Below are 72,089 nucleotides of genomic sequence, written 5' to 3'. Positions count from 1 at the left end.
AAAAAACAAACAAGGTTCTACTATGTAGCAGAAACTATCGGAGGTAAAGAACCCTCCTGCAGTGCGGGAGACACAGGTTTTATCCCTGAGTCAGGAGGACGCCCTGGAGGAGGGCATGGCAACCCTCTCCAGCATTCCTGCCTGGAGAGTCCCATGGTCAGAGGAGCCTGGCGGGCTACAGTCCATGGGCTCACAGTCAGACACAACTGAGCGACTAAGCATACATGATAAACCACAACAGGAAAGAATATTAAAAAAGAATGTGTGTGTGTGTGTGTGTGTGTGTGTATACACAAATGTATAACTGAATCACTTTGCTACACATCTGAAACTAACACAATCTGTATATGCTGCAATAAAAAACTTTTTAAACTTTAGTGACCCTGAGAGGAATGTTATAAGGCAGGCTTAGTTACAGTAAAGAGAAAAGACTTGCCATTTTTTACTCTCAGTGAAAAAGCTATTGAGCTGGTATTTTAGCAAGAATGTAATTGCACCAGGGAGGACTAGGAAACAAGAAAAAAAAAATGCTGAATAAAGAAATTGGCAAACAGAGTAGTAAGTTAAAACTAGCACTGAGTATAAACAGGGCTTGTAATAAAAATGAAAATTTAGGAGAATTTACAAATGAAATGGAACCAAAATAAATGACCATAATAATGGGCAAGAAACTGGAAGGAGGATGTTACAGTCGGAACATGCTAAGATCTATGGTAGGCTATGGAAGTATTGATATATTTTAGAATTAGGTACTTAAAAGGGTTACTACTGACATACAAGCAGGAAAATAAACTATTTGCAATCTTTAGTAAGAAAGGGGATAAAATGGAGCTCAAAGCAGAAGCCTGCAACCAAACATGCCAACAAACACGAACAGACAAAACTAACAAGCTCTGAGGGTCGGGAAAAAGGCGCTCTGCAGGGTCGGGGAAAAGGCGCTCTGCGGGTCGGGAAAAAGGCGCTCTGCGGGTCGGGAAAAAGGCGCTCTGCAGGGTCGGGAAAAAGGCGCTCTGCAGGGTCGGGAAAAAGGCGCTCTGCAGGGTCGGGAAAAAGGCGCTCTGCAGGGTCGGGAAAAAGGCGCTCTGCAGGGTCGGGAAAAAGGCGCTCTGCAGCTGCTCAGCAGCTCAGGCATGTCCGACTCTTTGCGACCCCACGGACTGTAGCCCACCAGGCTCCTCTGTCCATGGGATTCTCCAGGCGAGAATACTGGAATGGGCTGCCATTTCCTTCTCCAGGGGATCTTCCTGACTCAGAAATCTCCTGCTCTGCAGGCAGATTCTCTGCCACTGAGCAACCAGGGAAACCCCAAACAGAAACCTGTCCCTACCTTCCCGTTAGACCTGGACACTGTAGGGGAGAAGGGGGGATGCGTGGCCCTCCAACACCTCTGTCAGAAAAGTCCATGCTTGGGCAAAACCGTCTAACACAGAGCTTATTTTACAACAAAGTGCTGCATGTCTCCTGTAATCTATTAAATGCTGAACTGAAAGTGAAAACCAGAATGTTGTGTGGGTCTAGCATAGGTTCCAAGTGCACTGTTGTTAAATGTTAAATTTCTGTAGTGAGCTTCTTTACATCATTAGGTTTTGTACGTGTTTACCCCCCTGATTGCCCGGCTGACTAGAAGCTGAGGCCACTGCCCACCACCGTGAGGGAGAATTGTACCACATACCATTAGCCAAGGGAAAAGAAAATTAAAAGTATGATTCAAAATTGGAAGCACGATTTCTACTGAATGCATATACCTTCCACATGACCTTGAAGTCAAAAGGTCATTATGTTGAACCACCAAAAACCGGGGGCCTTGTGTATTCAGAATACTTAACAACATAAAACCAAAAATACAGAAAGTGAACATGGGAACAATGCGACTAAAACTTCAGTTTACATGTAAGTGGGCAAAGAAACGTTCTAAACCAACAGACGCTCCACCTGAGCCAAGGATATAGACCACTGGGAAGAGCATTGCCCCAAACCACAAAACAGAACAATTGTCGTCATTACTGGTGGAGAAGAAGGGGTGGGGAAAGTGGACCGAGGAATTGTCTTGGGTGTAAATCCTATGATATAAAAAAATAGGCCTCAGAAAAGTAATTTCAAAACAAGAATGGCGCCCCTGTTTCAACAATCAGGAAAGCCTGCATAAACTTCAAAATCATTTAATTATTCTTGAATATCTCGAAGAACTAGGGTTGCCAGGAAACGAAATTCCCGGTGCTGGGCTTAGGGTAATGACTGCAACGATGCATACAAGTCCAGCTCAATACCTTATTCTGGAGGGAAAAAAATGTAGTGCAGAGAGTACATATCAAACATCATATTAAATGGCATACCTCTAAAGTACTTCCTTGCAAGACTGGGAACAATGTTTGACATTTTTCAATCCTAGTCAGCAAAGTTAGGCAAAGAAAAATATTAAAATCTGTAAAAATGTAAAGTAAGAAGCATAACTATTATTTACATGTAATCTATTTATGTCCTTGGAACATCCAAAAAGGTCTACAGATGAGAGAATTTATCAAGATGGAAGAAGTATCTACAAACAAAAATCTACTGTGTTCTTATAAATCAACCTAGAATTTAAATTTGCAAAAAATGATTTAATATGCCATTTGCAATAATTATTAAATTTTTTAAATGTTAAATGCCTAAGAATAACCTTAACAGAATATTTTTTCAAAGAAAATAAAACTTTACTGAGAGACAGTAAAGGAAAAACTAGACAAAAGCAGAACTCATGCAAAGGCTTCAATTATCTCTAAACTGATTTAGAAATGCAAGAGAATCTTCAGCAAACTCCAGCTTGTTTTTTGTGGAACCAAACCAGCTGACTCTAAAATGTACAGTGTGAAAGTGAAAGTCACTCAGTCATGTCTGACTCTTTGCAACCCCATGGACTGTAGCCCGCCAGGCTCCTCTGTCCACGGGATTCTCCAGGCAAGAATACGGGGGTGTGGAGCCGTTCCCTTCTCCAGGGGATCTTCCCAACCCTGAGCTCTGGTCTCCCATGTTGCAGGCGGATTCTTTACTGTCTGAGCCACCAGTACATGGGAGTAAAAAGGGTCAAGACTAATCAATACACTTTTTTTAAAAAACTAAACAAGATACGAGATCTTGTTCTTCGGATATCAAGGCTTGTTCCACAGTAATTAAGCCCGAGAGTGCCACAGAGTGATAGTCAGCAGACGAGTAGAGCACAGCAACCCGCTGAGACGTAGACCTACGCTTGGTGTGAGCTCCTGTGACACTGCAAGGGCGGCTCTGCAGAGGGTTACGAAAAGAATCGTCTTTTCAATAAACACGAAAACCTAACTAAAGCCCTTTAGGAAGACACTGTGGGAAAATACCATCCTTTCTTTTGGATAAAGAATGATTTATTAACCAAGATGCAAAGAGCACTAACTATGAAGGAAAAAATACATTTATTTACATTGAAACTAACAACTTCTGGGGCTTCCCAGGTGGCGCCAGTGGTAAAGAACCTGCCTGCCAACGCAGGCGACACAAGAGACCCCGGTTCCATCCCTGGGTCGGGAAGACTCCCCTGGAGGAGGGCACAGCAACCCACTCTGGTACTCTTGCCTGGAGAATCCCTTGGACAGAGGTGCCTGGCGGGCTATGATGCACAGGGTTGCAAACAGTGGGACACAAGTGAAGCAACTTAGCATGCATGCACGCACGCAACAACTTCTGGCTATGCAAAGACACCATAAAGGAGTAAAAGTTCAAGGACGCAGCATGAAAATGTTTGTAACCATATAGCTGGAGAATTTACTCTTAGACTACATGAAGGCTTTCTAAAAATCAATAGGAAAAGGCAGAAAACTGAATTTTAAAATGAGCAAAACACTAGAATGGTCATTTTATACAAATACAAGGGAAACACAAATGACCAATACCACTTATCTGGATGGTGCTTTACCTAATTAGTAATAAAAAAAAATACAGACTTAAGAAAAATGGGTACCATTGTGTTCACGTGCGCTCAGTCATGTCCAACTCTTTGCGACCCCATGAGCTGTAGCCCGCCACGCTCCTCTGTCCATGGGATTTCTCAGGCAAGAATACTGGAGGGGGTTGCCTCTTCCTTCTCCAGGGGATCTTACTGACCCAGGGATCAAATCTGTGTCTCCTGCCTTGGCAGGCGGATTCTTTACCACTGAATCACCTGGGAAGCCCAATAAACTGAGCAGGGCCTCAGTATCTATGGGCTTCCCTCATAGCTCAGCTGGTAAAGAATCCGCCTACAATGCAGGAGACCCCAGTTCAATTCCTGGGCTTGGAAGACCAACTGGAGAAGGGATAGGCCACCCCCTGCAGCGTTCTTGGGCTTCCCTGGTGGCTCAGCTGGTAAAGAATCTGCCCACCATGCAGGAGACCTGGGTTCAACCCCTGGGTTGGGAAGATCCCCTGGAGAAGGGAAAGGCTGCCCACTATAGTATTCTGGCCTCGAGAATTCCATGGACTGTGGGGTTAGCCCATGAGGTTACAAAGAGTTGGACACAACTGAGCAACTTTCACTTTCACTTTTCAGTATCTGTGGATTAGAAACCCAGATCAGATTTGATAAAACACTTCTGCCTAAATTTGATGATCCCCAGAAAAGTAAGGATACAGATTTAAAATGCATTATTGAGTGGAAATAGAAAGAAGGAAATTTTTAAGAGTCATTCTTTCCAGTCAGCACTGCTGTTACAGCATTTCGTTGATGGAATGTAAAGCAAAAATGGTACAGAACAGCAGATGGGACATTTCTATTTATCATGGACAGATTCACCAATTTATTGTGCTGTTTCATAGGAAAAGAAATTATCATAGCAGTCAACTCTGAAGAAAATCCTCAAGACACAGAATCAAAGGTTGACTGGGCAGACCAGGCTCCTGCTTTTAGATAGGTGTGGTCTTCAGGATTCCTTTTATCCATGAGACAGATTTCATCTGTGGCTTGTCCAAGATGCCACAGGTAATGGGAAGCATCGTATCTTCAAGAGAAACGGAAGTTTAATGGTAACCCTGTTACCTGTTGACTTGTCCTGGGCAGATGATTGATCCCCATAAAATTTGCTGCATCAAGGACTTCTGTCTACAGGCCACAAATGAATCTATCTACAAAACAGAAATGTGGCCAAGAGGAGCTACCCCACGTCCAAGGTTAGGAGGGGTGGCGGTGAGGAGATACCCCATGTCCAAGGTAAGGAGCAGTGGCTGCTCTTTACTGGAGCAGCCGTGAAGAGATACCCCACGTCCAAGGTAAGAGAAACCCAAGTAAGATGGTAGGTGTTGGAAGAGGGCAACAGAGGGCAGACACACTGAAACCATAATCACAGAAAATTAGTCAATCTAACCACACTAGGACCACAGCCTTGTCTAACTCAATGAAACTAAGCCATGCCTGTGGGGCCACCCAATACACGTGGGTCATGGTGGAGAGGTCTGACAGAATGTGGTCCACTGGAGAAGGGAATGGCAAAACACTTCAATATTCTTGCCTTGAGAACCCCATGAACAGTATGAAAAGGCAAAATGATAGGATACTGAAAGAGGAACTCCCCAGGTCAGTAGGTGCCCAATATGCTACTGAGATCAATGGAGAAATAACTCCAGAAAGAATGAAGAGATGGAGCTAAAGCAAAAACAATACCCAGCTGTGGATGTGACTGATGATAGAAGCAAGGTCTGACGCTTTAAGAGCAATATTGCATAGGAACCTGGAATGTCAGGTCCATCAGTCAAGGCAAATTGGAAGTGGTCAAACAAGAGATGGCAAGGGTGAACGTTGACATTCTAGGAATCAGCGAACTAAAATGGACTGGAATGGGTGAATTTAACTCAGATGACCATTATATCTACTACTGCGGGCAGGAATCTCTCAGAAGAAATAGAGTGGCCATCATGGTCAACAAAAGAGTCCAAAATGCAGTACTTGGATGCAATCTCAACACGACAAAATGATCTCTGTTCATCTCCAAGGCAAACCATTCAATATTACAGTTATCCAAGTCTATGCCCCAACCAGTAATGCTGAAGAAGCTGAAGTTGAATGGTTTTATGAAGACCTACAAGACCTTTTAGAACTAACACCCAAAAAAGATGTCCTTTTCATTATAGGGGACTGGAATGCAAAAGTAGGAAGTCAAGAAACACCTGGGGTAACAGGTAAATTTGGCCTTGGAATGCGGAATGAAGCAGGGCAAAGACTAATAGAGTTTTGCCAAGAGAACGCACTGGTCATAGCAAACACCCTCTTTCAATAACACAAGAGAAGACTCTGCACATGGACATCACCAGATGGTCAACACCGAAATCAGATTGATTATATTCTTTGCAGCCAAAGATGGAGAAGCTCTATACAGTCAGCAAAAACAAGACCCGGAGCTGACTATGGCTCAGATCATGAACTCCTTATTGCCAAATTCAGACTTAAATTGAAGAAAGTAGGGAAAACCACTAGGCCATTCAGGTATGACCTAAATCAAATCCCTCATGATTATACAGTGGAAGTGACAAATAGATTTAAGGGACTAGATCTGATAGATAGAGTACCAGATGAACTATGGAATGAGGTTCATGACACTGTACAGGAGACAGGGATCAAGACCATCCCCATGGAAAAGAAATGCAAAAAAGCAAAATGGCTGTCTGGGGAGGCCTTACAAATAGCTGTGAAAAGAAGAGAAGCAAAAAGCAAAGGAGAAAAGGAAAGATATAAGCATCTGAATGCAGAGTTCCAAAGAATAGCAAGAAGAGATAAGAAAGCCTTCCTCAATGATCAATGCAAAGAAATAGAGGAAAACAACAGAATGGGAAAGACTAGAGATCTCTTCAAGAAAATTAGAGATACCAAGGGAACACTTCATGCAAAGATGGGCTCGATAAAGGACAGAAATGGTATGGACCTAACAAAAGCAGAAGATATTAAGAAGAGGTGGCAAGAATACACAGAAGAACTGTACAAAAAAGATCTTCATGACCCGGCTAATCACAATGGTGTGATCACTCACCTAGAGCCAGACATCCTGGAACATGAAGTCAAGTGGGTCTTAGAAAGCATCACTATGAACAAAGCTAGTGGAGGTGATGGCATTCCAGTTGAGCTATTTCAAATCCTGAAAGATGATGCTGTGAAAGTGCTGCACTCAATATGCCAGCAAATCTGGAAAACTCAGCAGTGGCCACAGGACTGGAAAAGGTCAGTTTTCATTTCAATCCCAAAGAAAGGCAATGCCAAAGAATGCTCAAACTACCACACAATTGCACTCATCTCACATGCTAGTAAAGTAATGCTCAAAATTCTCCAAGCCAGGCTTCAGCAATACATGAACCATGAACTTCCAGATGTTCAAGCTGGTTTGTTCAATACATGATACTGGATGCTTGGGGCTGGTGCACTGGGATGACCCAGAGGGATGGTATGGGGAGGGAGGAGGGAGGGGGGTTCAGGATGGGGAACATGTATATACCTGTGGCATATACATGTTGATGTATGGAAAAACCAATACAATATTGTGAAGTAATTAACCTCCAATTAAAATAAATTTATATTTTTAAAAAGGCAGAGGAACCAAAGGTCAAATTGCCAACATCCGCTGGATCGTGGAAAAAGCAAGAGAGTTCCAGAAAAACATCTATTTCTGCTTTATTTACTAGGCCAAAGCCTTTGACCGTGTGGATCACCACAAACTGTGGAAAATTCTGAAAGAGATGGGAATACCAGACCACCTGACCTGCCTCTTGAGAAATCTATATGCAGGTCAGGAAGCAACAGTTAGAACTGGACATGGAACAAAAGACTGGTTCCAAATAGGAAAAGGAGAACGTCAAGGCTGTATATTGTCACCCTGCTTATTTAACTTATATGCAGAGTAGATCATGAGAAACGCTTGGAAGAAGCACAAGGTGGGATCAAGACTGCCGGGAGAAATATCAATAACCTCAGATATGCAGATGACACCACCCTTATGGCAGAAAGTGAAGAGGAACTAAAAAGCCTCTTGATGAAAGTGAAAGAAAGTGAAAATGTTGGCTTAAAGCTCAATATTCAGAAAACTAAGATCATGGCATCCAGTCCCATCACTTCATGGGAAATAGATGCAGAAACAGTGGAAACAGTGTTAGACTTTATTTTGGGGGACTCCAATATCACTGCAGATGGTGACTGCAGCCATGAAATTAAAAGATGCTTATTCCTTGGAAGGAAAGTTATGACCAACCTAGATAGCATGTTGAAAAGCAGACATTACTTTGTCAACAAAGTTCCATCTAGTCAAGGCTATGGTTTTTCCAGTGGTCATGTACGGATGTGAGAGTTGGACTGTGAAGAAGGCTGAGTGAAGAAGAATTGATGCTTTTGAACTGTGCTGTTGGAGAAGACTCTTGAGAGGCCCTTGGACTGCAAGGAGATCCAACCAGTCCATTCTGAAGGAGATCAGTCCTGTGTGTTCTTTGGAAGGAATGATGCTGAAGCTGAAGCTCCAGTACTTTGGCCACCTCATGCAAAGAGTTGACTCATTGGAAAAGACTCTGATGCTGGGAGGGATTGGGGGCAGGAGAAGAAGGGACGACAGAGGATGAGATGGCTGGATGGCATCACGGACTCGATGGACATGAGTCTGAGTGAACTCTGGAAGCTGGTGATGGCAGGGAGGACTGGCGTGCGGTGATTGATGGGGTCGCAAAGAGTCGGACACAACTGAGTGACTGAGCTGAACTGAACAAAACAGAAAGAGACTCATAGACAGTGAACACACTGTGGTTGCCAAGAGGGAGGTGGGGAAGGAGAAGATGGGTCGGGAGTTTGAGGTTGCTGGATGCAAACTCTTACATCTATGATGCATAAGTAACAAGGTCCTAATGCATAGCCCAGGAAACTGTATCCAGTAGCCTGTGATAAGCCACAGTGGAAAAGAATGTGAAAAAGGAGTGTATATATGCGTATGACTGAGTCACAGTACTGTGCAGCAGAGACTGGCACAAAACTGTAAATCAACTCTGTGTGTGTGTGTGTGCATGCGCTCACGCTCAGGTGTATCCAACTCTTTGTGACCCCATGGAATGTAGCCCACCAGTTATACTTTAATCAAAAAACAATAAAAGCCTTTTGTCTGCACCAAAAAAATTATCAAGAATTTACTAAATCAACTCTTGCCTTCAGAGCATATCTATACAGCTTGCTTCCTGTGAATCTGTTAGCAGGTAGAAAAGTAAAATCGAATGCCAAGGAAAGATGACTGATTATATGGGCCCTCACACACCCATCACTGTCAACAGTTCTTTTTGGACAGTGTGTTAAAAATGAATCCTTATAAAGTCAGCATTGCTCTGCCTCGTGTGTTTAAAAAAAAAAAGGAATGCTGATAATAAAATAACTAAATATCCAATTTTCATAATAAAATAACTTAATATCCAATTTTTATTGTTTCTTTCAGGAAATTCCCCAGATGAATCACCTTAAAATATTTGCAAGCACTAGGAGAGTTAGAAAAAAGACTAGTGATCAAGCTTCATTGCCCTTTGTGAACGCCTAGTAATGAATAAATTTCTTCAAGTAAAGCCTGCAGACAAGAACGAAAGATCTCAGTACCTGGACAGTCTCAGCCAAGGAGTGTTCTGCTTTATTAAGGGCCTGATGGTGTCAGGTTTGAATATAAACCCCTCCAGATCCTGGTTTCTTATATATACCCTTTCTGAGTGAAAATATATTTGAAGTCACCACTTGAATGTCAATTATTATTGTGTTATTTCACAGGCATAAAACAATCCCTGTCCTCTCCTGGAATATAGTTTATAGCAACTAAACCTCTGATCTCAGGGTTTTGGTGTGTTTTTTTAACTATTTTCCTCTTCCAGTTAAAAATCACATGTTAAAATGATTGCCACTGAGAGGGCTCCAGTTAGTTAAGCTTTTTCTATACTCTGTTCACCCTGTTAAAAATGACTTAGAAATCAAAAGACAGTACTGCTGCTACTGCTGCTGCTAAGTCACTTCAGTCGTGTCCGACTCTGTGCGACCCCACAGATGGCAGCCCTCCAGGCTCCTCCATCCATGGGATTTTCCAGGCAAGAGTACTGGAGTGGGGTGCCATTGCCTTCTCCAAAAGACAGTACATCTCCCCCTCAAATACGGGAAGTTGCTTTTTTTTTTTTAACCTTTGTCAGTGTTCTTTTTCAGGCAGATTTCAGTCCCTGTCTTGTGTTCATTCATTTCTGTCAGGACACGTTTTAGTCATTTTCGAAAGGCAATGTGCTAGCAATGAAGTATTTTAGTTTTTGTTCACTTGTTCAGCTCAGTCCAGTCGCTCAGTCGTGTCCGACTCTTTGCGACCCCATCAATCGCCGCACGCCAGGCCTCCCTGTCCATCACCAGCTCCCGGAGTTCACTCAGACTCGCGTCCATCGAGTCCGTGATGCCATCCAGCAATCTCATCCTCGGTCGTCCCCTTCTCCTCCTGCCCCCAATCCCTCCCAGCATCAGAGTCTTTTCCAATGAGTCAACTCTTCGCACGAGGTGGCCAAAATACTGGAGTTTCAGCTTTAGCATCATTCCTTCCAAAGAAATCCCAGGGCTGATCTCCTTCAGAATGGACTGGTTGGATCTCCTTGCAGTCCAAGGGCCTCTCAAGAGTCTTCTCCAGCACCACAGTTCAAAAGCATCAATTCTTCGGCGCTCAGCTTTCTTCACAGTCCAACTCTCACATCCGATTGTTCACTTGAGAATGACTTAATTTCTCCTTTGTTCTTTTTTTTTTCACTTTTTTTTTTTTTTTTTTTTACAATATTGTATTGGTTTTGCCATACATCAACCTGAATCCGCCACAGGTATACACGTGTTCCCCATCCTGAACCCCCCTCCCTTAGAATCAGTTCTAATGAGGTGGATGAAACTGGAGCCTATTATACAGAGTGAAGTAAGCCAGAAAGAAAAACACCAATGCAGTATACTAACGCATATATATGGAATTTAGAAAGATGGTAACGATAACCCTGTATGCGAGACAGCAAAATAGACACAGATGTATAGAACAGTCTTTTGGACTCTGTGGGAGAGGGAGAGGGTGGGATGATTAGGGAGAATGGCATTGAAACAGGTATAATATCATATGTGAAACGAATCGCCAGTCCAGGTTCGATGCATGATACTGGATGCTTGGGGCTGGTGCACTGGGAAGTTGCTTTTCATCAGGTATTTATGCCCACATCCTTATTTGTTACAGTAACATTATGAAATCGATAAAGAAAGCTGCTCATTCTTTCCCCCCTGGACTCTTATCCCAGCCTCCACAGGAGTCGCCTCTTTCTTTCTTCTACTAATTTGTTTATTATGTTTTTTGGCTGTGCGGGTGTCGGAGCTGCGCGGGGGCTTCCTTAGTTGCGGTGAGTGGGGGCTTCTCCGGTCTCCGCCCACTGGCGCGGCCTCCGCGTTTCCGGCTCCCAGGCTGAGCTGCCGTTGGCAGGTGGGATCTTCCCAGGCCAGAGTTGGCACCTGTGCCCCCTGTGTTAGCGAGTGGACTCTTAACCTCTGGACCCCCAGGAAGTCCCAAGAAGTCCTGTTTCCAAGTCACTTCTCAAATCAGCAGCCAGAGGACATATTTTAAAACATCAGCCAGCTGGTGCTTGCTTCTGCCCAAAGCCCTGTCACAGCCCCAGCCACTCCCTGTGGCTCTCGCTTCCCTCCTCCTGTTTCCCCTGCTTACCTGCCCACTGCCTCCCTGGTCTGCACACTGTCCTTCAAGCGCACCGGGCCACTCCTGCTTTGGCCCCTCTGAACTGATGGTCGCTGGACGCTCCTGCCTCCAGTGTCCACACGGCTTCCTTCCTCAGCTACTTAGACTCTGATTCTCATCTTTGCAAGGAGACCCACCCTGACCACCTGATCCTGCTCATACTCCACGTCTCTTCCCTTGATTCCCTTTGCTTGTTTTTAACCACAATACTTAGGGCTTGTTCTCCAATCTCCCACCCTCTGCCCACAAATGAAAGCTCAGGATGGTGTCATTTTCAGCATCAATAAACCCCAAGTGCCTCAAACAGGCCTGAAGCACATTAAGCTCTCAAAAAAGCACATTTAGCTCTGCTAAATAAACACATGAATGGAACTATACACATGAGGTGCTCAGTTGCAGTTACTCTGTGTCGTGGAGGTTATTTCTGTTTCACTTTCTTAGCTAACTGGCTTAGAACAGCACTAGCAGGATCTGGCTTTCCAGGTATCCCAGTGGTAAAGAATCCGCCTGCAGCGCAGGAGACCCTGATCCCACCCCTGGGTCGGGAAGATCCCCTGAGAAGGGAATGGCTACCTACTCCAGTATTCTTGCCTGGAGAATCCCATGGACAGAGGAGCCTGGTGGGCTACAGTCCATGGGGTCTCAAAGAGTCAGACAGGACTGAAAGACTCACACTTTCACTCACTTTAACTTCAGAGACAGGAAATTACCTGATGCCCAAAATACACTGCTCATCTCACGCCAAGAAAACAAGAGACACTTCTGGCTTCTCCTGTGTTAATACAGAGTCTCAGGGTCACATCAGCGGGAGGGGAGCTCCTGGGAGCCAGAATAAAAGCATTAAGGAACTTGGTTCAATTATATCCACTGCCATTCAAAATTGACAATGTACTCCCCTTATTATAAAGCCCCAAACAAAAACAGGACAAAGTAAAAGAAGGAAATACAGGCTCAGGTTCCTATAAAAGCCTCAGGACATCCTACATTTATAGCTTTCCCAACCTGTCTCCTGGAATCATTTAAACAGAATTTTACAGTGGGTTCCCTGTATTGAATTTTTCTCCTTGAAGCTTATAAAGAAAAGTGATCATTCGGCTGATGGAAAGTGATTCAATCAGCTTTCTTACTGAAATAGTGCTTATAATCAAAAGGATGCCTTTTAGCGTCTAGAAAATACTGTAAAATGGATTTTCGTGCTGGCAATAGTAATCCTTCAAGATATACTGTCCCAAAAGAATTGACTGTATTTTAGTACTGACATCTTGATTTAAGCAGACACATCGTTTTCGAAACCTTATTTTCAAAGGAATCAGTACGAATAAAACCACTTAAGCATTTACTTGATTTAGCCAACTACATAGACATCTACTCCTGAACTTGAGCTTGTCTTATTTGAGGTACAGCCTTTCAAATTTCATTTGTGCAAAATATTGTCTGATTTTAAAATTGAGCTAATGGGCTTCCTAGTATCTCAGTGGTAAAGAATCAGCCTGCAATGCAAGAGACACAGGCTCAGTCTCTGAGTTGGGAGGATAGATCCCCTTGAGAAGGAAGCAGCAACTTACTCCAGTGTTCTTGCCTGGAGAATTCCACAGACAGAGGAGCCTGGCGGGCTACAGTCCATGGGGTCACAAAGAGCTGGACACGACTTAGCAACTAAACAGCAACAAAATATAATCCATAATTAGAAAATGTCTCTGTCAGAAAAATATAACTCATCTGACTGACTCAACCTGTTTACTCCATATTCTTTAAGCAAAGAATATTTTAAAGTTCTTTCACAAAATAGTATTTTTAAGAAATGCTGCAATATACTTTGTTGACAGAAAATCAACTTTCAGAAAAAGCAGAAGCATGTTGATTTTTACATTAGGCAGAAGTGCATTCAAATTCTGGCTCTATCATTTACTTGTCATGTAATACTAGGTATATTACATACTAAAATGAGCCTCAGTTTTTCCATCTGTAATATGGGAATAATACTGACTTGCCTCAAAGGGCTGTTTATGGTGATTGTAAAGTATACGTAAACCATCTTACACGTAGAACATGTTAAAATAAATGAGGGGTATTCATATTCTGGAAAGACATCATTCTGATATGCTACAATACCTTCTTAGCCTAGAAGAGATGAAAAGGGTTACAATTTCTTTGGAAGTTATTCTTGTTTGATCTTTATTTTCTCATTACTATCAGCCCTCTGTAGACTGCTGTCTCTGATCTGGTTATGAAAATGCCTTCCTAATACTCCTCCTCATCCTTACCATCGTAATTCCAGCACACCTGGTGAATTAGCATCCAGATGAATCTGCCTAGTAAATACTTGCTTTTGATAATAAAATGTTTCCCATCTCACACCCAGGTATACACCAAATTAAACTCAGACTTCTGAATCTGATATTTAAGGCTCTTCTCAGCTTTGCACAAACTAATTTTTCTGTCGGATCTCCTCACGATTCACCTCAGTTCAGTTCAGTCACTCAGTCACATCCAACGCTTTGCAACCCCATGGACTGTAGCACGCCAGGCCTCCCTGTCCATCACCAACCCCCGGAGTTTATTCAAACTCATGTCCATTGAGTCAGTGATGTCATCCAGCCATCTCATCCTCTGTCACCCCCTTCTCCTACAACCTTCAATCTTTCCCAGCATCAGAGTCTTTTCACATGAGTCAGTTCTTTGCATCAGGTGGCCAAAGTATTGGAGTTTCAGCTTCAGCATCAGTCCTTCCAATGAATATTCAGGACTGATTTCCTTTAGGATGGACTGGTTGGATCTCTGTGCAGTCCAAGGGACTTTCAAGAGTCTTCTCCAACACCACAGTTCAAAAACATCAATTCTTCCGTGCTCAGCTTTCTTTATAGTCCAACTCTCACATCCATACATGACTACTGGAAAAGCCATAGCTTTGATTAGATGGACCTTTGTTAGCAAAGTAATGTCTCTGCTTTTTAATATGCTGTCTAGACTGGTCATAACTTTTCTTTCAAGGAGCAAGCATCTTTTAATTTCACGGCTGCAGTCACCATCTGCAGTGATTTTGGAGCCCAAGAAAAAAAAGTCTCTCACTGTTTCCATTGTTCCCCCATCTATCTGCCATGAAGTGATGGGACCGGATGCCATGATCTTAGTATTCTCAATGTTGAGTTTTAAGCCAACTTTTTCACTCTCTTCTTTCACTTTCATCAAGAGGCTCTTTAGTTCTTCTTCACTTTCTGCCATAAGGGTGGTGTCATCTGCATATCTGAGGTTACTGACATTTCTCCCAGCAATTCATCTACACATATCTTATACTTCCGTCAATCTGACCTATTCACTGTTCCAACTGTATTGGGAGAGGTTATAAAGAATGGAACAGAAAAGCAAGAGAGGAGAGCTATCCTGGGTGCCCAGCCTAAAGGGCAGGTGTCTAAATTTGGTAACTACTCACCACTAGCTCTCTCTCCAGAAAGAAATTCCATTTTCTCTACAGTGTGATTTCCTTTTTGTTTTAGGGAACTGTGTAGTTCCATGATGACCAGGCTTCTATTAGGTGGTCTGAGCTGAGATGCTAAGAACTGAAGTGATCCTGGAAGTATAGGAAACAGAAAGGACACATGGGAATCTAAGTGAGAGCCTCTGGCCCAGGGTGAGAGGAGCAGCTATATCCACCTATTGGTGGAAAGGTTCTGTACATCAGAAATTGCCATTTCCCCTCCTGGGGAAAATGAAGTCCTTAATGGGAGCAAAGGGCAAACATTTCCAGATCGTGGTCCAGGTGGCAACAGCAGGCTTTCACCTCCTATCTTTCATAATACCACTCTTGATTACCCTTATTATGAAATGTGAGTTTTATTGTGTAATTTACATTAAAGTCTAACACAAAGAACATGGGATGCTCAACCATCGAAACCTTGGTATGTTCTCTGAGCAGCATCATTTGCTGCCATGGTGATGGCAGCCCCTTTAAAAATCTCACAACTGTGAAAACACGGATCAGCCTTTTGATTCTTTGTGTTCCCTGAGGAGCCAGAGAAAGTTCTAGCTGTTGAGGGTCTTGGTGTTGTACTAAAGAACATGCAGTCTGGGCCTTCCCGCCTCTGCCAGTCTGTCAAGTCGCGCCTTCTCCTTATGACGTGTCCTGCTAAAACGCTGCCAGCTATGATCGAGCTCAGTGGTACATCCACCATGAAGCAGCTCACTTTTCCTCTCCTTGTTCCCAGCAGAAAGTTTCCTCCTTCAGTTTTCCATGTACGTGATAGCACAATCTTGTAGCTATTTTTTCTCATGTTGTGGTCCATTTTATTCTTGAACCAAAAAGGGGGGGGTTGCTTTGGGCTTGGATTTATAATTTTATTATTCCTCTGCAGTTCCTCATATAGGGCCTTCTATACTGAAAGTATTCACTAAACACTGGCTACAAAAATGATTCAAAACCAAGTATGGGTCAGCACCCTAAGTCATGTCTTGGGATTAAGGGAGATAACCCAAAGTGAGTCTTGAAGGCTGAGGCAGGGACAATGAACAAAGGGAAGGAAAAGATATGGTGGAAAAGTATTCTTGTATTCTTGAGACAGAAAGAGTTCCACGTGCTAAGGCAGGGAGCTCAGCAACAGCACGGCTTGGCCAGGAGAATACAGTAAATTCAGAAGGACTGGAGGGCAGAAGTGTTTGCTCACGAAGGGATCAGAGTAATGCCCAGAGAAAGCTTGTGAAGAAAGCTTCTCAGGTAAGGAGACGCTGGGGCTATCCTCCGCCTCATATCCCTTTCTGAGCTAAAATTATTTCAATAAAGCAATTTTACTGAAAATGACTCCCAGTGTGACTACAGACACTGTGTTTCTTGCTTCTTTCTATTATCCTTCAAATAAAAATGAACTGGCAAGGAAATCACACTCGTCAGTGGGACTCAAGCCCAGCTGCACTTCAGGTCTGGAACATGAACCCAGGACCCCCGACTTAGGAGGGGACTGAACCCAGCGTCTTCCAACTGAAACCTCCTGCCTGGCCTCAGGACTACTGCAGCTCGGGCTCTTCTGTCTTGTCGCCAGCACAGGCAAAGAGGGAGTTTACTGGCACAGGGCAGACTTCGTGAGCAGCACAGGAGGGCAGGCAAGGGAGCGCGGCCCCGAGAACAGGGCTGGATCCTTATAGTCAAAGGAGGGGCAGGAGGGGAGACATCAGCTCCCTTACTCTGGGTAGCGGCAATGCTCACATCGTTAGTTCCTCCTCTGGCCCTCTGTGCTCCACCTGGGACTGTCTCGGCGAGGCTTAAGTCATACGTATGTTAGCAGAAGGGTGTTTCAGGGCAACGGCCTCGTTCCCCTAGGTTCCTACTCCTTTCACCTATATTCCCAGCTTACTCTGGGTAGCGGCAATGCTCACATCATTAGTTCCTCCTCCGGCCCTCTGTGCTCCACCTGGGACTGTCTCGGCGAGGCTTAAGTCATACGTATGTTAGCAGAAGGGTGTTTCAGGGCAATGGCCTCGTTCCCCTAGGTTCCTACTCCTTTCACCTATATTCCCGTCTGGGCTGCTGCTGCTGCTGCTGCTAAGTCGCTTCAGTTGTGTCCGACTCTGTGCGACCCCATAGACAGCAGCCCACTAGGCTTCCCGTTCCCTGGGATTCTCCAGGCACGAACACTGGGTTGCCATTTCCTTCTCCACCATCTGGGCTGGAGGCAGGAGTGCGGCTGTCAGGCTCTGCCACCTTACAGGCCTCCCAAGGCTGAATGCCTCTCTTGGATCCATATTTCTGTGGCAGTGGCCCAAGGAAGTGTGTTCAGTTTCAAAATGTTCTGATTGTTGTTCAGAAGCCTGATGTTCTAGGCATTTTCTGGTTGGTGTCCATCTTATGGTGATCTCCTGAGGTCAGTCTCTCCATCTATCTACATCTCTCTATATATATGTGTGAAATAAAATCTCTCTCTCTCTCTCTAGAAATCCTACTGGGATTTCTAGCTGGGTAACTATTCTATCCCTATCAATAACACTTCCAAACAACTAGTCAGACACCTGGAAGATATCTTGAATAGTTGTACCAGCCTTCTCCAATAAGCAAAAGGGTCTGGACTTCCAAATGTATTTATAAGTCAGTTGTCTCAAACTCAGAAAACAAACACCATGGGAAAGGTGGCAGTTACTCTCCAAGGCTCACTCGTGGTCTTCAAGGCGCATGGTCTTCAGGCCCTGGGCTCAGTAACTCACTCCCTCACTCCACACTATCTCCCGGCTTTCTTTCCCTTTCTAGTTCAGCTCTCACTGAAGTCCCATGTGTATTTGTCCAGTGCATCATTTTATACAAGTACTATTTGGAAGCACTTACTTCTAGAACTCAACCTTTTTAGTATATGCAATGTACACAAAGACTATTAAACATATGTAACTACATAAAAATACATCTTTTTCCACATTTATAAACTACTGGCACAATGAGGTCAAAGTTCCCGAAGGGCAGGACTCATGGATGCCAGTGGGATATAACCAGTAGTGGCTGGAAGATTACAGCTGTGTTCACACTGGCCTCACCTCCCTCACAACACTCGGCTCTTTGAGCTCCTCTCTTGAAGCAGGGCACAGTTCTCATCCATCACACTACACTTCATTTATTGAGCCATGTGCTCTCTCATCTATTTTCCAACCCCAGTTGGGTACATAGTATCAACATCATCTTCAGCTGGGCTGGTGAACTAAACTCCCCATGGCCATCCAGCTAATAAGTGAAAGACCCAGAGCTCAAAGCCAAACCCGTCAATTCCAAACAGCATGATCGTTTCATTCTGTGTTGTGCTTGACACTTCTCACCTGCCATGATAATCTGCATGTTCAATGACTTTTTGAATAAAGAAAACCAGCTGATACACATCAGATAAAAGTCTTTGTGTGTATGTCACTAGAAGGGTCGTGGGATTCTAAAAGTCACCCCAAGCCACATGGCAGCCAGATATTATCCCTCACCCTAGCTGTTTAAAGGAAACTGACTTTTGCATCTTGTAAAATTATTTCATTCTTGGTAATTCTTAACATTAAAAAAAAACTTTGCAAAGAGTCAGCTCTTGCCAAATTGATCTATAGACTCAATTCCAGTGAAAATCCCAGCAAGTTGCTTTGTGTCTATCAACACACTGATTCTAAAATTTATCTGGAGAGGCAAAAGACCCAGGATAGCCAGCACAATACAGAAAGACAAGAACAAAGCTATAGCTTGTTCAAACTACCTGACTTCAAGACTTACTTTAAAGCTTTGTTTCTTTCACTAATACTAGAACAGAAGCGTGATATTGTTGAAAAATTGACAAATATTAAGGAAACAGAATGGAGAGCCCAGAAACAGACCCACATAAATATGGTCGACTGATGGTTGACAAAAAAAATAAAGATAATACAGTGGAGCAAAGCACACACACACAAAAAGGAAAAACTTTATACACAGACCTTAAACCCTATATGAAAATTAACTCCTAATGAATCATAACCTAAATGTAAACTGCAAGATTATTAAAATTCTAGAAGATAAAAGGGGAGAAAAATCTAGGTGACCTTGGGTATGGTGATGTCTTTGTAGATACAATACCAAAGGCATAATCTAGGAAATGAATAATTGGTGAACCGGACTTTGTTAAAATTAGAAAATTCTGTTCTACAGAAGACAATGTCAAGAGGATGAGCATGCAAGCCATAGGTTGGGAGAAAGTATTTGCAAAAAACACAAGTGATTAAGGACTGTTATCCAAAACAGCATAGAATTCTTAAGACTTGGGAACAAGAAAAAATAATTTAATGAGTAAAAGATATTAGTGGACACCTTACTAAATAAGATATATAGATGAAAAAAAGAGCATATGAAAACATGCTTCACGCCATACATCATTGAGAAAATGCAAGTTAAAACTACACAGTGAAGGATCACTACACATCTTTTAGAATAGCTAAATCCAGAACACTGGCAACGCCAACTGCTGGTGAAGACATGGAGCAATATGAGCTCTGATTCTCTGCTGGTAGAAACTCAAAACAGTATGATCACTCTGGAAAATAGTTTGGCAGTTTCTTACAAAACTAAAGATATTCTTACCATACAATCAGTCAGTCACACTCCTTGGTATTTACTCAAATGAACTGAAAAATTATATCCACATAAAAGCCTACAAACAGATGTTCAGAGCAGTTCTGTTCATAATTGCCAAACTTGAAGCAACCAAGACAGTCTTCAGCAGGTGGATGGATAAATACACTGTAGTCCAATGGGCTTCCCCTGTGGCTCAGCTGGTAAAGAATCCGCCTGCAATGCGGGAGACCTGGGTTCGATCCCTGGGTTGGGAAGATCCCCTGGAGAAGGGAAGGCTACCCACTCCAGCATTCTGGCCTGGAAAATTCCATGGACTGTATAGTTCATGGGGTCACAAAGAGTCGGACAGGACTGAGTGACTTTCAAAAATCCAGATAATGGACCACAACTCAGCGGTGAAAAGAAATGAGCTATCAAGCCATGAAAAGCCATGGAGGAATCTTCAGTGCACGATACTAAGGGAAAGGATCCAGCCTGACAATGCTACACACTGCATGATTCTAACTAACGGCGTTTTGAAAAAGGTAAACTACAGAGATAGCAAAAGTATCTGCGGCTGCCGAGGGCTGGTCAGGGGGCTTCTCAGGGGGCAGAGCACAGAGGATCTGCCAGGCGGTGAGACTGCACCGCACGACGCCAAGGCGGTGGGTGCACGCCGTCACACGTTCACCAAAACCCACGGAGCAGACACCACGAGTGAGCCCTCACGCAGACAGTAGACGCTGACCACACACCACGAGTGAGCCCTCACGCAGACTGTGGATGCTGGGTCATAGTGGTGAGTCCACGTAGGTTTATCATTTCTGACAAACGCACCTTCCAGAGCTCGCAGAGGAGAGGAGGCTGTGTGGGGGAGGGGCACATAGGAACTCTGCACTTTCTGCTTAATGTTGCCATAAGCCTGCAATGTCTCTAAAATATAGTCTTTTTAAATATATTAATAGAAGACTTAGGTTAATAGATATTGTTGGGTGGTAAGATGTGATATCATAAAGATGTACTGCCCCCAACGTAGATTTATCAGTTTCACACACCTGCAATCTAACTGCCATGAGATGCTGAGATGTTTCTTTGAACCTAGACAAAATGACTTGAACTTGATCTTGAAGAGTAAAGTGTTAACCTGAGGTCTTAATCAAAGAGGCAAAGGCCAAAGGAAATGATCAGTTTCATAGGAAGGAATGCCGGGCGAAGACCCTCAGAACGTGTCTGGATGACGGTAAGCACTCAGTCAACGTCAGCTCTTCTCACCATCACTGGACGTAAACGAGTCCTACTACTCTCAGTGTGGCTCTCGTCAAGGCAGAAAGAGAGAATTCAAATGGTCTGAGGTGAGATGTCTGGGACCAACATTCTGGTAGCAAAGGAAAGGAAAGATAAGGTTTTCTTACCAGAGAGACTGTTTTAAAACAAAAGGAATACAAACATACTTGTGAGCTATGAGTTTATGGATACAGGGGAGTGATAGCAGGTGAGAATCAGAGGGGATTCCTGGGCCCTTTTCCTTGAGTAGATAATGGGAGTGGAGGATAGACAGCCAGACATACAAGGAAGATCGGTCCTGCCTTCAGAGGGGCAGCCAGCACGGGACAGACACCAAGCGGGAGGCACACGGCCACACACGGAAGATCGGCATCTGTGGGGTGGAGGCCCCGCAAACTGCTTTCTAACAAGCTCCCTACGTGGCTTTTGTTCTTGACAGGGTTTAAATCACTGGTATGTCCAACCCGTGCGTTAGACACATAGGGAAACTGAGGCCCAAAGAAACAGGAAAAAATTGCCCACTGTCCACCGGCCCTTTTACAGCATAAACAGAACGAGCTTGCAGCAGCCTTCCCTGCCCCCACCACACAAAGTGAATCAATAAGGTAAAAGCAAGTTTCATACAGAACCAGGAAAGGCTGTTCCACAACCACTTAGGCATTTGGATGTAGTAAGAACAATCCAAAGCAAATTTCACAGCTTTTTCAGCTCACTATAAAATGCGACACTAAGTTAATGGGATTAAAATCTGAACGGAAGAAGCATTTCTTGGCTTGGACTCTCAAACTCCAAGAACATGAATATGAAAAGTTCCCTACATTATATACAAATAATTCCATTTAAGAGTTCCATTTAACATGACATACCTCTCTACTAAAAAAAAAAAACAAAAATTCTGCTATGCCATTTATTAAAACTTGCTGACTGGTTTAGGATACAACTGTATATTAATTTATTAAAATATTTTACCTAAGATGTAGATTAAATTAGTGGCTTTCACTGTCTTACCAGTTCCAACTGAAGCTCAGTCAGAATTAAGCCTTCGACAAGGATTCAACACATGCATGCTTAACAACACATTTTCAATGAAGAATCTTCTTAAATGTGGGGCATGTAAAGTCCTTTCATACTTATATTTTTCTAGTTAGAAATTTGGGGTATATTCTTCCACACACCACCACCGTCTCCAAAGGATCACAGAGAAAGATGAACAATGTTAATGTGGAGAGAAAAAAGTAGAAAGGCCCATAGAGAAAAGCCCAAGTAGCTTGGGACACTTAGTATAAGGGATCTGGGAACCAGGCTATTCATTCACTGGGCTAAAATTTCAGTCTGTAGCTATGAAAGTTGATCCCTGTGTACATATGTGTGTTTATGTGTATTTTGGAAAGCGATAAAACAGCCAAATGTTATACAATGGAAAGCTATCCTCCGCTATTAAAAAAAAAAATCATAAAAGCCGCCCAGTTGTGCCAGGATCAATTACTAGCGTGATTCACACCTCACACCAAGCGCTGAATATGTAAGGACTTTTAACAGGAAATTCTTTTCCGTTTTCAACCCTACTCTATGTGCAAAACCAAGTCCTGAGCTATGCCAATTCATTTCGTAACTGAAAGTGTGTTTAAAAGAATTACTGATGGCCCTGTTAGCAAAATTAAGATGAGTCAAGCTGGTCAAGAGTGTAGATTAGAATCCAAGAAGCACTCAGGGGAAAAACAGGAGTAGCAGAACCCGTGAACAAGCAGAAAACAGTCAGCAGGATAGCAGAAAGCTGAAGCAGAGGCATCCAGTGGGGTTGCACTTTCCCCCGTCAAAGCGTTAAACACCTGCTCTCAGCAGAGGAGGCGGGGCGTTGTCCAGAAGGAATGCAAATCTCACCCTGGGGGGAGCTGAGGCCTAAGAATAATACAAGGATACAAAGAAGCCGCCTAGAATAGACCTTGATGAAACGATTCCCGACTCCCCGGAGGAGGCTGAAGCTCACCTCCAGCTGAGGCCTTGCCCTCTCCTTCCCTCCTTCCCCTTCTCCAGGGAGCCCTCCTTCAAGACTCACCTGCACAAGAACTCTCAGCTCTGACTCTGCTGCTGGGGCATCCAGTCTAAGACGCCACCTGAGTTCCAGACCCAGTGCCAGGCCCTGGGAATGGTGAACAATAGAAGCCCAGCTCTTCCACCTGGAACTTCTGGATTTGGTAGGCAATGAGAGACAGAGACGGAGGATGAGATGGCTGGATGGCATCACCGACTCAATGGATGTGAGTCTGAGTGAACTCCGGGAGTTGGTGATGGACAGGGAGGCCGGCGTGCTGCAGTCCATGGGGTCACAAAGAGTCGGACACGACTGAATGACTGAACTGAACTGAGAGATAGACAGTACTATAAAACAACCAGAAAAAGGAATTTATTAGAATTTCCACTACTTCAGTGAAGGAAAATGACACACTTCAATGAGAGGTATTTGGAAAACTACAAAATTCAGAGTCAGCTACAAGATTCCAGACGGATGACTGAACAGTGCATAGCTACCACTGAGGGCTTCCATGATAGCTCAGATGGTGAAGAACTTGCCTGCAATGCAGGAGACCCATGTTCAGCCCCTGGGTCAGGAATGTTCCCTGGAGAAAGGCATGGCGACCCACTGCAGTATTCCCTTCTGGAGAATTTCATGGACAGGAAGCTGGCAGGCGACAGTGTATGGGGTCGCAGAGTCAGCGACGACTGAGCGCCTTCCTGCACTGCTTCTTTCAGCAGCCGCTGAAGATGCTCTGTCACGACCATCGAGGAACAAAGAGCACATTTTGGTCTTTCTTCAGCTCCGGTTCCACTTATGGAGACAGTCCCAGGTTCCTGACTTGAATTCAGGGTGTCACTGCTTTTCTTTCAGAATACAGGCTTTCTCCTTCTCTTTTATTCCCAAGAGACACAGTTTCAATGAGAGACTCAGACAATTTCTGCTCATGTGCTACATGCATATGGAATACAAGAAATAAATAAATGGGAAGAAAACGCACACACGCCCTGAGAAAATGTACAGTATTAGAATCACACGCTCTCAGTAATGTCTGCAATTCAGTGATGGTGCCAAGTCTAAGCTCATACTGCTCGTATGGCAAATACATCGGAAACAAGTTGCTAGGGCAAGGAACAGACATCTTATTCAGAAAGCCGGTCGACCAAGAATATGGTGGACCACTTACTGTCCCTAAGAAACATCTCCCCCAAGTTAGAATTCAGGCTTCTTTTATACTAAAAGGTGAGGAGGTGTAACTAGCTGTTATCAATTTCTTGGTATCAGAATCCTTTATTCTTGCAGCTATCCATGTAGGTCAGGTGACAATGTTCCTGCAAACCTCCAACAAATGTTATTCTCTATCTTGAAAGTTTTTATCTCTATATGAATGCAAAACTGTTACACTTTTAAAGATCAGACCCTTGAGAAGGGCTTTTCTGCATATTTCAGATACAGGCAATACTCTTAACTGGTAGCAAAAGCAACAGAACACAAATCCTGAAGAGAAGGGAACAGATTTCACTGGAGCGGTATTTGCCCTTCTGTATTAGAGGGACTCTCATATAACTTCCACACTTCTCCTTCACAAGAGAGTTTAAGGAATTAAGAACACTTCTCCAAAACTACAACCTAAAGGACACAAAGCTGTATAGGATACTGAGGAAGCCAGAGTTCCCTGGCTAAGAGGGTAAGTAACCAAGATGACTAAATAAAAGCATTTTCCTAATACTTAGAAATTGTTTTTATTATTTATTTTTAAAACTTTTTAGTTTGTATTGGAGTATAGTTGATGAACAATGTTCTGATAATTTCAGGGGAACAGCATAGGGACTCAGCCATACATACGCATGGATCCATTCCCCCCAAAACCTCCCTTCCCAGCAGGCGGCCACATGGCACTGAGCAGTTCCACACTCTGTATAGTAGGCCCTTGCTGGTTACCCACTTTAGATACAGCAGAGCGTACGTTCATCCCGAACTCCCCTTGGCAACTGCAAGCCTGTTCTCCAAGTCTGCGACTCTGTTTCTGCTCTGTAACTATAAGCATCTGTGCCGTTTCTGTTTAGGCTCCACGCACAGGGGATGTCATAGGAGAGTTCTCCTCTCTGTCTGACTTACCTGCCTCCATACGACGCTCTCTAGGTCACCCATGAAGCCAGTGCCCCTATGGCCAATTAATCTATGACAACCCCTTTTTAGTTAGGTGAGAAAAATAGCTTGGCTGCTCCTCTAAAATCAGACCTTAGATACATGTGAGCCTCAAGAGTTTAATTTTAAGGTTAAAATTAATTTTACAGGGTAAAATTAAACACAGATACATGTGGACATGGCTACAATGAAAGGGCTGCAATTAAATTGATTCGTTTCTAGTGTCCTCAAGCCATAAGGCATATTCTCCAATGTACATAAGTGACACAGTTTACTGTCTACATATCTGAGACTTCCTATTTCGAAAATGTTCTGCATGTGGAAAATTTCTCAGAAACAGCACTGGAATCATGCCCAAAAGGAAGATTTCAACCTACCACTTGTATTTATCAAGGCAGGCCACTCTAAGAGTAGAAGTGTTCAAAGTTTTTAAAACACAGGTGTATTTTAAACTGTATATACTTCAGTGGCCACAGGACTGGAAAAGGTCAGTTTTCATCACAATCCCAAAGAAAGGCAATGCCAAAGAATGTTCAAACTACCACACAGTTACACTCATCCCACATGCTAGCAAACTAATATTCAAAATTCTCCAAGTGAGGCTTCAACAGTACATGAACTGTGAACTTCCAGATGTTCAAGCTGGATTTTGTAAAGGCAGAGGAACCAGAGCTCAAATTGCCAACATCCGCTGGATCATCGAAAAAGCAAAAGACTTCCAGAAAAACATTTACTTCTACTTTATCGACTGTGCCAAAGCCTTTGACTGTGTGGATCACAACAAACTCTGGAAAATTCCCACCTGAGATGGGAATACCAGACCACCTGATCTGCCTCCTGAGAAATCTGTATGCAGGTCAAGAAGCAACAGTGAGAAATGAACATGGAACAACAGACTGGTTCCAAATTGGGAAAGTACATCAAGGCTGTATATTGTCACTCTGCGTATTTAACTTACATGCAGAGTACATCGTGAGAAATGCCGGACTGGATGAAGCACAACCTGGAATCAAGACTGCCAGGAGAAATATCAATAACCTCAGATTTGCAGATGACACCATCCTTATGGCAGAAAGCAAAGAAAGAAGAGCCTCTTGATGAAAGTGAAACAGGAGAGTGAAAAAGTTGGCTTAAAACTCAACATTCAAAGAACAAATATCATGACATCTGGTTCCATCATTTCATGGCAAATAGATGGGGAAACAATGGAAACAGTGAGAGACTTTGTTTTCTTGGGCTCCAAAATCACTGCAGATGGTGACTGCAGCCATAAAATTAAAAAACACTTGCTCCTTGGAAGAAAAGCTATGACCAACCTAGACAGCTCGGCATTTGTTGGCAATTTTATCGCCAACAAAGGTCCGTCTGGTCAAGGCTATGGTTTTCCCAGTGGTCACATATGGATGTGAGAGTTGGACTATAAAGAAAGCTGAGCGCTGAAGAATTTATGCTTTTGAACTGTGGTGCTGGAGAAGACTCTTGAGAGTCCCTTGGACTGTAAGGAGGTCCAACCAGTTCATCCTAAAGGAAATCAGTCCTGAATATTCACTGGAAGGACTGATGCTGAAGCTGAAACTTCAATACTTTGGCCACCTGATGCAAAGAAATGACTCATTTGAAAAGACACTGATGCTGGGAAAGATTGAAGGCAGGAAGAGAAGGAGATGACAGAGGATGACGATGATTGGATGGCATCACCAACTAGATGGACATGAGTTTGAGTAAACTCCAGGAGTTAGTGATGGACAGGGATGCCTGGCATGCTGCAGTCCATGGAGTAACAAAGAGTCGGACACAACTGAGCGACTGAACTGAAATGAACTCAATCTAGACCGCATATTGAAAAGCAGAGACATTACTTTGCTCACAAAGTATGTCCAGTCAAAGCTATGGTTTTTACAGTAGTCATGTATGGATGTGAGAGTTGGACCATAAAGAAAGCTGAGTACGAAAGAATTAACACTTTTAAACTGTGGTGTTGAAGAAGACTCTTGACAGTCCCTTGGACTGCATCAAACTAGTCAATCCTAAATAAAATCAGTGCTCATTGGAAAGACTCATGCTGAAGCTGAAACTCCAATATTTTGGCCACCTGATATAAAGAGCTGACTCATTGGAAAAGATCCTGATGCTGGGAAAGATTGAAGGCAGGAGGAGAAGGGGACAACAGAGGATGAGATGGTTGGATGGCATCACCGACTAGATGGACATGAGTTTGAGTAAGCTCTGGTAGCTGGTGATGGAAAGAGAAGCCTGGCATGCTGCAGTCCATGGGGTCGCTAAGAGTTCAGACACGACTGAGAGACTGAACTGAACTGATAATTTGCAACACAGAAAGAGACACTGATGTAGAGAACAAGCATGGACGCCAAGAGGGAAAAGGGAGAGGGGGGTGAGCTGGGAGACCAGGATGGACACACACACACTACTCTGCATGAGAGACAACTAACGAGAACCTAGCGTATAGCTCAGGGAGCTCTACTCCGGGCTCTGTGGGGACCTGACTGGGAGTGAAATCCAGAAAAGAGGCGATCTGTGCAAACGTGAGGCTGACGCACTCCACTGTACAGCAGAAACTAACACTGTGAAGCGACTATACCCCAATAAAAAACAAATCTGAAAAGTTAAAAAAAGAAACTTACATAGCATGCTTTAAAAAACCACGGGGGTAGTCCTGCTTTCATCTGGCTCTTCAGATTAACGTTGCTGGACCTTCATCTTTCTTCGCCATGCCTCGTCAGCCCAGTGTGAGCAGTAGTTCCGAGAAGAGCTTGAAGATGAGGGGAAACAGCCTGCAGCGTGACGATGGGAGCAACACACACTATGGGGTGTGGAGGCCAACGGGCCCGGGACCAAGCCCCGACTCTCCTAGTCACCAGCTGCATGACCTTGAGCAAACCGCTTAACTTCTCTGTGCCTCAGTTTCCTCATTCATAAGCAGGCTAGTCACAGGTTGGTGACAATGATTAAACGTGACCTTGAAGGCATAGCACTTGGCACACTGCTCATTGGCTAAGAGGTGCTCAACCACCTCCTGTAATCAATAATCATTTACTGAGTACCTACTGTATGTCAAGCATTGACGACATCTGCTCTTCTGAAGTCAATCACGCAGTGGTGCCGTCTACAGTAATGATAACTGTGGGCTTCCCAGGCGGCACTAGCGGTAACGCATCCACCTGCTGATACAGGAGACTCGGGTTCAATCCCTGGTCAGGAAGACCCCTGGAGGAGGAAATGGCTCCCCACTCCAGTACTCTTGCCTGTGAAATCCCATGGACAGACAAGCCCGGTGGGCTGCAGTCCATGGGGTCACAGAGAGTCAGACAGGACTGAGCGACTGAGCACATACTCACTGAATGACTGTGGGGATTTGCTCTTCCACGTTTCCCCTCAAATACTCTTAAAAGTCAAACAGTATAGTAACTTAGACTTAACCAACTCACTTCTGAGGATGAGACCGAGCTGAATTTTATCCCCTGTTCCACAGCCACGGAGAGCCTCCTAAGCTAATTAATGCTATAAACAAGGTGGGAGGGAACTCTGCCTTGAAGAGTTAGAGGAAATAACTCAGAGCAGTTATTTCCAAGCGCTTTCACCTATAACTTTCCAACAAGCATTGTAATTGCAAAGTAAGCAGAAGCCAGGGCTGCTAAGGCACGCTCTGTAGTCATCCCTGCTCGCCACCGTCCACTCACCAGCTTGGTCCCGAAGCCGGCACAAGCCAGTCGGCCTCATCCTAGGTATCCTGCTCACGTGCAATGGGACAAAATGCCATAAAAGATTACAGACCGCACCGACTCACAACTCGGGGGGAAGGCAGTAGGTGAGGCCTCTGGAGTTCACGGACGCGAATTCAAGGGCAGCTTGAGCTGGTTTTGTCCTGCACAACCTTAGTCAGCTCCTTTCATTTCCTGAGTCTGGAATTCATCCCCTGAAAATGTGGACGATGACAGGACCCAACAGTAGAGTTATCACCAGGCTTAAAGAGAAACATGCATGAAAATCATCTACCGTAAGGTAGACCCACAATAAATGCCTAAGAAAGTCTAGCTGCTGCACTCACTATCATGACCTTCATCATGCTGATCACCAAGTATGGTCAGTGAGAACGCTGGGGTGAGAAAAAACCCACACTCTGACAACAGGGAGCAAAAGGAGCCTGTAGATCCCCAAAAGGAGACAAAGTGGGCAAAGAAAGAAACACCCACATTCAATCTCACTTTTAAAAACTGCACTAACATTCGAAATCTCAGATTTTCCCTAAAGATATTAAAAAATCCTTAAGAAGAATTACACTATCCCCTTATGTCAGCAACCCACATTTTTAAATAAATTAATGAAATACAAAAAAGAATTACTTATACCTTGGCTGCCAAAAGGCAGATTTTTATTCTACTTATTTATCTGGTCAAGAGAGGCAGAAAGAAAAGAGCTGTATTTCTCCAAGTCAGGTTTACTGATTCTGCTCTGACTGCATTATCAAGCCAAGATGTGTAGTCGCCAACTGTTTCAGACTCGCTGAGTTGGGGAGCAAATTGAGACCCAAGGGATTTCATTTTCACCTGAGAATATCAACTTTCAAAGTCAAGGTAATTTTGTTAAGCTTTCATACTGTATTCCCCTTCAACTAAATCTGAGATATCAGGGTATTAACTTATCAGTGGAAAAAAATTTGAGGTGCTTTTCTCAATTTTTGAAATTATCTATTTGCTAAAGCCTGTAGCTTAGCTTCAAGGTTTTTCTCTTAATCTTTCCAGATCAGGAATATCTCCAAATTCATTTTGAGATGACAAAATTCTGCAATTAAATTTAACATAATCATATATGATTCCTTTAACATAGTCATTTTATCTTTTTAAGCTGAAAAGATGTTTGCATTTCTGAACCAAATTTCCAAACAGCCACTGCAGAGCACCTCATTTCTGCTCATCTTGCTTGAAGCCACAGTCGGGTATGGAGGGTTCCTCAGTGACACAGAGTCGCTTTTTCCTGTGGGAGAAAGCTCGTTCTATTTGCTCTTCCTCAATAACTCTCCCAAGTGGACTGGCCCTTCTCCTTCAGACGGCAGTGCTAACACTTGAAAAATGTCATTTCATGTTGTTCTTTCTAAAATGATTTGGAACCTAGGCGGCTTCACTCCTGTGCTTGACAAATAATCATTCTTGATTGAAAAATACGACAAAGTGGAAAACACCTCCCATCAAATGGATTTCAAATGCGAGGCTGCTGCACTGTGATATACAGTCATAGAATAACAGCCCTGTTGTGAAAAGGCACTTCAAAACACCCCACGTAAGTGAGTGACGACACTTAGCCCCCATCTATTGTCTCTCCCCCAAAATCTGGAGAGCAGCAACACTTCAAAAAAGCAAGAAACCAGGTCTCCAGACTTCACAGTCCAAAGACAAAAGCACCTAATTAACTGTGGGCTTGCTCTTCTGATGAAATACGTGCACCACACAGTCGTGGCTGAAATGAGACTAACATGTGCCCAGAGGAAAAGCTCAGAGTCTCCAATACCAGCAGTTAGGAAGGCAGGATTAAAGACGAATAATAGGAGGAATTTAACATAAATAGGAGGAAACCTGGAGGGGGAAAGAACCTTCCTCCACACTCATTTTTTAAAAATGAAAAAACATTCCTATATGTCTATCATGTTTAAAAAAGAGAGTCCAGTTCTTTGAATAAGTGACAACAATCCCATAAATAATCACAACAGTGTGTTCCCATTCAAACAAATTAGAAAGGAAAGGCACCGCTCTCATGTCTATAAATATTGTTGTTGTTGTTCAGTTGGTAAATCGTGTCCTGCTCTTTGTGACCTCACAGGCTGCAGTGTGCCAGGCTTCTCTGTCCTCCACTATCTTCCCGACTCTGCTCAAGTTCATGTCTACTGAGTTGGTGATGCCATCCAACCATCTCACCCTCTGTAGCTCCCTTCATCTCCTGCCCTCAATCTTTCCCAGCATCAGGGTCTTTTTCAATGAGTCAGCTCTAAGCATCAGGTGGCCAAAATATTGGAGCTTCAGCTTCAGCATCAGTCCTTTCAATCAATACTCAGGGTTCATCTCCTTTAGGATTGCCTGGTTGGATCTCCTTGCGGTCCAAGGGACTCTCAAGAGTCTGCTCCAACACCACAGTTCAAAAGTATCAATTCTTTGTCACTCAGCTTTCTTTATGGTCCAACTCTCACATCCACACATGACTACTGGAAAAACCATAGTTTTGACTAGATGGACCTTTGTCTGCAAAGAGATGTCTCTGCTTTTTAAAACTCTGTAAGGTATGTGTGTGGGGGTATTTCTAGATTCCATGTAACTCATACATGGAATTATTGGGGGTTGTTGTTTAGTCACTAAGTCATGACCAACTCTTTTGTGACCCTGTGGACCATAGCCCACCAGGCTTCTCTGTCCATGGGATTTCCAAAGCAAGAATACTGGAACAGGTTTCCATTTCCTCCTCCAGGGGACCTTCCCAACCCAGGGGTCGAACGTGAGTGCCCTGCATCAGCAGGCAGCCCCCACCACTGGGCCACTGGGGGGCCTGCAACTCATGTGAGGGCCTCAAGCAGCTGACGGCTGCGGCCGTGAGATGAAAAGGCACTTGCTCCTCGGAAGAAAAGTCATGACCAGCCTAGACAGCATATTCAAAAGCAGAGACATTACTTTGCCGACTAAGGTCCGTCTAGTCAAGGCTATGGTTTTTCCTGTGGTCATGTATGGATGTGAGAGTTGGACTGTGAAGAAGGCTGAGCACCGAAGAATTGATGCTTTTGAACTGTGGTGTTGGAGAAGACTCTTGAGAGTCCCTTGGACTGCAAGGAGATCCAGCCAGTCCATTCTGAAGGAGATCAGCCCTGGGATTTCCTTAGAAGGAATGATGCTAAAGCTGAAGCTCCAGGACTTTGGCCACCTCATGTGAAGAGCTGACTCATTGGAAAAGACTCATGCTGGGAGAGACTGGGGGCAGGAGGAGAAGGGGACGACTGACGATGAGATGGCTGGATGGCATCACGGACTCGATGGACGTGAGTCTGAGTGAACTCCAGGAGTTGGTGATGGACAGGGAGGCCTGGCGTGCTGCGATTCATGGGGTCGTGAAGAGTCGGACACGACTTGAGCGACTGAACTGAACTGAACGGAGGTAGCCGACGAAAATCTGTGTCTTTGTAAACTCTTCAGATAGCTCCAGTTTGGTCTAGAGAGCACGAGGAAAGACCGACTCTCCCCTACAGCACCGACTCATTCTGACTCTGCGCCACTCATCTGGAGACACTGGCTCACCTCATTAGCAGTGACCGAATATGTCGCTCCGTATGGGTCTTGGCGAAAAGAAACTCTCAGTCCTATGGAACTATACTACACTCAGGATCAGGATAACTCAATAGCTGTCTTTCTCTAGGAAAACACTGACAGTTTGCTATGGGGTGACCTTGTCTCACTGTAATTCCCTGGCTCTTCACGTTTGTCGTCCCGCATGATCCGTGAAGCTTGCAGGAGCACAGCAACATGCTTCGGCAAAAAGGGCTTAAAAATAATATGAACCACATTCTGCAGCGAAAGATGAGCGGCAGGGAGGATGAGACACAGACTTCACGGTCTCGAGAAGCAAGCTCAACACCGTCTCCCCGCAACAATCAGAGACAGAAAGGAAAACCAAAGCACATTTACAGTCACTTACTGCATGCCAGACCCTCCTCTCATGACATCGTGTGCCCAGTACTTGATTCTGGCCCAGTACTGTTAACCCCACTGTCTTTCTCAGATTGAGCAAAGAGAATGGTGTCCATGAGAGACCTGAGTAAGATGCTTTACAAATGCCAGCCACCAGTAAGCCCTCTCAGCTCCTCCTCTGCACACAACCAGCTCTCCAGACAGCCCGGGGCCTGCCGTTGCTCCTGAGGAGCAAGCTGTAAAGCAGCCAGCTGTGCTCGTCCCAGAGGCATTTCTTCTATCCACAGACACGATCCGGGAATTGGGACTTTTTTATTTGCAACATTCAGACAGTCTCTTGTAGTCCTGGGAGACCACTTCTGGCAGCAAAGTTGGCAGGAAAAGAGATTTTTCAAAAGAAAAGAATCTGTCTAAATACCTCAGAGAACAGTGAAAAGAGAATGGAGAAGCGCTCTGCTTCTCATGGATCAGAACGACTTTCCATTCAAACCCTCAACGACATGTGGAACGGAGAGACACTTTTCAGGATAACTTGATCCAATAAAAGATCTTTCATTATATTTCTCATTCAACTCACTTTATCCCCAAATACATGCTTTCCACTTTTTGAAACATACTCATGAATTTTCAGTAATTTCCTTATCTGAATTGTATTATTTATTTCTTTTTAACTTCATCGGGCAAATATCCCAGGTTAAATACCTGAGATTTCCAGGAGTCAGAAAAAGCAGTAACTTCAAAGAATCCATATCTAAGACATCTTCATATCAGAGAAAAGCAATATTCAGACATCTGTATGTTCTCCAGATGTCAGCGTATCAGAATGGCTCACCAACAGGATACATTATACACCTGAATGAGATGTTTGAAATGTGCTGAGTCACTCAGCTGTGTCTGATTCTTTGTGACCCCAAGGACTGTAGCCCCCCAGGTTCCCCTGCCCATGGAATTCTCCAGGCAAGATTACTGGAGTGGGTACCCTTTCCCTTCTCCAGGGGATCTTCAGGACCCAGAGGCTGAACCTGGATGTTTTGCACTGCATGAGCATCCTTTAATGTCTGAGGCACCAGGGAAGCCCAGTTTAAAACATAGTTCCATTAATATTTCCTGAATTAAGTTAAGCACAAACGTCAGTTGGAGAGAGCACTTTCATAGCTCAGAAGCAGTAGCAAAGATACCAAGTGGAAAGTGAACGAGGCACACAGCCCCAGGTTATAGGCACAGCATGCTGAGTGGCCCAAGGGTCATTCTGTAACCTCCATGAACCGCACTCATGACCGGGCATCTTGAGGTTCAAAGGGCTTCTGGTTTGCTCAACTGCTGGCATTTGGTTCTGAGAGACTTAGACGAGGAGAAAGCAAGGATAACAATTTTACTCTGGTATTATACAATCAATAACATCATCCTTTAGAGCAGTGCTCTCCAAGAAAGTCACATACAAGTCACATAGCCTATTTATTTTAAATTTCCTAGTAGCCACATGAAAAAAGATAAGAAATACATGAACTCAGCCTTAATGATATGGGATTAGGATTGACATATACACATTACTATACACAAAACAGGTGACGAATAAGAGCCTATTGTACAGCACCTGGAACTCTACTCAGCCCTCTGTGATGACCGATATGGAGAAAAAATCTTTAAAAAAGAAGGTATATGAATAACTGAGTCACCCTGCTGACAACAGAAACTAACACAGCATGTAAAGCAACTATGCTCCCAGAAAAAGTAACTTTAAACTGATCTGCTACATTTAATCCAACATATATAAAACTATTCCAATATGAATCCAATATAAAAATAGTTATTACTGAGATACTTGACATTTTTGTGCTAAGCGAATGAAATCTCAGGACATCTCAGCTTGCACTAGGCATATTGCAAGTGCTCAGGAGGAGATCTGGGGATGAACATATACACACTATCATACGTAAAGCAGATAATCAGTAAGGTCCTACGGTAGAGCATAGGGGAAAAGAAGATATGTGATTACATAAACACGTACACATATGTATATGCAAATCACTTGGCTGTACACCGGGAAGCAATCCAGCTGTAAATCATTATACTCTAATAAATTAATAAAAATTCATAGGTGGATCCTCAAGACCAAACAGGAAAACAACAGCGCACGCGGCTATCGGCTACCGTAATGAATAGCACTGACGCAGAACATCTCCATCTCACAAAGTCCCACTGGACCGTAACGACTTGGAATATCGGAAACTTTAAACTGCAGAAGTCAGGCCACCAGGCAGCCTTTGCTCTTCCTATGTGCCCAGTCTCTGGGGCTAATGAAAATTGCAGTTTGGGGAATCTCAAACTTTTCCATCAACAGACTCACAGAGCAGAAATACATTACAGGCTTGAAACTGATGACCCCTGCAAGGTAGGTCCCTGTCAGCTCTCACCGCGTCTTTAGCAGCTGTTACCAGAATCTGCATAAACAGTATTGTTGTTGTTGTTTAGTCACTAAATGGTGTCTGACTCTTTTGTGACCCTTGGACTGCAGCCCGCCAGCGTTCTCTGCCCATGGGATCTTCCAACTCTGTCCATGCGAATTCTGGAGTGGGTTCCCATTTCCTCCTCCAGGAGATCTTCCTGACCAGGGGATCAAACCTGCGTTTCCTCAATCTCCTGCTTTGGCAGGTGGAGTCTTTACTACTGAACCCCCATGGCTTCCTGTGAACAGTATTACTGACAGCTTGTTTCAAAATAAGCACTTACAAAGAACTGTGTCTCAGTGTTATCGCCATCGTACATTAAAAGAGACACTGGAACAGTTGGTTTGAACTTGGATTTTTCTTTCTGTTTATCAGTGTTTTCCCCAGCAGGGACAGGCACAGAGCCCAGGAGATGAGCCAGTCTCCCCTGGAGTGTAGCCAGGAGTGGTCCCACAGTACACTAGTCCAGCTCAGAAGTTCAAGGGCAAACCCAGCAGCCTCCTTCTTCCCCCTCCTTAAAAGAAGTTGCCAAAAGAAATGACTCTTTCCCAAAATGGTTATTACAAAAAGTAAATACATGGTTCAACCATTTAATTAAGGCACAAATTTACTGAAGTCATGCCCATGCAGATATTTAAATTTGGTGAATTCAGAACTATACAAACAGCAAGAAAGAGGAATCTCTATAGAAAGAGAGCCAGCTCTCCCCTGAGCATTCTGTTCAGGAGCATACGGCCTCAGGGCAAGCAACTGGTCCCATTTTCTTCCCCACAGGAGCATCTTTTTGACATGAGTATCATATAATCTTTTATATAAAATATTTTTCATGCACATGGGCCCTAAACTCAACAGTGCAGTTTATTGCCTGGCGCAGTGGTAAAGAATCCTTCAGGCAATGCAGGAGACGTGGTTAGATCCTGGGGTCAGGAAGATCCCCTGGAGAAGGAAATGGCAACCCACTCTAGTACTCTTGCCTAGAAAATTCCATGGACAGAGGAGCGTGGTGGGCTACAGTCCATGGGGTCGCAAAGCGTCAGACACGAGTGAGCATGTATGCACACATGCAAAGGATTAATCTAGGACATTTTGACTGCATGATTTTTGCCTGAAGACTCGAGTATCCACCATACCCCTTTACTTGTCATATTTTATATGGCAGGTTCCTCCAAGAAGACCTTTTAAAACTGACACCATGGTAGGGAAGACAAAGGTATGTGTACAAACCACTATCAACTTAGGCAGAAAGCCATAGCACCTGTTAGACTGTTAAAATACGTGAACTCAAACAGTAAACTAACATTTCTGCCAGCTCAAAAGAAGACTTCTTAAAGGAGGTAGCACTTGACATAGGTCCTCAAGGAAAAGGAGGACTTCAAAAAACAGAAATAGGATGGAACGACTTTATACCCAGCAGGCAATTACATAAGTAAATCCATAAAAATAAGAAATTAGATTATGTGCTGAAGAAATAGACAGTATTCCAGTGTGACCAACATGTAGGAAGCATTTACTTTTAAGTGGGGAAATGTGTGTGTAGATAGAGGCTTGGGCCCAATCCCAGTATGTTGATTGTGGAAGAATAGGCTGTGATTCTAAGCCCCAATGTGCATAATGGCCCAAACACAGTAAATACTTATTTTCCATTCATGTAACAATGTCTAGCAGAAACCTAACCTGATGGGTACCTGTCCTCCACATGGTGATTCAAGGATCTGGGCTCCTTCCACCTTGTGGCTCCACTATATTTTAGGGGGAAAAGGTACAATACAGTCTATATTTCTGAGAACTAAGTACGACTTTTACATTTCTAAAGAGTTGTAAAATACTCAAAATAAGAAAGATTTGTATTGACATACCATCCCACAGGGCATGACTATTGACTATCTGGTCCTTTCCAGAAAAAAGCCTTGGCCACTTCTGCCTTAAGGCCTCACTATCTCCCATATGCAATGGTCACAAAGAGAAAAAAACTGTGGAGCGGCTTCAGCCCTTTCTTAAAAGCCTTGACACTAAATGACATCATCACTTCAGCCAGACATCACTTCTCCTTCCATTGGCTAGAACTCAGTCACGTGGCCAGCCCTACTTCCAAAGAAGGCTGGGAAATGTAGTCCAGCTGTGTGTCCAGGAAGAAAAGGAAACAGGATTCTGGTAGACAGCTATCAGTCTCTGAACATCCGGCTTATGTTTTCCTCAAAAAGCAATGAGGAACCATAGGGAATTTTGGGAGAGAGAACTGAGGTGATAAAATTGCTTAAAAGCATCTTCTTCTGAAGTTTTAACAAGCATTCACCTGCAAGGAGCAGAATCAGTCATTCTCAAGGCAATGAGGCGCTAACCAGACTCACACGCACCTGGGAAATGGCCCAAACCATTTTTAAAATCACCTATTTGTCAGTTAAACTTCACCACAAAGCAATTCGCATACTGATTTTTATGTCCAGAAAGCATAGGCTGTAGTTTTAAGGATTTACAATAACAGTGGATTCTCACTGATGGCATGTGAAAAATATCAACAGCACAGTACTGATTCACAGATATATTTCCTTCAGCAGAGAAGCACAGACCAGATACCATGGAAACACAAGGAACATTCAGGGAGTTGTCAGTTCAGGCTCTGACAGTCTCTCCATGCAATGAAACTAACAGAGGCTTAGAAATCAGAATGGCCTGGGTTCTGATTTCCACTCTGACACAAGCAATATGACCACAAAATCACTTCATGTCTCAGGTGCATCATCTATAAGACAGAAGTTAAAAAGAACTGCTTTGCAAATGATTGTAAGGATTAATAATAATAAACAGAAAGCATTTGATGCAGTGTCTGGCAGAGAATAAACCTAAATAAATTTTAACTACTATCAGTACTATTATCATTATCATGCCCATTTAGGCCTCTTTTGAATAAAAATGAACTCATTTGTATCTTAAAATGGTTTGCCAATGACACATAATTTACAAACATTAAAATATATAGTTACAACTTGCTCTTTCATTTCAAATTTACAAGAGAAGAAGCAGAAGTTCAAAAAGCAATTTCCTTAATTAAAAGGAATCTGATATTCAATACACAAATGAGGTTTCAGAGCCATTAGATGAATGAATCCAGCCCATTCTTCATACTCCTTTGTGGTTTTCAAAACTAGTCTCCCTTTAAACACTTAGGACCTAGCGGCTGCTGGATGAGAGTCCCAGGAGAGCCCTTTTCCATTATGAGACGTTGTGTTAGTCACACAAGTCATCATTTAGTAGAGAAAGGACGTAAAAGACAACGTAGAGAACACAGTATTTTGTGACATTCATCTGAGGCTTTTTGTTTCATGACAAAATCAGTGGTCAGCTTATTAAAGCATTACGTACTATGAACTTCTTAGCGGAAGCACACAGCAGGCATTTAGTGAGGATCTGTCGTTTAATAGAATGATGTGGACCTTGGGCCTATAGTTTATGAGTTACTCTTCTTAAAGGCACCTGTCATCTGCTTTCAAAGTTGACACGATTGCCACCTTAAGCTGGGTTCCCTTGAAAGCAGGCCTAAGACAAGAAAGTGAAGGTGCGTGGTTTATTTTTTGATGCTACCCCAGGAAGAACCAGGAGGGAAGCCAGGAATTAAGGTGCAGAGAGGGAGGGAACAAATTAACCAAGTTTCGACGCGAGGATTACCCCTGCCAGAAACTGGGGCTCGTCCTTCTGGAAACCTCTAGGGGGCAATGCCTCACGGTTGTTCCATGAGATGCGGGGGAAATCTAAGGTGTTTAACCACCAACTCCTTTTGTTAGGTTGAGGGAAAGGTCTGAAGGTGTTAAGAGCCTGGTACTCCATCCTGCCCAGTTAGGCCAAAAACTTTTCTCTTCCTACAGCCAGAGAAAACCCCCTTGTGGTACTGAAGAGGCATGGGTAAGGTGCTAACAATGTGTATTAATATATTAATGTGTATTAATATATACCATTGTATTATATGCTGTGGAATTACACTAGCTATTACATATAAACATAGTCATAATTAACATTCTATTATATAAAAATTAGTTAAAATAATTCTAATAATATTTAATGATAAAATAAGCCAAGTATTATCATCACCACTGGTACTTTACCCAAAAGGAAATATGTTTAGCTACCCTAAACCTTGCCAGAAAATCTGACTGTCTGTTGTACTAGGCTTCTCCGGAGAAGCAGGAGCGGTGTGATATATGTGTAGCTGGATACAGATATGGAGATGGAGAGGGGATTAGAGAGACAGATAAGGAACTGGCTCACACGTCATGTTTGCAGAGGCTGCCGAGTCTCGAGGTCTGCACGGGGAGCTGGCAAGCCAGAGAGCCAGGAAAGGCAACAGTGTGATTCCAGCCAAATGACGCCAGGCTCCAGATCCACAAAGAGCCGCTGTTTCAGTTCATGGTTGAAGGCAGGATGAAACCAAAGCCCCAGATCAAAGGCCATGGGGCACAAAGAATTCTCTCTTTTGGAGGAGAAGGCCAGTCCCTCAGTTCAATGAAAGTCTTCAACTAATTAGATGAGGTTGACCCACGCTAGGCAGGGCAATCTGCTTTACTCAACCTACCAACTCAAGTGGTAGTCTCATCCAAAAGCACCCTCACATTCAGTCATAAAAGAATGAAACTGGGTCATCTGCAGAGACGTGGATGGACCTAGAGACTGTTACACAAAGCGAAGTAAGTCAGAGAAAAATAAACATTGCATATTAATGCATACGAGTGGAGCCTAGAAAAATGGTACAGATGATCTCATCCGCAAAGCAGAAACAGACACGACACAGAGGGTTAGCATGTGGGCACCAAGAGGGGAGGGGGGGGCGGGATGAGCCTGAGACTGGGGTTGGTGCATATGCACTGTCAGTGCTGTGTACGAAACAGGCAACCAATGAGCACCTGCAGCATAGCACAGGAACTCTGCTGTGCATAAAACAGGCAACCAATGAGCACCTGCTGCATAGCACAGGAACTCTGCTGTGCATAAGACAGGCAACCAATGAGCACCTGCTGCATAGCACAGGAACTCTGCTGTGCATAAGACAGGCAACTAATGAGCACCTGCTGCATAGCACAGGAACTCTGCTGTGCATAAAACAGGCAACCAATGAGCACCTGCTGCATAGCACAGGAACTCTGCTGTGCATAAGACAGGCAACCAATGAGCACCTGCTGCATAGCACAGGAACTCTGCTGTGCATAAGACAGGCAACTAATGAGCACCTGCTGCATAGCACAGGAACTCTGCTGTGCATAAAACAGGCAACCAATGAGCACCTGCTGCATAGCACAGGAACTCTGCTGTGCATAAGACAGGCAACTAATGAGCACCTGCTGCATAGCACAGGAACTCTGCTGTGCATAAAACAGGCAACTAATGAGCACCTGCTGCATAGCACAGGAACTCTGCTGTGTACAAAACAGGCAACCAATGAGCACCTGCTGCATAGCACAGGAACTGTGCTGTGCATAAAACAGGCAACTATTGAGCACCTGCAGCATAGCACAGGAACTGTGCTGTGTATAAGACAGGCAACTAATGAGCACCTGCTGTATAGCACAGGAACTGTGCTGTGCATAAAACAGGCAACTAATGAGCACCTGCAGCATAGCACAGGAACTCTGCTGTGCATAAAACAGGCAACTAATGAGCACCTGCTGCATAGCACAGGAACTCTGCTGTGCATAAGACAGGCAACTAATGAGCACCTACTGCATAGCACAGGAACTCTGCTGTGTACAAAACAGGCAACCAATGAGCACCTGCTGCATAGCACAGGAACTCTGCTGTGCATAAAACAGGCAACTAATGAGCACCTACTGCATAGCACAGGAACTGTGCTGTGTATAAGACAGGCAACTAATGAGCACCTGCTGCATAGCACAGGAACTCTGCTGTGCATAAAACAGGCAACTAATGAGCACCTGCAGCATAGCACAGGAACTCTGCTGTGCATAAAACAGGCAACTAATGAGCACCTGCAGCATAGCACAGGAACTGTGCTGTGTATAAGACAGGCAACTAATGAGCACCTACTGCATAGCACAGGAACTCTGCTGTGTACAAAACAGGCAACCAATGAGCACCTGCTGCATAGCACAGGAACTCTGCTGTGCATAAAACAGGCAACTAATGAGCACCTACTGCATAGCACAGGAACTCTGCTGTGCATAAAACAGGCAACTAATGAGCACCTACTGCATAGCACAGGAACTGTGCTGTGTATAAGACAGGCAACTAATGAGCACCTGCTGCATAGCACAGGAACTCTGCTGTGCATAAAACAGGCAACTAATGAGCACCTACTGCATAGCACAGGAACTGTGCTGTGTATAAGACAGGCAACTAATGAGCACCTGTTGCATAGCACAGGAACTCTGCTGTGCATAAAACAGGCAACTAATGAGCACCTACTGCATAGCACAGGAACTCTGCTGTGCATAAAACAGGCAACTAATGAGCACCTGCAGCATAGCACAGGAACTGTGCTGTGTATAAGACAGGCAACTAATGAGCACCTGCTGCATAGCACAGGAACTCTGCTGTGCATAAAACAGGCAACTAATGAGCACCTACTGCATAGCACAGGAACTGTGCTGTGTATAAAACAGGCAACTAATGAGCACCTGCTGCATAGCACAGGAACTCTGCTGTGCATAAAACAGGCAACTAATGAGCACCTACTGCATAGCACAGGAACTCTGCTGTGCATAAAACAGGCAACTAATGAGCACCTACTGCATAGCACAGGAACTCTGCTGTGCATAAAACAGGCAACTAATGAGCACCTGCTGCATAGCACAGGAACTCTGCTGTGCATAAAACAGGCAACTAATGAGCACCTACTGCATAGCACAGGAACTGTGCTGTGTATAAGACAGGCAACTAATGAGCACCTGCTGCATAGCACAGGAACTCTGCTGTGCATAAAACAGGCAACTAATGAGCACCTACTGCATAGCACAGGAACTGTGCTGTGTATAAGACAGGCAACTAATGAGCACCTGCTGCATAGCACAGGAACTCTACTCAGAGCTTCATGGTGACCTAATTGGGAAGGAAATCCAAAAAAGTGTGGATATATGTGTATACGTATACATACATAGTTGATTCACTTTGTAATACAGTAGAATCTAACACAACATTGTAAAGTAGCTTATACTCTAATAAAGATTAGTTGAAAAATAAAAACAAGCAAAAAAAAAAAAAACCAGAAACGAAAACAGCCTCACAGAAACACACAGGATAATGCTTAAGCAACCACCTGGGCAACTCATGACCTAGCCACGTTGACACATAAAATTGACCATCACATTCATTCAACAAACGGAGTGCCCAGTAATTTTTTTTCAGATTGAGAACTGAAAATACTTACATTTCTTCACACTTTCACAAGAGATAAGAACTAAACCAGAGAAAACAATTATAGGAAAGAGTGTTTGAACTAGCCCCCACCGAAACACATTATGAGAATAGCTGTATTTTATGCTCATACATTTCCGTCAGTCCAACTGGTTTTTAGGGTCAAGGGTCACAGATCTGCAGTCAAGGGTGTTTCTAAAAGCTCTGGACAGACCACCGTGGGAAGAAACGCCAACTTCCTTATATATACATTCATATATACATATGACACAGAGGTTTCTATAATGAAGCAAGAAATTCAGAGGCCAACCTGCTTTGTTGATACATCAGTGACCTAAACAACCCTGACATTTGAGTTCCTAGATATCAAAATCTAGTTAATGACTGATCTTTATTGTGTATAATAAATCAGGCTTTACCTTTCTAAATATTAACCGCTCCACACAGTTATCTCTGACACCCTCTGCTTAAATCCAATAGGTCAAAGCGATTAGGACGCCTCACTTTCAAGGTCTGTGTTCTTATTGGAAGTCACAATGAGTGAGTGTTCGCTTCTCTTGTTCTGGGTTTATTCACCAGAAATCAGTGTCTCACCACAAACTTTATCAGCTACATGTGATAAATACCTACTACCTCATTTGTGTGTGTTTCTAATACTTTTTGTGGTAAACATGATATTTTACCCAAAAAAGCAGAAGAGAAGACTTTGCAAGGGGATGAGAGGAGGGTGCTTTTCATTAATTATTTATTTTTATTAATTATTTTCTTACCTAGATGTCAAGTAAAGTTAGTCAGGATCTCTCCCTGTTCCTGGGATGTAAGAGAAAATAAAATAGAAACATACCCTCTTGTGGTGTTTACATTGAAGGGCCAGAGAGGGGAAGACAGAAGTCAGTCACTAAAATGTAAGTAAGTGCTCAGAGAAAGGCAAGCTGCACAAGAAGAACAGGAGAAAATGACCGCTCCAAACCAGGGGCCAGGGGAGGCTCAGTGAGCTGTGCTAGACAGACAACAAAGGTCCGTCTAGGTAAGGCTATGGTTTTTCCGGGAGTCACGTACGGATGTGAGAGTTGGACTTATAAAGAAAGCTGAGCGCTAAAGAATTGATACTTTTGAACTGTGGTGTTGGAGAAGACACTTGAGAGTTCCTTGGACTGCAAGGAGATCCAACCAGTCCATCCTAAAGGAAATCAGTCCTGAATATTCATTGGAAGGACTCATGCTGAAGCTGAAACTCCAATCCTTTGGCCACCTGATGCAAAGAGCTAACTCTTTTGAAAAGACCCTGATGCTGGGAAAGATTGAAGGTGAGAGGAGAAGGGGAAGACAGAGGATGAGATGGTTGGATGGCATCACTGACTCAATGGGCATGAGTTTGTATAAGCTCTGGGAGTTGGTGATGGACAGGGAGGCCTGGCGTGCTGCAGTCCATAGGGTCTCAAAGAGTCAGACACGACTGAGCAACTGAACTGAACTGAGACAGATAACCTGAGTGAGCACTTGGGACAGCAAATAGAATGGATAACAGGACTAACTCTGAACTTTAAGACTGTAAAAACCTAACTTTAGGTTATGAAGTGCGATTTCAACTGTAGCAGCGTCTGTGATATCACCGGGCTCTCTACTCTTACTCACCTTATGGATTTTCTTAGAGTCCCGAGTGAGAGCCTGGAAGGGCCAGTAGCCCATCATGGCAGCCCCTCCTGTTATCCGGCAGGTCATACAAACCTCTGCAGCTGCAGATGCTGGCATACACATCCTCACACTGCACCAGAAACTGGAACATGCCAAGAAAGAAGCAGCGTCTCTTGTTTAAAAATTCAGTTACTCCTGCAAATTTCCCCATGATCTGTGGAGAGTTGGGACATATGTCTTCTTCCTCCCTAATGTAGCACACCACAAATTATTAGTAGTAAAAAATCATTTTAAAAGAGCCAGACACCCTTTATGTCCTGACTTGTATTTCCGGGTCTCACCACTTTGATTAGGTCATTCCTGCAACAACCAACTGTTGGAAAGGTCACCTGGCGGCACACCTTCTGCCCAGGGCTTAGGTCGGATGCCTGCCAGAGACTGCCAAGATCAACTTGAACTTGCAGGAGCATTAACACCGCTAGGGGAGTGGTTCCCAGAGTGTGGCCTCTGGATTAACGGTCTCAACATCACTTTAGACCTTGACAGAAATGCAAATCTCCAGCACTACCCAAGACCTACTGAAACTCAACAGAGAGAGTTCAGCAACACCAGTAGAAGCTCATACCCTTGGCTTGGCTTTCCTTCTTCTCTATTCTGCTCTTCCGAGCCCCATGCTTCAATTCCTTGGGAATCACTCCCCAAAATAAAATAAGTCCTTGTCTCATGCCCTGCATCTCTGGAGAAACCCATGCTAAACAGCACCTATTCCATCAGTCTCAACACACAAGCTTACTCTCCCATGGATCTCAGTCTTCTTTGCAATATCCACTTGCTCAGTGCACAACTCACTCCCCTCTGATTTTAACAAGTACTTGTATTTATTTCCTTCAGTTTGTTCTTAATATTCAGTAGGAATATTCCAGCTTCTGCCAGAATCACCATTCACCATGTCGTAAGAGCACTCTCTCTGTTTTCATTCCCAAATGAACACCTTCTAACTCCCAAATTCTTCAGTATCAGCATTCAGATCATTATCAAGCAATCAGCATCACTATCCATGGCAGGATAATTGCTACTAGAATATAACGTCCTGGTGACATCCGAGGTGATGTCAGCCGCGTGTCCTCTGGAAAGTAAGACGGCACATGGCTCATTGTGTCCCAGTGGGACTGCTGATTAAGAAAGCAAGACCCTCACTCAGTTTGCAGTGGTAAGCTTCTTCTCCCTGGAGTGTTCCCATCCCCTAGAATTCCTTCCAGTAAAGACTCTTCCTGTGATCACTGGTTTTTTAGGACCCTCCCTACTGTTCTCCATAGAGAGTGCACCAACTCACACTCCCGCCAACAGTGTAGGAGGGTTTCCTTTCCTGCACGCGTTCTTCAGCATTTATTGTTTGTGGATTTTTGATGATGGCCATTCTGATTGGTTTGAGGTAACACCTTATTGTAGTTTTGATTTGCATTTCTCTACTAATGAATGATATTAAACACCTTTTCACGTGTTTATTGCCCATCTGTATGTCTTCTTTGGAGAAATGTCTATTCAGGTCTTCTGCAAATTTTTTGACTGGGTTGTCTTTTTGATATTGAGTTGTACTAGCTGTTTCTATATTTTGGAAATTAAGCCACTCCTGGGCATATATCCAGAAACGATGAGAACTCTGATTAGAAAAGACACGCACACCCCCAGTGTGCAATGCAGCACTGTTTATAACAGCCAAGATATGGAAGCAGTCTAAATGTTCATCAGTAGATAAATGGATAAAAATGAAGTGGTACATATATACAAAGGAATATTAGTCAGCCATAAAAAGAATGAAACAATACCATTTGCAAGAGCATAGATAAAACTAGAGATTACCATAGGAAGTGAGGAAAGCCATACGGAGAAAGACAAATATCACGTGACGTTGCTTATATGGGAAATCTAAAAAAAGAAATTATACAAATGAACTTATTTACAAAACAGCCCACAGACACAGAAAACAAACTTACAGCTCCCAAAGGGGAAAGGGGAGGTGGAAGGACACATTAAAAGCTTGGGATTTACAGACACACACTAGTTAGTGTATATAGAACAGATAACCAATAAAGATCTGCTGCATAGCACAGGGAACTATTCAATGTCTTGTAATAACTTATAACAGAAAATAATTTGATGCTGTACACCTGAAACTAACACAAAACTGTATGTCAACAACAGTTACATATAAACATTCTTAATTTTTTTAAAGTAAGAAAAAGGAAAGGGTTTAGTGAAATCTAGGTCTTCTACGATCAGGAAAGAAAGGCACCAGCAGTCAAGCAGCCAAGAAACAAAGGCGGGAAAATGAACAGGAAGTGTATTCAACTCCAGGCCCATTGAGAACCTCTACAGCTTGCTTCAAAATTGCTGAGACGAGAGAAGAGCATCAGATAGAAGTTTGGGGTGTATTTCTCTTTTCCTCTTCTGTGCAGGACATTTGTGTGAAAAACAGTTTAGAAAAAGAAATAAGATCAATCAAAAAGGGTCTGTGGAAAGAAAAAAAAATGTAATGAAGCCTGTATTCCACGCTGTCGCTGTTGTCACAGCACAAGCAAGAAAGAACGGGATTGTTAAAGCAGGAGGAGAGGTGGGCTCCAGGGAAGCTTCAGCCGAAGGAGAATTCTAGATCTCGGCACCTAGTAACTTACAGCATCCTGATGTGAGATAGGTCATCTCACCCTTGACTGCCACTTTTGCCTAGCTCATTTATTACAGCAAATGACTGGAAATCCAGAGCATGTGATTTATTTATCTATCAACTTGCTAAAGTCCAGACTAACCCAGAGAGGAAACAGGAATGAGAAAGCCATCTATCATTTTGAACTAAACACTTGTTACCAAACCATGAAAATTTGTCCTTTATCCAACCTACATCCAAGATCAATAGTAAAAGGTCATGTCTTGGGACCAAGGTGACTTGAAGGCTTCCACCGAATCTCCAGCCTTCCATGAACTTGAGCTCCAATCTTCAGAGACAACGGGGCACAGAGTTTCTCAGCAAATGATCCAATTCGTTTAATGCCAATGTGAAAATTGTGACTCCGTTAATTTAAACTATTCATAGTTTCACTGTGAATAGTTCAAGTTTTATTTTGATTCTGGCTTTTAATAATTACTGATAAGTATGCAGAAAAAGATACTTTGGGACTTTTTATTACCATATTGCCTATTACCGCTTCTGTGTTTAAAAAAAATCTGCTTATTGTAAGCAGGGTACAGTCAATTGTGCATATTGGATTTAATTTTCTACTAAGCAAATAAAAATGCCGAAATGCAATTTACAGATCTTCTTTTTTGTTTTTTTCAAATACTGTATATGTATATGTTGGTTTCTAGTGCCATCTGAATGACCCCATGCTGAAAAGGTTTCATTCTGCATTTCCAAAATATATACAGAACCCATTAAAAGAAAAAATGTAAGTCATAACCTAGATAGGAAAGAAAATGCTCCAATCATAACCCAATGGTTTTACATAACCAATATGGCTCTGGCCTCATCAGCCTACAACTATAAAATAAGGTCACGTTTTCTTTTGTTTACCAAACTGCTATAGCAAAATCCTTTCCTAATCACCAGCCGTTCCCCCCGTGACCTTCAGCTATTTCTGAGGTGTCGCAAGATGCTCCTCGCCACCTGTGAAACCGGGAACGAGCCCCCGACTCTGACCCTCCACTTCTGGGGTCTTCGTCCTTTGACCACTACTGCCTATGACCTGGACCATATCAGTAAGCGCGTGACACAGCTGCCTTGCCCCACCAACTGCTGCTGCTCCCAGACTTCCCCTGGGGAGACCCTGACCCTCCAGTCCTGCTCCACAGGCAAAGGACAGGCAAGCGCCGCTACTGAGCTCCCCAACATCTCAGCAAAGAGAACTAAGGCAATTCAAGCTCACTGCGAGAAGGGAGGAGACCATCTTCACAGAGGCTCCGCAGCACCTTAGAAGGAAAACTGGAGGTAAGGTATTCACAGGGCTATAGGGTCTGGGCTCAAGTTGGTTAAGGCCTATCTTTTAAGGTGGGGAATTAGCTGTGATTGGGCAAAGTCTGTGACCTGATAGCTTAGATCAGTTGATACAGAGCTGAGACTCTGGAAGCAAATACCGATAAGTAAATTGTTAGATAAGCAGGCTGTTTGCCTTGGTGAGCAGACTACTGGCTCTGATCAATTAATCAGTGGAAATCTCCCAAAGCAAACGGCTGGGTTATTCACTGGCACACCATCTCATCTTTCCCAGGCAAGGGCTTCCTGAAACAAAAGCCTGATGTTAACATATGTGCCCTAGGCCTTATGCACATATTGTTCCCACCAAAGGGCTCCGTTTCCCCTCGAAGTCCAGCTTCCCGTCTCACTCCTGATTGGCCTCACAGGGCGAAGGGCGGATCATCCCTTTCAGAGCCTCAGAATCTGCCCAACTGACCCTCAACCTTGTTTAGGACAAAGAAGGAAGGAGAGACGGGAGGAAAGAGGGGAGAATGAAGGGAGGCGGAGGGAAGGAGAGGGGAGGGACACACCGGCACTGGGCTCAGCCTTTCCCGCACCCTCGGCTCCTGCCCACACTGCACATGGGGGCTTCCCCCGTGGCTCGGTAGGCACAGAACCTGCCTGCAGCGCAGGAGACACAGGACACGTGGGTTCAATTCCTGGGTCAGGAAGGTGCCCGAAGGAGAAAATGGCAACCCCTCCAGGATTCTTGCCAGGAAAATCCACGGACAGAGGAGCCCGGCGGGCTACAGTCCATGGGGTCGGAGAGTCAGACTTGACTGAGGCCACACACACACAAACTCAGTGTGGACTTGCAGTAAGAAGCCCTGACTCCCAGGAAGGGTATGGTCTCGCCTTAACCCGACGGCCCAACAGGAGGGTCACATTCGTGTATTTCCCAGTTTCTGGTCCCGTTGGTCTTTTCATGGTCCACTTGTAACCTACATTTTCTAGAAACTGGACATAAAGCACATGTTTTTTATGCTTCTATGAATACACTCCTACCCAGATTTTCCTTCTAAGCATCAACCAAGAGATTTACTCTAACTGTGGAGGACCACGAGAACCTTCTGCTCTGCAATTCAAAATTTGATTCTAGGTAGCATATTAATTTTTAAAAATCCTCACCTTAATAGTCCAAAGCAAAAGAAGCCTAGAACAAACAAATATATACCAATCTAAATCAAGAAAATAAAAGCTATTCAATACATACTTTCTTTTACCAGCTGCATTTTTAATCCATTCAAGGAAATAGCCTATCCCCAAGCTAGAGCCATTCATTCACGTGTTTAAAATATGAGTTGCTACCCACTGATGACTTCAGTCAAAACCATCCGACTCTAGGATATAAATTCTGGAGCCACAAAAGCACTAAGGTCTATGCAACATTCTATTTTGTTGGGGAAATGCTTAAAATTTCAAAATCAAGAGACAACTGGGGTATCTTGAAATTAACTCCACAGGGAACACCCTCCTGGGAAAGACATGTCCAAAATGATAAGTTGAACATGCACATGGACCGAGACGAGCATCACTATTTTTTCTGAGTCTGCAAGCCCTTTGAAGGCAGAGCCTGCCCCCAGTACTGAACGGAAAATCCCTGTTAGACGCCTGATAGCTGAGTGAGTCAATGAGTGAGTGAGAGGCTTGCCATCAGCGGCCTGGGCTCTGCACTCTGAATCTGGCCCAGAGACCGTGGAGCCACAGTCAGGTAGAGCTGCATCAAGAGGAAGAGCTCTTCATTTTGGAAACGCTGATGTAGCAAAGTCATGGGACTTTCTAAGCTCCACAGAGAAGCGACTGACCATCAGATGGATCTAGAAATAGCAGAGCAGGCCAAAACATCCGCAGACCTGGAGAAAATCCCTGGGAGAGGCTGGGAACCAGGTCAAGCCTAAGCGGTGGAGAAGAGCTGGAACATCACACTGGGCTGAAGCTGCCCCTCCCTCAGGATGCACTGTTAATCCAGACAAGCTAGGCCCTCAGACACTGTCCACACCTTGCAGGGGGCGGGAGAATTTGGGGATCCTGCCTCCCGGCATCTTACAATTGACCGCGGTGGCAAGTGCAGAGAAAACTGCAAGGTTGGGGCCTCTAACCATGCAGCAGGTACCCTGCCACTGAAAGGAGAAACCTTCTCAAGCTTCTCTTTTCTGGTGAAAAGCAATGTGGCAACCCTACCCTTCAGAACCCTTCAGGACTCGGGCCCCAAGCATCGCTGTTGCTAGTAGAAGACTGTCGTCTCTCGAGTACTGCAGGATGATTAACCCTGACTTCAAAGGAAGCAAGGGCTTTGACTTGCCCCTCACCAACAGCTAGGCTTCACGGTGAACACGGCAAGTCCCCTACCCACAAACCTTCGCCTCAGGAGCCTTCAAAGATGCGAACATGGCCCTGTAACCCAGCTGTCATCCTGTACCTTTCAAGGTACCATTTTGTGAAACTAAAAATGCTTTCTTTACTTGTGTGTTTGTTTTATGTACTGTTTGTATGAGAAGTATTATAAACCGATCACAGCGCAGCACTGTTAACACAATATAGCTGATTGTGCTAGTTGGGGATGCAGGCTAACCTTGTTGGGCTCATGGACAAATCAGTCATGAACACACTCTCAGAACAGAACTCTTATATATGTAGGGGACTTACCACATATGTTTCAGAACGTATTTAAAATCTGATCCTAACACTCCCCATAGGAGCTATTCTTATTGGGATGTCAGTATCCTTCTCACAAAAGCAGGAACAGAATCGTCCCCTCCCGTGGGAGAACCTACAGACGCTTGGGCCAGACCTCAGAGAACTCATCTCAGGATTTCTTTACAGCTCCCTCCCTTCCTTCTCTCTCTCTCTCAGGTCCCCAAGGCAGGTCTCTACTTTGGCATCACAGAAATAACATCTTGCGAGCTTCTTTGAAAACTGATTCCTGGGTCCCACACTCTGACTTTCTGGCCTGCTGGGAAGGTCCAGGTGTCAAAAAAAACTTTAGGTGACTCTAATGTACAAGTACTCTTGGCACATACTCTCTCCCTGAGCTCACACTGAGGCTGAAACAGAAATTAGCAGAAGAGACCCTCCCAAGAACAGAACAAAGGCCTGGATTTACAGCCAGATTTTACCCCCGGTGGAATGAAAGCCTGAGGCTGCGGAGGAGGCAGAAGACAAGGGAAGGGGCGCAGGAAGAACAGGGCATCCCTGACGCGGGGGAGGCAGCTCCTGCTAAGGGGGATCCGAGACCGATGTGGGGGAGGCAGCTCCTGCTACAGGGGATCCGAGACTGGGGTGGGGGGACTTCCAAGGCCAGCCTGCCTTCAGCGAAAACACTCCCCTCTGCCCAGAGTCAACCTGCCAACCAAGGGTACTAGATGCTTATCAGCCCTCCAGACAGCAGGGGGGATTTTAGACTTTCTGTGTTAAGATGCGGGCATGAGGAGAGACCCACTTCTCACAGAGATATAGGGGCACAAACAGAACAGAGAGTATCACTTACCATCCGGTTACACAAAGGGTTAAGTCACAGCCCACTGCAGCCCACCCGCTGGCCACAGCGCCTCCTTGCGGGGATTCAAGATGGAAAAAACAGGATGAGGCATTCCATGCTTCAGACAAACTAGCCCTCAGGCAGTCAAGCTGCAAACCTCAGGAAGAATTCCATGACCCCAGGTTCATGTGCCTTCTCCTACTCAGAAGAGCACGCAAGTTATTCTGAGATGCTGGCTCTGTGACTGCATGCGTGTACGCTCGGTAGCTACGTTGAGTCTGACTGTACTGGGACCCCATCCTCTGTCCGTGGGATTTCCCAGGCAAGAACAACAGTGGAGTGGGCTGCCATTTCCTCCTCCAGGGGACCTTCCTGACTCACGGATCAAACCCACGTTTCCTGTGTTAGCAGGAAGTTTCTTTTACCACTGAGCCACCAAGGAAGCCCTTCTTTGTGGTTAGCAGTCATCTTTTTACCAAGATACATGCTTTACTACATGTATTTCCCAGCCAAAAATTCATATATATACACATATATATGTATATAGACTGTCTCCCATCTCTTCAGAGCAATTACTTTGAGTTGCTTCCTGGGCTATACATGCATGTTCAGCCGCTCATTCATGTCCAACTCTGTACAACCCCGTGGACTGTAGCCCCCCAGGCTCCTCTGCCCATGGGATTTCCCAGGAAAGAACACTGGAGTGGGCTGCCAGTTCCTCCTCCAGGGGCTCTTCCCGACTCAGGGAGGGGACCCACCTCTCCTGCACTGGCATGAGGGTTCCTAGCCACTGAGCCACCGGGGAAGCTGCTCCTGGCTCGTCCGCAGTCACACCCTGACTAAAACTTCAACCCACGGCTCTCATGTTGTGAGTTTCCTTTTAGTTGACAGACGGAACTGGCCTTGCTGGTGAGGAGCGACCTGCGGGCTCACATTCTTTGCTTACATCGTGCAACATAAGCCACTGCAAAATGCACGGCTTTGCATGTGGACTGTTCGGAGTTGAAATCAACTACAACCTCACAGACACAGGAAAAGATTTTCATCTCTCTCTTAACTGCCTAAAAGAACTTGGAGGGGGAGGGCCTGTACCAGGAAGAGAAACATTACCAGCGACAATGTTTTATATGAAAAAGACTTATCTGCATGGCCTGGCAAACATTTTCCTCGTATCTTCCTGTGAACTGTCTTTCATCCCAGCCCCAGACCCTGAACTCTTCTCCTTAGCTCAGGATGGTGTATAAGCCTCAGTATTCCGTCTTTGAGTCTCTTATTTTTATTGGACTCCCATAATACGAAGTTTGTTTTTCTCCTGTTAATCTTTCTATAATTATTACACCAGTCAGGGAACTTAGAAGTTCTTTACCCCCACAACATCAGTTCACTAAACTCCCAGCACTGCCATAACTCTTACCGGAGCTTCACAGGGAAGGCAAAACACTTTAAAAATCCACAGTCTCAAAAATACCTCAAGAAGTTCTATCCCACATTCCCCTTCCAACCATAACGAACTGTTCTGTGATGTAGAATACTTCAGAGAAAAACTAGGCACACTTAATAATGTGGTTTTATTTGGTGGCTTATTAACATTCACAGAGAATTTCAGATACCATGGGCTAAGTGGTTTAGGCTCATTGCAATCCGGGGATAGTTTTCCAACACGGTTTATTCAAATCTAATCCATTCCTGGAAATGTAGCAATCTTAGGCTATGAATTTTCAGATAACGGCAGGTTCTATCCCATTACTTTAAATGGAAAAGTAAGGATGTATTCCTAGCCCATCCAAAATCCCCAACACATTTCCCCAAATATCACTAAAACTGGTAGACATCTCAGTAACAGTACACCAAGGAGCTCTGCAGATGCGAACATTTAAAACACCAGTTACTGAATTATTGAACACTTAATGAACTCATTAGGGGGAATGTTTATATGTAGTACTTGTGATTACAAACAGTATTAACCGCAAAATATATTTTTCTTCTAGTCTGCCACAAAGAAGTATTTACTATATGGACACAACTGAAGTGACTTAGCATGCATGTATATATGTAAAATAAGCAGGATGTTCAAGACACCAAAGGACATCAAAGCTACCATCTAAATTGGTTGGTGGAGCAGCAGGAGATGGTGCTGGAAGGGGAAGATGAAACACGTCCAAAATCAAGCAAAGCTCCACGCAGGGGGATGCTGGCTCCAGTCCACGGGGGCGCAGTGACTATGTGGTCACTTGGAGCTGCGCCCCATGGGGCCCAGAGAGCTGGAGTATTTTCACGACCACCCAGACCTCACGGACCTTGGTTAAGGGCTGCCTCTGTGATGAGAGGATTCCCAGGTACTTCTGACTCTCCTTGCGTTCAGACAAAGCAGATTCTGGATGCCTGCGGGTGACGGCCCTTTGACACTGTGGAGCTGGCTGATGGCGGAGCAGGCACCCAGCATGACATGTTAATATAGTCCCTCCCTGGCCCCTTTTATGCACGGATGCAAAACAAGCGTGCAGAGATGCAGGAACTTGTCACCTGGTGACTGAGGCGTCCAAGCAGAGTCAGCAGGGCCCTTGACTGCCTCCTCCCTTATTTTAGTACTTTTGATCACGTAAGTCTTCTCAGCTTTCACTTTTCCCACCAGGAAAGCCTAACTGCTTTGGAGTTCACGCACACAAAAGCAATCCACTGATTCTCCACTTGGATGCCTCAGGCATCTGTCTTCAAAACTGTCCCGTTGCATTTTGTTTCTCCAGCCTTTTAACTTCAGTTGAGGAGAAATGGTCTTAAGCTTTCAGGGGAACCACGGATACAGTTTTGCACGTGAGGAAGACTTACTCATTCTGCGACAGTGCCTGTGCTGTGGCTTTGGGCTGGCTGCTTTGGGGAGAGGAGCCCAGGCATGTCTCTGGCACTAGTTGACAATGACTCCTGACCTCATGTTATCGCCACAAGGCCTTCTTTAAGCCTTTCTACCTGAAAAAGCTCTCCCCAGATCACTACACCTCCTCCACCAGACAAAGCTCCTACGTGTTCGTCTTTAGAAACGGTTCCTTTCTAAGGGACTTTTTAGAGGCTCCTTCAGAAAGCTTTAGTGAAGCTTTCCCCACCCACTTCCATCCAGGCTGGGTGGGCCTGGGTGCTGCAAAGGCGTGCATTATCCAGGCTCCCCTAGTGGCTCAGCTGATAAAGAGTCCGCCTGCAGTACAAGAGACCTGGGTTTGATCCCTGGGTTGGGAAGATCCCCTGAAGAAGGGGAAGGCTACCCACTCCAGTGTTCTGGCCTGGAGAATTCCATGGACTGTATAGTCCATAGAGTTGCAAAGAGTCAGACACGACTGAGCGACTTTCACTTTCACTTTCAAAGACCCTTAACACAGGACCTATTACACTGTCTGTTCTTTGTCTTCTAGCTTTATTTTCCATTTATACCATCAGATACTGAACACAATACCTGTCTTATTATTGTATCTCCCAGTGTTTGGCACAGGGAAGGATAGCTATAGATAACTGTTGAATAAATAATTTGCAAAAACATTTCTTCCTGAATCATCCAATGGATTGCTCAAAGCTCTCAAAAAAATTGCAGACTGAATCCATTCTTCACCAATATAGTAACAAGCAGAAGTGTTCACATATGAAGCATTTTCAGAGGACTTCCCCAGTAGTCCAGCAGTTAAGACTCCACACTTTCAGTGCAGGGGGTACGGGTTTGATCCCTGTCAGGAAACTAAGATCCTACATGCCGAGCGGTATGGCCAAAACAAAAATAAATAAACAAAATAGCCTATAAAAATTAAAATAAAAGTACATTCAGCTCACCCTGAAACTCAGAAGGCCACTTGGGCACATGTCGTCTTGGACACAGAGGCAATATCCTTTCCTGCAATCACTAATAAACTGTAGAGCTACCAGGAAAGAATTAAGTGCTAGCTTTCTCATGTGTTCAAACACAATCCTAATAAAAGTCAAGTCAGTCAATGCAGGAAAGAACAAAGTGAATATTAGTACCCTGATCCTACCCTGCCTACAAGTTTGGCTATACTTAAACACATATAGATTATCTCCATCTATGACCTACTAATTCTACTTTTTGTATGAGCATAAATATTTCCCACAATTCAGAACTGCCTCTGGACGCGACACTAGACCACACCCAATGACTGTCATAGAGGCTTTCTTTAGCTCCACTCCGCTCACAGATGCTCTTCAAACAGACGGACGTGGCTGTGGATCGCTGAGGCCCACGTGGAACGCAACGAATCTAACAAGTCACCAGATTAAGAGCCCATACTGTGCCCTGACAGCCACCTCCACACAACACTTTCCCTTTTAAAATGAATGTTCCAAAGTGACACTCTGAATTCCGGTTCTGGTCATAAAATGGTTCAGAGAGTTGAGCAAATTCCATTCATAAAATATATCACAGCTAAACTGTTCCCATGGTGATGAATTTTATTCTCACAATCAACAAATTCTTTGAAAAGGATACTATTTTAATCACATTTTCCCTCTCAGTCTTTTTCTCAGCCAACTGGAAATCCTCTGCTAAGTTTAGCTAGCCTTGCCTGAGCTTGGCTCCAGATCGCAAGCTCTGTTTATCTCTGTTCCGGTGGTTCTTAACCTTCTGGGGCCAGTGGGCTGCCTGGAATTTGTTCTTCTCATGGGACAGCAGATCCTCAAAGCCACAACCCAAAAGCACCAGCCTCTGCTAACAACCTACTGATTGAAGCAAGTCAAGGAACATAGAAGTACAGTCATCCCTCAGCAGCCAAAGTCCTGGATGCTCCATTCCCTTATATACAATGGCTTCATACTTGTATCTAACCGACACATACCTTCCTGAATATTTTAAATCATCTCCAGATTCCCAATACTATCTATTACAACATAAATGCTACGGAAATAGTTTGGGGCATTCAGCAAACTCAAGTTTTGCCCTTGGGAACTTTCTGGGGTATTTCCCAAAAAAATATTTTGATTCAGCATTTGATTGAATTTGCAGACATGTAACCAACAGATACAGAGGGCTGACTGTAGATCCATCTTACATGGAGTTGGAGATAATAGAGTATGTGTTGAGCAATGACCTAATTGACCACAAGTGATCTGCATAAAACCTCTGCTGCGTTGCTGTCTTATTGTACAACAGGCTTGACACCGTGGTATGTCAAATGAGGCTGGAGGCATAGGATGGGACTTGCAGCCCATATTAATAATAATGATAGTCATAATGATGGTTACCACTGACTACAGCAGGATCCCATAGGTCATGATGACGGTACTTACTTACTTTCCCCTCATGGAAACTTCTCCATCTCCTTCAATGTCTCAGCTATATGTCTTTGAACCTGATTCTTTTCCCTTCTGTCTTTCTCATGTAACCTTATATTTGTCCATTTTTGCATGAGTTTTAAAAAATTAATCCAATTCAGTATATTCATTGAGCCCCAAAACACACATGGGTTTTGGACCACTGTTACTGGGAGAGAGATATAAAGAGGAGAAAACCAGAATGATGGAGTGATACAGTTAACGGTGCACAGCAAGGTTCAGAGAGGCCATCCTTCTTCTTATACCTACATATAAAGGTAGAGCCCTCCATTTAGAGCTCAGAAGTCATCTGCCCTCAGAGGAGCAGATCCAGGGGAGCACACTCCAACATACATTCACGCTCATGGCCCTGGGTCCCGTCTCTGGGCACTAACTCCACAGATTTGGGACGACGTGATTTCTTACCAACACCCACTGCTAGGGTAGGAGCTCCGTAAGCACAGCTGTGATTTCTGTCTTATAACTGTGCTGTGCTGTGCTTAGTCACTCAGTCGTGTCTGACTCTTTGTGACCCCATGGACTGTAGCCCACCAGGCTCCTCTGTCCATCAGGATTCTCTAGGCAAGAACACTGGAGTGGGTTGCCATGCCCTCCTCCAGAGGATCTTCCCAACCCAGGGATCGATTCCAGGTCTCCCACTTTGCAGGCAGATTCTTCTGAACCACCAGGGAAGCCCAAGAATACTGGAGTGGGTAGCCTATCACTTCTCCAGGGGACCTTCCTGACCCAGGAATTGAACCGGGGTCTCCTGCATTGCTTCCCTGGTGGCTCAACTGGTAAATAATCTGCTTTCTGTGCGGGAGAACTGGGTTCTATCCCTGGGTTGGGAAAGGGAAAGTACCACTCCAGTATTCTGGCCTAGAGAATTCCATGGACTACAGTCCATGGGTTGCAAAGAGCCGGACACAACTGAGGGATTTTCACTCACTTTCACTCCTGCATTGCAGGCGAATGCTTTATCAGCTGAGCTACCAGGGAAGCCCCATCTTATGACTACTGTGTATAAATGCACTGCCTTTGTTTTAAGATAATTTTGTGGAATTAATAAACAGAAGAATGAATGTTGAAAGTAAACAGAACAGAAAACGTGTACCAACACCTTCTGAGAGCAACTCAAGGTGAAAAAATTAACAACAGAAGTGCTTCCAGCTGAGCTGCTGGGAGACAAGGAAAGGAATGGGTGGGCAGCTAGACCGTCTCATTTATCACTATCCCCCAAGCCCATGGAGGGCGCTCAGAAAATGCTGAATATGCATGCAGTGAATGAGTCAACAGTGGGTAAGCTAGAGGAGACAGATTAGAGCTCTAAAGATTTATTTCATTTTAAAACGTGTTCAGTGTGGGCTACCTGACTGATTCTGATGCCTATCATGGATCTTCATCCCTCATAATTAGCTCTCTATTCAACTTCAAATAAGGGCAATGGACCTTCCTAAATAATTCCCTTCCTAAACAAATCCAAGGATGGGGACTTCTTGGCTCTTCCTGAAGTCAGTCAAAGAAACAACACAAATCTCTGCTTTGGACATGCCACTGGAAGTCATCCAATGGCTCTCTTAATTTTAATCATAATATTTTACTCATTATTTCATTAAGCTATTCCTTAAGGAAACAAAAATAAACATGATTGCTGGCAGCTGTATCCAGTTTGGCCCTAAGATGCTGAAGAATCTCTGGTTATAAACACTGTCTCTGTCTGGCTGTGCTTTTCCATGTCCTCTTTCTATTTCAGCCCAGTTTTTGGTAATTCATCTGGTACTCTCGAATGAGAAACAGTCTCCATCAAGCACAAATCCGACAGAAGTTTGTAAGGAATTAATTTACTGACTCCCCTGCGACCCCCAAAAGAGGTGAGATAGGTTTTTTATTGCTTCTATTTTAGACTTGGGAATCTATGCTTTGTTCTAATGAGCCCTACTTTTCCTCGTCTCCTCTCCTCCTTTTCCTGCCCAATTTTAGGGTGACTCCAGTCACTGGAGAACCCAACCTAATTTTTCCAAGTCCCTAACAATCATCTAGTAGACTCTAACTTATTACAAATAAAATGAGAAGCAAGATGAAATGGAAACATTTTTCCTCATTCTCAGCAAATACAAGTTACGGATTTTCTTCTAACTCTTGTTTTTAAATGTCTTCAAATACGCTAGCCATGTATTTGGGAGGAAAGCTAATATATGGTTCTGTTGAGCAGAAAGTCCTTCTTTTCATGAGTGCCTGCTATTTTCTATTTCCTAGATTTTCATCTCGCAAGAAGACATATCATACACTCATGCGCACCTAAAAGCAAGGCTCCAAGCACTGAGACAAGCACTGGGAGATATGAAAGCAGGAAGGGACAGATCTCAGCGATAATTTTAAAGATCCAACATCCCTCTCTCAGGAGCTGATAAATCTGCACAGGGGAGAATCAGCATGGAGACTGACAATCAGGGAAACAGCATCCAACAACTTGACTTAATTGACATTTCCAGAACACTTCAACCAACAAAACCAGAACACGTGTCTTTTTTCAAGTACATACGAAACATTCACCAAGACAGACCACATTCTAGGTCATAAAACCAATCTGGAAAATATATTCTCTGACTATAAGAAATTAACCTAGAATTTAAGAACAAACCTATCATGACATCCTCAAATATTCAGAAATTAACAACACACTTCTAAACAATTCATGGATCAAAGACAAAGTCACAGAGATGACTTTGTCATGTTTTAAATAGAATAAAAATTAAAACATAACATATGAAGATGTATGGGATTCAGCTAAAACAATTCTTAAAAATAAATTTATAGTATTGTATGCTTTTGAACTGTGGTGTTGGAGAAGACTCTTGAGAGTCCCTTGGACTGCAAGGAGATCCAACCAGCCCATTCTAAAGGAGATCAGTCCTGGGTGTTCATTGGAAGGAATGATGCTAAAGCTGAAACTCCAATACTTTGGCCACCTCATGTGAAGAGCTGACTCATTGGAAAAGACTCTGATGCTGGGAGGGATTGGGGGCAGGAGGAGAAGGGGATGACAGAGGATGACATGGCTGGATGGCATCACTGACTCGATGGACATGAGTTTGAGTGAACTCCAGGAGTTGGTGATAGACAGAGAGGCCTGGCGTGCTGCAATTCATGGGGTTGCAAAGAGTCGGACATGACTGAGCAACTGAACTGAACTGAACTGAACTGACTGATGCTTATAATAGAAAAGAAAAATTGTCTCAAATACATGATATATCCTTCCACCTTACTAAAAAGAAGAGCAAATCAAACCCATAGCATGCAGAAAAAAGAAAAATAATGTTAAGCATAAGTTAGTAAAATGGAAAACATAAAAACAATAAAGAAACTCAATGAAACCAAAAGCTAGTTTTTTGAAAAGATCAACAAGAGTGATAAAGCTCTAGGAAGACTGACCAAGGAGGCTGGGGGAGAAGACACACGTTACCATTTGAAGAATGAAAGAAAAGACATAACATTAGATCCTTGAGACATTGAAAGGACAACAGCTCCAGTACTTTGGCCACCTCATGCGAAGAGTTGACTCACTGGAAAAGACTCTGATGCTGGGAGGGATTGGGGACAGGAGGAGAAGGGGACGACAGAGGATGAGATGGCTGGATGGCATCACTGACTCGATGGACATGAGTCTGAGTGAACTCCGGGAGTTGGTGATGGACAGGGAGGCCTGGCGTGCTGCGACTCATGGGGTCGTGAAGAGTCGGACACGACTGAGTGCGGAACTGAACTGAAGAGAATATTTTATGCCCATTAACTCAAGAACTTAAATAAAATAGAAATATTCCTTAAAAGAAGCCTGCTATGAAAGGTCATCCAAAATGAAATGGATAATATAATAATCCTGTAACTATTAAAGAAATTTAATTTGTGGTTTAAAACCTTCCACAAAGAAAATTCTAGGCCAAGATGACCTCACTAAGGAATTCTATCAAACACACGAGGAACAGATAATATCAATGGTACATAAACCCTTCCAGAAAACAGAATATGAGGGAACACCTGCCAATTCAGTTTATGAGGCCAACAGTATCTTGATACAAACCCAAGGGAAAATATTACATAAAAAGAAAACTACAGACTAGTATTTCTCAAAGGAATCTTGCTAAAATAGTCACAGACTGATCCAGTCGAACATAAACTTCAAAGAATTAAAAGAGGAGTAAATTTAGATATTAAAAGAGATGTAAAGTACATTATCAACTAGAAGTTTTGTGTAGATCATGCATGGATCCTGGTTAAAACAAAACAAAACAAAATCAGAGAGATGTGAACATTCTTTCTACATTTGTTGATACTAAACACTTATTGTCAGTTTCCTTGGTATGATAAGGGTATTCTGATTACATTTCTTCAAAAGGGTACTTTAAAGAAACAATCTGTGATAAATGTTGAAAAAAACGTGCAGATCACATGACATAATCCTTTTCTTTTAAAAACTGTATGGGACGGTGGTGGTGAGGAATGGGAAGGGTTATAGACGGAACAGGACTGGGCAGAAGTTGAGATCTGTTGAAGCTAGAGTCTCTACACTATTCTCTCTAGCTTTATATATGTTCAAAATTTTCCAAAAAATAAAGTTTAATAATACAAGTTTAATATAAGAGATTTAAAATAAGTGGTTAAAAGTACCACTCACTCAAAAGGGAACCCTTCTACACTGCTGGTGGGAATGTAAATTGGTATAGCCACTATGGAGAACAGTATGGAGGGTCCTTAAAAGACTAAAAACAGAGCCACCATATGGTCCAGAACTACCAAACAGAACTACCAAATCCCATTTCTGGGTATGTATCTGGAGAAGACCATACCTGGAAATGATACACACACCCCAGTGTTCACGGCAGCCCTATTTACAATAACCGAGACATGGAAGCCATCTAAGACAGCTGAATGGATCAGGAAGATAAGGTACACATATACAATGGAATATTACTCAGCGAAAAAAAAGACATGAAACTGTGTAACTTACAGAGAGGTGGATGGACCTAGAGACTGTCACACAGAGTGAAGTGAGTCAGATGTAGAAATACAAATGTTGTATGATATCACTTACATGTGGAATCTAAAAAAAAATGATACAAATAAACTTATTTACAGAACAGAAACATACAAATTTCAAAAACAAACTTAATGGTTACCAAAGGGGAAATGTGGGGAGAGGAGGGATAAATTGGGAGATTGGGATTAATATATACACACTACTATATATATCACATAGATAAATAACAAGGACCTACTGTTTAGAACAGGGAACTCTACTCAATATTCTATAATAACCTAAATAAGAAGACAGTAGAAAAGAGAATGAATATATGCATATTTTTAACTGATTCACTCTGCTGCACACTTGAAATGCAACACCGTAAATCAACTATACTCCAATATGAAATAAAAATTAAATTTAAAATTTAAAAAAATTTAAAGTGCCACTCTCCCAATACATTCCTAAGAGATTCATTCTATTGAAGAACAACAGTCCTGGTGAAGTATAGCTCTTTTTCCTTCAACTCTGAAAGGCAGCTTTTGAGGTTTTAGGTGCAGACACATGCCCCACCCACACATCCAGTCGGTTTACTGTGAAAATAGTTAAAAGTCTTCATATTTCAAGGTATTTTCATTTACTCATGGTGTAAAATGTTATAAAATAAAACTTTATTATTAATAACTTGTGTTCCCATCCCAGGAAAGTCATTCCCTGGCTGTGTGTGTGTGCATCATTTCCTGGGTGGGTGGGTGTGGGTGTGTGTGTGGGGGTGTGTGTGTGTGTGTGTGAGAATCCTGACCAGCAGCCCCACACTCTGCAAAGCTACAGAGATATGATGATAAAGATCGTCTTTCTTTTCAGTATCTTCTGTGCAACAATTACTACAAGGCCTATCATTTCATTGAGAGATATAATGATCTTCAATTTGTGAGTGAGAAATCAGATTTCGAAACTTGATTCGTGATCTAAAATACATGTCATTGCTGAAGCAGTGCATTTATAAGGCTAGGGAGGATGCCAGATGACTTTGCTGCTTTGCTTTGTTTTCTCGGCACCGTGGGTCAGCAAGCTCTTTCGCAAAAGGCAGGTCGATAAATATTTTAGGCTTTTCAGGCCGCGCGTCACATATTCTCTGATGTTTCGTTTTGCTCTGTTTACAGCCCTTTAAATCTGAAAGTCATTCTTCACTCTCAGGCTTAAAAACAGGCCAGACTTGACCTGAGGGCCACAGTCTGCCAACTGCAGTATGTTTCACTTCAATTCATTTATAATATCTCATTTCAATTAAAATCACTGAAAGACTGTATTGCACTATTCAGCACCAATCATTGCAGAAGGAATCACACAAGCTTTCTGTGGTTGCCGTCTGATCACTGATCTTCCCTGAGAAGATCTGAGAATGTTAGAAACCAAGCGTGGTGACCTGACCTAGGGAGCATGACCTTTTGTTGTTTTATAAAGGAAAAAAAAAAGTGCTTATCTTAATCTATGATCCGACCTTCTGTGTGAACCTTATTCATTCTGTGGCCACAACAGCAGACAATAGAAGATCTAGATCAAGACAGCAAAGCACATCTGTCTCCACCAGGAAGGCAGGAAATAGGGATCAGTTCAGTCCAGTTCAGTTCAGTCGCTCAGTCGTGTCCCACTCTTTGGACCCCATGAATCACAGCACACCAGGCCTCCCTGTCCATCACCGACTCCCGGAGTTCACTCAGACTCACGTCCATCGAGTCCGTGATGCCATCCAGCCATCTCATCATCTGTCGTCCCCTTCTCCTCCTGCCCCCAGTCTCTCCCAGCATCAGAGTCTTTTCCAATGACTCAACTCTTCGCATGAGGTGGCCAAAGTACTGGAGCTTCAGCTTTAGCATCATTCCTTCCAAGGAAATCCCAGGGCTGATCTCCTTTAGAATGGACTGGTTGGATCTCCTTGCAATCCAAGGGACCCTCAAGAGTCTTCTCCAACACCACAGTTCAAACGCATCAATTATTCGGTGCTCAGCCTTCTTCACAGTCCAACTCTCACATCCATACATGACCACAGGAAAAACCATAGCCTTGACTAGACAGACCTTAGTCGGCAAAGTAATGTCTCTACTTTTGAATATGCTATCTAGGTTGGTCATAACTTTTCTTCCAAGGAGTAAGTGTCTTTTAATTTCATGGCTGCAGTCACAATCTGCAGTGATTTTGGAGCCCAAAAAATAAAGTCTGACACTGTTTCTACTGTTTCCCCATCTATTTCCCATGAAGTGATGGGACCGGATGCCATGATCTTCATTTTCTGAATGTTGAGCTTTAAGCCAACTTTTTCACTCTCCTCTTTCACTTTCAAGAGGCTTTTTAGCTCCTCTTCACTTTCTGCCATAAGGGTGGTGTCATCTGCATATCTGAGGTTACTGATATTTCTCCCAGCAATCTTGATTCCAGCTTGTGTTTCTTCCAGTCCAGCGTTTCTCATGATGTACTCTGCATAGAAGTTAAATAAGCAGGGTGATTCAGATACTTAGCACAAAAACTAGCAGATTATTTCTGCTGAGTTAATTGCACTTCTAATGGCAGAAAATGAAGTGGAAGAGTCTCTTGATGAAGGTGAAAGAGGAGAGTGAAAAAGCTGGATTAAAACTCAATATTCAAAACACTAAGGTCATGGCCTCCCGTTCCATCACTTCATGGCAAATAGAAGAGGAAAAAGTAGAAGCAGGACAGACTTTTCTTTCCTGGGCTCCAAAATCACTATGGAATGGTGACTGCAGCCACGAAATTAAAAGGTACTTTCTCCTTGAAATGAAAGCTATGACAAAGCTAGACAGCATATTAAAAAGCAGAGACATCACATTGCCAACAAAAGTCTGTATAGTCAAAGCTATGGTTTCTTCAGTAGTCAGACACGGATGTGAGAGCTGGAGCATAATGAAGTCTGAGCACCAAAGAATGAAACTTCTGAACTGTGTTGCTGGAGAAGACTCTTGTCAGTCCCTTGGACTACAAGGAGATTCAATCAGTCCATCCTAAAGGAAATCAGTCCTGAATATTCATTGGACGGATGGATGCTGAAGCTCCAAAACTTTGGCCACTGGATGCAAAGAACTGACTCATTAGAAAAGACGCTGGAAAAGATTAAAGGCAGGAGGAGAAGGGGATGACAGAGGATGAGATGGTTGGATGGCATCACCAACTCGATAGGGCTGAGTCTGAGCAAGTTCTGGGAGATGGTGAAGGACACACTGCATTCCTTGGGGGTAGCAAAGAGTCGAACACAACTTAGCAGCTGAACAACAGCAACTGCACTGAAGCAGAATGTGTTCTCTACTAGTAGAGATGTTGTGAAAGAAAACACAAGGGCTTCCTTACTGCCCCCATGGTCTCCCCGGTTCTTTCCTGCCTTCGGAGGCCTACTTGTCCTCAGGAAGACTAGAATTGCTTAGCCCGAGTCAAAGAGGAAAGAAAGACTTATACTCAGGTCTTTAACTCCCAAATCAATTTAAAAATCAGTAACAGAGTCAGCAGTCTTAAAACCAAAGCACCTTCTTTTCCAGAGTCAGGCTTCCTGAGAGAACCGTTTGAGAATCCAGTGATGAGAGCTGCAGTCAGCAGGCCTCGAGGTCAGGCCACAGACGAGAGGTTGGAAGGAGAGGGGAAACAGACGCAGGGGAGAGGAGCTGAGGGTGGCTTGGGAGGTGGGGGGCACCGGAGGGGCAGCTCCCAGGGAGAGGGGGTGTGGCCAGGAGGGTCAGCACTGAAGTACCAGCCCAGCCGGGCAGCAGGCAGTGTGCGGCCCTGTGAGCGAGTCCTACAAGTGGTCTTCTCTGTGCCAAGAACAGCTCAGCGTGCACTGTCCTTCCACAGCGGCCTGCAGGGCCTTTGGTGATCATCCATCAAAAATGGTCCTCAAGGCAGCTCTGTCATCGCTGTTCACTCACTCCGTCGCGTCCGACCCTTTTCGACCCCATGGGCTGCAGCACGCCAGGGCGCCCTGTCCTGCACCATCTCCCAGAGCTTGCCCAGAGCTCAGCACAGTTCGAACGAGCAAGGTCGGGCAAACTGGAACCAGCTTGAACGCCCCTCCCTCCACAACAGCACCCTTACCTGAAAACTCCAGGTATCACAAGACACCTTAGGTTCAGGGAGTGCCACACACACAGGGACACCCTGCTAGCAAGGGACAATGCTGAGGCTTGCCAACTGGAGGAGGCCTCTCACCGCTCAGCTCCACAAGGACTGAGTCGGGAGCCACCGCAGTCCCTGACCTTCAACACATGCAGACCCCAGGGTGGAGATCAGGAAAGAGGCGCTCGGCACTCTGGGAAACTGGCAGGACAGGCCTGCAGACAGTTATTTTCGGAGAAATTTTCTATGAACCTGAATACCTGCATGTTCCCATACTTAGAAAACATTAAAGCCATTAAGACATCGGTTCCTTGCGACTAGCAGCAACCTTCTACTGAGATGTGTGCTTGGCTGCATGTACCCCCTTGGCCAAAATCACATGTTTACTAACCTCCCCCCTTACTTCTTGGAAACATTTTCTCAGAGCTCCCTGAGAGTTTGTCTCCTGGGCCATAGTCGTCAGCGAGACACTGAATAAACTTGACTCTCAGCTTTTATGCTGTGTGTGTGTGTGAAGCCCAAGTTTGTCTTGCTCAAAAAGAATTGCTTGCCCAAATTCATTCTGGGCCTACATTCCTACAGTGCTTTCTTATGAAAGTCCATCTGTCTAGAATAAGCAGAGCAGGAAGAAATCTCATCTGAAAAGGCAATGACAGGCAAAATTCCTTATATATCCTTCGTATGCCAGAGTTCCTTGTATACAGTAGCTGACTGAATCCCCACAACCCCCACAATGTAAACAGTGCTGGAGATGGGAATTGGACACTCAGACACATCAATTAATCTAACCAAGGCCACACAGCTAGCAAGTAGCAGAGTCAGGAACTAGATCTTGTCAAGCCTAGATCTGGCTTATTCTTTATGCTACAGCAATTCTGCAAAGAAGTGTGTGTGTAGAACTTAAAAAAACAAATTGCATTGTATTTTTAAATTTGCCATTTATTTCATGTAAAATAAACTGCTCAAACAAATCCCTGTGTATTACCCTCCAATTTCATGGACGACAGCTGAACATAAACTTAATTTTGTTCTGCTTACAATGCTGATCTTTTACAAACAACTTGTCTTATTAGATTATGTCCCTGAACTTAAATATTTATTTACACTCAATTCCCAGCATAGGATTCAGATACATAAGTGATGAGAGAAGAAAGGAAGAAGGAAATGAGTCAGGGAAAGAACAAAACAAATGACTGGAATTAGGAGTCAAATGATTACAAATCTCTGCCTAGAATAGGTAGGCTTAAAATCACAATGAGAAAAAAAAAATCACAATGAGAAATAATATCTCAGGATTTCACAAATAAATATGCCATAATTTTTTGTAAGTAAAACCCTCTATACTATTTTAGGGGAACAAAATTTGCTACCCCAAAATGTCTGTTTGGCATGAGAAATATTTCAAGCTGAAAATAATCAAGGCCCAAAAGACTCAGGAAGAAACCTTGACCTTCCCCTCAGCTGCCTGAAGAGTGTAGACAGAGGATCTGCTCCAGGAAGCCTCACCGTAGGAATCCACAACATGAATCAGATGTGTAGACAGGGAGGAAGCCAGCAAAGTCTGCTAAAATTCTGCTCTGTGTCCCACTGACTCCACTGGCCCAAATCTTTGGACTTCCATCTCCAGGTGAATTACCTTCTCCCCTTTGACGTCCCAAACCCACAACCAAAACATTCTCTTCAGTTTAAGCTAAAGGTGGTGTATAAGGTGAGGGTGTTCAGTCTTACTGGGCATCTCTCAGGGGCTGCTGTTCTTCAGTCTCTCAGCCATGTCTGACTCTCTGCCACCCCATGGACTGCAGCACGCCAGGCTTCCCTGTCCTTCACTATCTCCCAGAGTCTGCTCAAACTCATGCCCACTGAGTTGGTGGTGCCATCCAACCATCTCATCCTGTCAGTCACCCCCTTCCCCTGCCTTCAATCTTTCCCAGCATCGGGGTCTGTTCCAATGAGTCAGCTCTTCCCATCAGGGGGCCAAAGTACTGGAGCTTCAGCTTCAGCATCAGTCCTTCCAACGAATATCCAGGGTTGATTTCTTTCAGGATTTTCTGGTTTGATCCCATGCTGTCTAAGGGACTCTCGAGAGTTTTCTCCAACACCACAGTTCAAAGGCATCAATTCTTCAGTGCTCAGCCTTTTTTACTGTCCAGCTCTTACATACATACATGACTACTGGAAAAGCCATACCTCTGACTAGATGGACCTTCATTGGCAAAGTGATGTCTCTGCTTTTTAATACGCTGTTTAGGTTTGTCATTGCTCTTCTTCCAAGGAGCAAGCGTCTTTCAGAGTCGTGGCTGCAGTCACTGTCCACGGTGACTCTGGAGCCCAAAAATAACGTCTGTCACTGTTTCCGTGCTTTACTCATCTACTTGCCATGAAGTGATGGGACCGGAAGCCATGGTCTTCATTTTCTGAATGTTGAATTTTAAGCCAGCCTTCTCACTCTCCTCTTTCACCTTCATCAAGAGGTTCTTTAGTTTCTCTTCACTTCTTGCCGTAAGGGTGGTGTCATCTGCATAACTGAGGTTATTGATATTTCTCCCGGCAATCTTGATTCCAGCTTGCACTTCATCCAGCCCAGAATTTCACATGATGCACTCTGCACAGAAGTTAAATAAGCAGGGTGACAGTATACAGCCTTGATGTACTCCTTTCCCGATTTGGAACCAGTTCACTGTTCCGTGTCCAGTTCTAACTGTTGCTTCTAGACCTGCACACAGGTTTCTCAGGAGGCAGAGAAGGTGTCTGCTATTCCCGTCACTTCAAGAATTTTCCACAGTTTGTTGTGACCCACACAGTCAAAGAATTTAGCGTAGCCAATGAAGCAGAAGTATATATTTTTCTGGAATTCTCTAACCTTTTCTATGATCCAGTGGATGTTGGCAATTTGATCTTTGATTCCTCTGCCTTTTCTAACTCTAGCTTGTGCATCTGGAACTTCTCAGTTCACATACTGTTGAGGCATAGCTTGAAGGATTTTGAACATTACTTTGCTAGCACGTGAAACGAGTGCAACCGTGCAGCAGTTTGGGCATTCTTTGGCATTGCCTTTTTTGCGACTGGAATGAAAATTGACCTTTTCCGTCCTGTGGCCACTGTTGAGTTTTCCAAATTTGCTGGCATCCTGAGTGCAGCACTTTCATAGCATCAGCTTTTAGGATATGAAATAACTCAGCTGAAATTTTATCACCTCCACTAGCTTTGCTCATAGTGATGCTTCCTAAGGTCCACTTGACTTTGCATTCCAGGATGCCTGGCCCTAGGTGAACGATGATACCATCATGGTTATCTGGGTCATGAAGATCTTTATTGCATAATTCTTCTACACATGTACTCCCAGGGGTACATGTTATTAAACGTTTGTGTGATTTTCTCCTGTTAATCTGTCTCAGGTCTATTTAATTCTTAGGCAAGCCAGAAGAATATAGAAGGATCGAAGAAAATCTCCTGGACAAAGGGCTGCAGAGAACGTGGCCAGTGTGTTCCGCGTCAGGCAGTCTTAGCCATGCCTGACACGGCTCTGCATTGTTCACATCAAAACCAGGTACGGCGTCTAGAAGCTTGCCTAGTCGTGGATAGACAGAGACTGTCGTGCATAGTGAAGCAGTCAGAATGAGAAAACCAAACATCGTATAGTAGCATTTATACGCGGAATCTAGAGAAACAATGCGGATGGACTTGCTTGCAAAGCACAAACAGAGACAAAGGTGTAGAGAGCGGACGTGTGTATACCAAGGCGGGGAGAGGGGGCGGGTGGATGGGGAGGCTGGCATATGCACCACTGACCCTATGTCAGTTAAACAGGTGACTAGTGAGACCCTCCTGTGCAGCACAAGGAACTCCACCCAGTGCTCTGTGGTGGCCTGATGGGAAGGAAATCCAAAACAGAGGGGACATCCATACTCCATGAAAAAATAACTTAAAAAAACTTTGTGAAAGAGCTATCAACAGCTCCTCCACGTGGACACATCTCAAGCACTGCAAACTTGCCAGCTGAGGTTCAGTTTTACTCAGTCTATCGGAAGTAATTTTTAAGGGAAAGTTAATTTTTAAGGCTAACTTTTAAAGGAATTCTCACTGGCATTATTTACAGTTCGTTGTTACCTAACAAGTTATTTGTGTACTAGGAATTTTTCATCGTTAGCAACGATATACATGAGGTTTGAATACTTGATCAATGGGCTATAACCTTTTTTTAAGGATTCACTAGCTTATAAGGGGTGTTGCTTCTTGGCCACAGCCATAAAATATTTCCTGGAGTAAATAACGGCATGCACATGGCATGGTCGGGCCATAAGAACCTATATTCCTCTCTAGGCCAAAATGAAACACATTTCCTCCGTCTGAATTGAGTGAATACACTGGGAGAGATCCTGTAGCCACGTGGTGGTTCTCTGTCCAGTACAAATGACAGAAAGCAACGTTCACTCCGGCACTCACTTAGCAAACTGCCTACCAGGCACAGCCTTTAAATATGCCCTCCAATGACCCTTCACCTTTTACCCTTTGGATGAACTTATTAGGGTCAGTATCAGCGAAAGCTATAAGAGAAGAAAGGTGCGTTTCCTGTGTCAACACCTCCATTTTACTGTAGGTTACATCATTCCAGCTCCAAGACCACCCAGCCCCCCCATCCCAAGCTGGTCACCCTCACCCTTAACCTTGTGGCTCCATGCTCAGTCCTAATCTACACCCCTGCCTCCATCCTAACCCACACAGGTCGTGAACGTACATCAGTAAGGCTGAGCAGTTGCACACCACCCCCGCCTGGAGCAGTGAGATATTCACAGAGGCACGTGAAGACCAAAGCGTTCATTAGAAATCACGAAAATAGAACTTCCTGGGGACCCAGGGGCTAAGACCCCATCTCTCAGTGCAGGGGCCCAGGTTCGATCCCTGGTCAGAGAACTGGATCCCACATGCTGTGACTAAGAATGTCCACCATGCTGCAACTAAGGCCCTGTGCACCAAGTACATAAATATTTATTTTTAAAACAGGAAATCACAAAAATGCTTTGACTCAAGGGCCATGGTGCTTTCCAAGCCACCATAAAGTGGTGACATAAATCAACACACCAAATTTTAGAATGACGATCAGAGGCCACCTTCACTGCCACTTTGGAAGCAGAAAAGGGATGAACTGAAGTGAAACTCAGTCAGGTCCAGCTCTTTGTGATCCCATGGACTGTAGCCCACCAGGCTCCTCTGTCCATGGGATTTCCCAGGCAAGAATACTGGAGTGGGGTTGCCACTTCCTTCTCCAGGGGCTCTTCCCAACCCAGGGACTGAACTCAGGTCTTCTGCATTGCAGACAAGATTCTTTACCGTCTCAGCTACCAGGGGAAAGGGATAAGCCACACTAATATGACTTTGGGTAGAATGCAGTTTCCCCAAACCCCCTTCCTTCATTCAGTTCCTCCTGAGACCGTCCAGGCACTGTGGTGGGTGCTGCAAGCTATATGGACCACATTACTCTTTTCCGCAATAGTCAAATTATACTGGGGACAGACACCTATACCAACAGTTACCATATAGCGTGACAAGCATTTAACAATTAAAGTTACCTAACACGGATGACGGGACCAGGCTGTGCAAGGGAAGGAAACAAGGGTGGGAGGATTCCGGGAAAGGTCTCCAGAGGAAAAGACGTCTGGGCTTAACGCCTGCCAGGCAGAGAGAGGGCACGAGGGATGGGAGGAGGCCGGTCAGGAAGATGGATGGCAGGAGGGTGGGAAAGCGGGTCTTCAATTCAAAAGATTTCGTCTCTATCCCTCGACCCAAGGAACTCTGGCAGCCTGAGAGGAGGCCAGGCTCACGTGGGCTGGCTTCCAATTTAGAGCAGAGCTCCAGCTCCTGTTA

The sequence above is a fragment of the Ovis canadensis genome, chromosome 26, assembly GCF_042477335.2.
Source record: "Ovis canadensis isolate MfBH-ARS-UI-01 breed Bighorn chromosome 26, ARS-UI_OviCan_v2, whole genome shotgun sequence".
In the NCBI taxonomy this organism is placed as follows: domain Eukaryota; kingdom Metazoa; phylum Chordata; class Mammalia; order Artiodactyla; family Bovidae; genus Ovis; species Ovis canadensis.
The sequence above is the reverse complement of the archived record's forward strand: the minus strand, read 5'-3'. Positions refer to the sequence as shown.